At 44.9% G+C, this 72089-nt stretch overlaps 1 protein-coding gene across 2 annotated transcripts; it reads left to right on the top strand.

Moving 5' to 3' along the window:
- Positions 1 to 12290: 12290 nt before the first annotated feature.
- On the top strand, positions 12291 to 42692 carry LOC142814154 (uncharacterized). Of its 2 annotated transcripts, none has more exons than XM_075892124.1 (6): positions 12291 to 12736; positions 24525 to 25012; positions 28971 to 29263; positions 33589 to 33771; positions 35418 to 36215; positions 36641 to 42692. In XM_075892124.1, coding segments are annotated over exons 1-6 (2136 nt in total). In that variant the 5' UTR covers positions 12291 to 12734; the 3' UTR covers positions 37013 to 42692. The 2 variants fall into 2 exon arrangements, with proteins under 2 accessions (XP_075748239.1, XP_075748238.1); XM_075892123.1 differs by lacking the exon at positions 12291 to 12736 and adding an exon at positions 21920 to 22400.
- The last annotated feature ends 29397 nt before the right edge of the window (positions 42693 to 72089 follow it).

The raw sequence follows: 72089 nt of genomic DNA, 5'->3' as shown, positions 1-72089 counted from the left end.
ACTACTACTACTACTACTACTACTACTACTACTACTACTACTACTACTACTACTACTACTACTACTACTACTACTACTACTACTACTACTACTACTACTACTACTACTACTACTACTACTACTACTACTACTACTACTACTACTACTACTACTACTACTACTACTACTACTACTACTACTACTACTACTACTACTACTACTACTACTACTACTACTACTACTACTACTACTACTACTACTACTACTACTACTACTACTACTACTACTACTACTACTACTACTACTACTACTACTACTACTACTACTACTACTACTACTACTACTACTACTACTACTACTACTACTACTACTACTACTACTACTACTACTACTACTACTACTACTACTACTACTACTACTACTACTACTACTACTACTACTACTACTACTACTACTACTACTACTACTACTACTACTACTACTACTACTACTACTACTACTACTACTACTACTACTACTACTACTACTACTACTACTACTACTACTACTACTACTACTACTACTACTACTACTACTACTACTACTACTACTACTACTACTACTACTACTACTACTACTACTACTACTACTACTACTACTACTACTGTGAGCGCTGATTGTGTTGCTCATCATTTTCACTTTCACCTGCGCATACAAAGCACCATGATCATCATCATCGTAGCCGCTCGCTGCTTGTTCGGTTGCTGGCTCGCGCGTCTGGGTTGACAATAAAACGGTCGCTCCTTCGTACCTGACGTCGTCTCACAAGTGGTGGAGCGTGCTGTGATTCCCAAGTCCTCGTGCACTACCGGTCACCTCTGGAGCTCCGATCAGGTCGACGGCTGTGCTTGCCAACAGTGATGGCGCAAAACGACCCACCCCCTGCCGCCTTCTTCGCACCACCCGCTCAGCCTGCTGGGCCTCTCCACACCGTGAGTACCTCGCAACGAGACCCTCCAGTGTTTTCTGGCCTTCGCGGTGAGGACGTAGAAGAATGGCTGGACAGTTACGACCGTACCAGTGCTTGCAATTACTGGGATGAGGCACATAAGCTGCGCTATGTACCCTTTTATCTGAAGGAGGTTGCTAAGACGTGGTATCATAACCACGAACGCGACTTTCCTGATTGGTCAGCATTCACGGTGCAGCTGCGTCAAATATTCGGCACTTCTACAGGACGCTCTGAGGTAGCTAAACAGAAGCTCGCTACCCGCATCCAGGGGCCTGACGAATCGTACACATCGTACATTGAAGACGTTCTGGCCCTCTGCCGCCGCGCCCAAAAGGACATGCCGGAGGCCGATCGTATTCGGCAAGTAATGAAAGGCATCAACTCCGTCGCCTTTAATGCTCTTGTCATGCAGAGCCCGACAACAGTTCAGGACATTATTACCACCTGCCAGCGCCTGGATGCACTTTACTCAATGCGCCTTCCACACGCCTCCTATGACACTCGTCTTACTGGCGAGCATGAGCTGCGAGCTCTAATTCGCACCATAGTGAGAGAGGAACTTCACAGCCTTGTTCCTGCCAGCGCACCGACTTCACCTGCCCGCTCACCCCCTCCTAACCTGCGGGAAATTATAAAGGACGAATTGGCGTCGATGACGAGCGTCGCACGTGCCCCGCCTCCTGTGCCCTTACATGTGCCTACGTATGCCGAAGTCGTGTCACGGCCTCCTCCACCTACTCCACCTGTAACTACGGACGTCGTATACGACCATTTGGCCGCGATGGCAGCCAAGGCACCACCACAACCACACTTTCCTGCCTGGCGCCCTACGCGCCCCGTCTGTTACTACTGTGGCATAAGAGGACATATCTCCCGCTTTTGCCGTCGGCGCCAGCAAGATGAACGATGAGGTTATTCTTCGTACGAGAGTGACCGGGCTGCGAGGTCTGACCCCTACGTTCCAGGAACCTACATTCCCTCGTCACGACGTTCGCCTTCGCCTCCTTTGTCCCACGGTGAACCTCGTTCTTCCCGCTCACCCCGCCGTCGTTCACCATCGCCCTTCCGCCGTACTACTTCGCCTTTACGTTCTGCCCGGATGCCCCTCGACAGCCACTCGGAAAACTAGCAGCTGCAGTTTTTGGAGGAGAAACTGCCTGTCGTCGAAGTGTCCCAATTCGTCCTGCGCGCCCTGCAAATTTACTAACTGTTTGTGTAGAAGGCATTTCGGTTGACGCACTCGTGGACACTGGAGCAGCCATTTCGGTCATTGATCGCGAACTATGTCATCGTCTACGAAAAGTGCAAACTCCATATGTTGGTCCGGTGTTATGTGGTGCTAATGAAAATAGAATTTACCCTATTGGACAATGCACTGTTCGTGTTCTGATCGACGGAATTCGTCACCATATACAATTGGCTGTGCTTTCTTCATGTGCTCATCCGATTATATTGGGCTGGGACTTCCTGTCAGCCGCTTCCGCTGTCATTTCGTGTGGTCCGCCCGTTATTCGCATTACGGACACTGAAAATTCTAGTGCTTACGATTTTTCGTCGCCTCACCTTGTTGCAGCTGCAGACTTTGTACTGCCCCCGGCCCAAGAACGTATCCTCACCATTAGATCCAGCGATACCATTGACGGTGACGCAGTGGTTGTCCCCGATCAGCGCTGCATTTTCCGAGGAATCGCCATCGCATGTTGTCTAGTGCGGTTTTCGCGTGGTCATGCCAGTATCACCGCCTACAACACGACAACAGAGCCACAACTACTGCCAGAGGGGTCCACTGTTGCCAGCCTTATCGACATAGCACCGGTATGTGTCGTCACTGTATCGTCTCCGCCGTCAGTCGCTAAGTGTACGCCACCAGGAGGCTCATCTAATGCGCTTAAAGCCACTTTGAGTCCATATCTCACTCCAACGCAAACTAATGACTTAATGGCCCTTTTAACAAAACACAAGACTTGTTTTGACGTTTGTTCGGACGGCTTAGGTCAAACTACGGTGACCTCTCATCACATCGCCACAGACGGTTCTCGTATTATCCGCCGTCGCCCTTACCGCGTGTCGTCTTCAGAACGCAAGGTCATCGAGGAACAAGTCAATGACATGCTCGCACGCAACGTTATCAGGCCTTCCACAAGCCCTTGGTCTTCTCCTGTTGTCCTAGTTAAGAAAAGGGACGGATCAGTGCGATTTTGCGTTGATTACAGGGCACTAAACAAAATTACGCGCAAGGATGTATATCCTATGCCTCGAATTGACGATGCACTTGACACCTTACAGGGTGCAGAATATTTCTCAAGTCTCGACCTACGATCTGGGTATTGGCAGATCCCGATGCATGAGTCTGATAAAGAGAAGACAGCGTTTGCTACTCCTGATGGTCTCTTCGAATTCAATGTGATGCCTTTTGGGCTCTGCAATGCCCCAGCCACATTTGAGCGGATGATCGATACGGTGCTGCGTGGCCTAAAATGGAAGATCTGTCTTTGTTACCTGGACGACATCGTCATCTTTTCATCCAGCTTCTCGCAACACCTAGAACGTCTAGACGAGGTGCTCACATGTCTAGCCAAAGCCGGTCTCCAGCTAAATACCAAGAAGTGTCGGTTTGCGAGCCGCAGCATCAAAGTGTTAGGCCACGTTGTCAGCAAGCTTGGCATCGAACCTGATCCCGACAAAGTGGCCGCTGTGCTGCACTTTCCTAAGCCCACCACGCTCAAAGACCTTCGCAGCTTCCTCGGCTTAGCCTCTTACTTCCGCCGTTTTGTCCGTGATTTTGCCACTATCGCGGCTCCTCTTCACAAACTCCTGACCACAAGTGCATCATTTCTTTGGACAGATGACTGTGAAGCTGCTTTCCAGACCCTGAAGCGATGCCTCACGTCAGGGCCAGTTCTTCGCCATTTTGATCCCACAGCCCCTACTATATTACACACTGACGCAAGTGGGCACGGAATCGGCGCTGTCCTGCTGCAGCGTGACCAGGCTTCACAAGAGCAAGTCGTGGCTTACGCGAGCCGTACTCTCTCCCCAGCGGAACGCAATTACAGCATCACTGAACAGGAATGTCTCGCTATCGTATGGTCCGTGCAAAAATTTCGCCCCTATTTGTATGGCCGCCGCTTCACGATCGTCACGGATCATCATGCGCTCTGTTGGTTGTCATCATTAAAAAACTTGTCAGGACGCCTCGGTCGTTGGGTGCTCCGACTGCAGGAGTATGACTACAGTGTCACATACCGGTCGGGTCGCAAACACCAAGATGCCGACGCTTTGTCACGCTGTCCGCTGTTGCAAAATCATGACGCATCTACCTGCTGCGCAGCACCTCCCAGCCAAGAGACCAAGCAGATGACCAGTCTTAGTCCCATCGAGCCCACTGCACCGGATGACTTCCTTCAATCCGCAGACCTCACCTCGCTCCAACGTGCAGACACATACTGCCGTACAATCATCGATCGGCTCACCGGCTCATCTCGTGCTCCCAACAGCCGCTTGCGACGACAACTCACGCGTTTCAAACTTCATGACGGAACGCTACTTCGACAAACTTACCATCCTCTCGGTAGCCGATGGGTCCCGGTCATACCTCGCTCACTTCGACTCCAAGTCTTAGAAGCCTTTCATGACGACCCGACGGCTGGCCACTTGGGTTTTCATAAAACCTACGATCGCATTAAGACTCGCTGCTTCTGGCCTGGCCTCTCCACTAGTGTTTCCAGGTACGTCACTTCCTGTTCATCATGTCAGCACCGAAAACGTTCGACATCTCTTCCCGCCGGCCCTCTACAACCTCTCCCGTGCCCATCCGCTCCCTTCGAGTTCGTCGGCATAGACTTATACGGACCCCTTCCGCTTACCGCCGCCGGTCACCGCTGGATTGTTACTGCCGTAGACCATCTTACTCGCTACGCTGAGACGGCAGCTCTTCCTACTGGAGCTGCCAGCGAAGTAGCCGACTTTGTTCTCGACTTTGTTCTGCGTGCCATTATCCTGCGCCACGGCGCCCCTCGTGTTCTCCTGAGTGACCGTGGCAAGACATTTCTTTCTCGTGTGCTCGCTGAAGTTTTACAGGCCTCTGACACAATCCATAAGACCACCTCGGCATATCATCCGCAAACAAATGGTCTTACTGAGCGTTTTCATAGAACTTTGTCAGACATGATCTCTATGTATGTTCAACCCGATCACAAGAACTGGGACACAATACTACCTTTCGTCACGTTTGCCTATAACACTGCCCTACAACGCACTACAAGTTACAGCCCGTTTTTTCTTGTGTATGGCCGTGCACCATCTTTTGTTCTAGACACCAGCTTTTTGTCCACGCCTTCTGTCCCATCTGCGTCCCTTCCGGAAGAATTCGCTGCCCGTGTCAACCACTGCCGCACAATCGCCCGCGCCAACACCTCTACCATTCAGGCCCAGCGAAAAGTTCGTTGTGATGCGACACGTCGAGTTGTGTCATTCTACCCAGGCGACGAAGTGCTCCTCTGGACACCTGTTCGCACACCCGGCCTCTGTGAAAAATTCATTCACAGATACCTGGGTCCTTACACCGTGCTTGAACGAACATCGGCCGTAAATTATCGCGTCGCTCCGGTTACTTCGGCTTCTGATCGCCGTCGTCGCGGGACCGAGATCGTCCATGTGTCTCGCCTTTACATCCGGCGCTCATACACTTACTAACTGAACGTCTTGCAGACCGCTTTCGTGTAGGGGGGAAATAGTGTGAGCGCTGATTGTGTTGCTCATCATTTTCACTTTCACCTGCGCATACAAAGCACCGTGATCATCATCATCGTAGCCGCTCGCTGCTTGTTCGGTTGCTGGCTCGCGCGTCTGGGTTGACAATAAAACGGTCGCTCCTTCGTACCTGACGTCGTCTCACACTACTACTACTACTACTACTACTACTACTACTACTACTACTACTACTACTACTACTACTACTACTACTACTACTACTACTACTACTACTACTACTACTACTACTACTACTACTACTACTACTACTACTACTACTACTACTACTACTACTACTACTACTACTACTACTACTACTACTACTACTACTACTACTACTACTACTACTACTACTACTACTACTACTACTACTACTACTACTACTACTACTACTACTACTACTACTACTACTACTACTACTACTACTACTACTACTACTACTACTACTACTACTACTACTACTACTACTACTACTACTACTACTACTACTACTACTACTACTACTACTACTACTACTACTACTACTACTACTACTACTACTACTACTACTACTACTACTACTACTACTACTACTACTACTACTACTACTACTACTACTACTACTACTACTACTACTACTACTACTACTACTACTACTACTACTACTACTACTACTACTACTACTACTACTACTACTACTACTACTACTACTACTACTACTACTACTACTACTACTACTACTACTACTACTACTACTACTACTACTACTACTACTACTACTACTACTACTACTACTACTACTACTACTACTACTACTACTACTACTACTACTACTACTACTACTACTACTACTACTACTACTACTACTACTACCTAATTCATGCGCGTGTCAGCGTTTCAGCGTATGCGGTATCACAAGATCTAGCGTTACCCCTTACCACAGTGTTTCAAAGGATCACAGGAAGTGCTTCACAACACGCATAAAGCTGTCCCGGACAAACTGGACAAAGGGGTCTAGTTATCTTGCTATATGTATCTCACTGTTTACACACGACATGATTAAGATGTATAGACCATATCACTGTTTGAATTTTCAGCGAGATATGTATTGACGGCCAAACTCCCTGACAGTAACTATGTTCAGTGCCGTCAATCTGCCTCAGTTATTTGAATTGAGTGGACGTTGCTTTGGTGTAGCTTACGCTTATATATTCCACTTAGACATAACCATGAGTTACGTCAATGCAGCTTGCCATGGCAAGGAATGAGCACGTGCCGCGTCCTAATGTATTAGAGCTGTGGCCCATGCTTTGGAGCAACCATTTAGGGGCACACTGTTTGCTCGTCGCCGCTGCCGTATCAGTGCTAATTGACAAGCGATACAATGCACGTCGTGTGCCATACTACAGATTCATTCGAGTGAACACAGCTACGCAGAAGATGTATGAAAATCGCGATATGAAGCAGTCGCATTTTTCCTTAAATGTTTATAGTAAGCCCAACCCTAGTCTTTGTCAATTTTCGCCAGTGACTGTAATGCTGTTATAGCTAACGTTACTCAAGGAAATGTTCTTCCGGAAAGTAACGCTCTGTTGTTCTGTAGATAATGGAAAAGCCATCAGTGAATGCGCCCTAAAGGCGATGTATAGTATACTGTGTGATCGCATTTTCCTCGACCATTACACTTGACGATGCGATTTATTCGCGGCGTAATTCGATTATGGTTCTCGTAGGAACGTATTCGGGCACATTAACTGCTGGAGTAATCTTTTGTCGCAGGCCTCAGAGTCACATTTACTTCGCCTTTAATAACTCTCTTGATCTGTAAAAAGATTTTGGGATCTCTGTATGATGAAGCTATTCCCTTGAGTTAACTGCTTGGTCCATTACTCGAAGTCGGCGTTGGATGTGCTTTCAGTAAATTGGCGTGGTTCCAGGATGATAAACCCCAGCACCTATTACGGGTTAAAAAATGAGCTTGTGTGAAACTCCGTTCAGCATCAGGACTTCTTTTATATATGTCATCGTCCACAAGGCATGCGCTCACTTAAACATGCACTGAAGGGTATGACCACATCACCCATACCTAATGAGTGGTTGACTTAATAGAAACTGAAGGTGTCGTTTTCAATGCTAAATACTCTATGAAAAACAAAGTGGGGTATCAGAAGCTGTGTATGTGTCAGAAAAAGCAATGAAGATGGTAAGTAAAGCGCAGAAGCCACCATACAAGATCATAACGGAGATAACTGCAACAAAGATACCCTTAAATGTTGTACGTTTTATGTGAACCCTTTTGTAGTCACTTGTGTAATAGTACGTGAGCCAAACATTGTATAAAGTACAGTTATAACAGTGCAATAAAATGCATAAGTACTAGTATGTCAATACGTCAGTTCAATAAATATTTCGCAAGTTAATATAGATATGCCTTGGAAAAAAGTCGATGAAATCATCTTTTTTTTTGCATTGTGGTTGCCCTTATTACGACTTTGTGTATGAAAAAATGTATTTGTGTGGGGAACCGAGCAGTGCTATATAGAGTAGCATGGTCACGTGAGTCTGCTAACACGTCTTAAAACAAATATGCGGAGCATGTAAAGGCTTCTTATGAGGAAAATTTTTCCCAATAATATTACGTCTAAAGCACGGCCCACCTGTTCATATCATAGTCCAAACTAGTGGCGTAACAGTTACGGTGCTCGGTCACAGGTTCGATCCCCGCCATGGCGGTGATGGAGGCGAAATCGTAGAGACTCGTGTGCTGCCTGATGCCAGTGCTCGTTAACGGACTCCAGATGATCGAAATTTGCGGAGCCCTCCACCAGCGTCTGTAATAATCATATCATGGTTTTTAGACATCATACCACCGATAATATTATTACTGTTCATTCAATAAGAATAACTTGCTTAATCACCACGCAATAGTTATCATCATATCATGTCATGAGCGTCATGTAACTTGCAACCATAGGTTGGGAAACTCATTCAAGAGTCGACTCACTCACACACATAGAGTGATCGTTGAGTCTGAGTGAGTACGGATGAGTAATGTTTTGGTGAGCTTCAAAGTGCACAACAGTGCACCTGCCATGAGATTAGTTTACCGAGATTCCCGCATGATCTACCTACCAGTCCACAAATCACTGTCCCAGACTCCAAAAGGGCACCTTGATTTCCCCCTTCATACAATCTTAAATTCACCAGCATAACACCTTACCTCAATTTCGTCTTTGCGCGAGCCGACTTTCATAGTACAAATAGGACTTGACCAAACAAGCCGAATCCTCCCTTTGCGGGGGCTGAGCGATGGGAGGCTGCTCATGACCGGACGAACATTGCAACTTCGGAACATGCGCTGGGCCATAGGGGTCACCGAAGCGCCCGGACTTTCGGCCACCTAGAGCGGCCTGAAAACTTATCGTCTTCCCTGACCCCATCCCCCTCCATCCCTTGACCCATTTTTGGTGCCATTTTTGGTGCCATTAAAGTTGTTCACTCCTCCTCCGCAGTTCGAGTGCGTTTGGTTGAGAAAAAGTTTAGTGAGTCTGAGTCCGAGTGAGTCTGGCTGAAGAAAATTTTGGTGAATCTGAGCAGGAGTCTGTCCTTAACGCAAATTGTATTTTTGAGTGTGTCGTAATGAGCACTACACTTCCCTGGTGATCTGTAGTTCTAGTTATACACCTTCCGCCTTACGTCGGCTCACGTTTCTACACAGGCCGACTCGCACGTACTTCAAAGCAACAGCGTTTAGGGCCTGCGAAGTATATATTGATTAGAGGTGCGAGTTATTGGGGAGGAAAATACCATGCCCCCCCCCCCTCCCGTCGGGTCTTCTATTCCGGAGATTCTTGATAATAATGTCGAATGTCAGTCATCTCTTTAAATAAAAATTTCTTTAGTGGATTGCAACCACTGATATGCCGTACCTAAAGGTACCTCGATCAAAAGGCGAAGTATTGCACTAGATATGACATTTTAGGGTTAAAGAGCATTCACACCATGCTCCAAAAAGCCATTTGTACGCTAATGAACTCATGAGTCGGTTCACTCTGACAGCGCCATGAGCCTGAGTCTGTTGAATGAGTAATATTTTGAGTCAGAGTGAGTCCGCAGGGCAAAATAGATTTCATGATGGAGTCTTAGTGAGCTCCACATTTTCTGTCACCCTGTGCTTGCGACCGGGCGAACATGACGCTTCTTGTATAGAAAAAAAGTCTTGCTCCCTCTATTATTTCGGCGAATGTGATATTGAAGCTTTTATTAACTGTGTCGAATGCCACACAATAATAATAATAATAATAATAATAATAATAATAATAATAATAATAATAATAATAATAATAATAAACTGATAGGCTTCAACGTCCCAACACCATGACAGACACCGTAGTGAACGACTTCGGAAGTTTTCCCCACCTGTTGTTCTTTAACTTGCGCCCAAAACTAAGCACGCGAGCTTCAAGCATTTCTGTTTTCATCGAAAATGCGACCACCACAGCCGAGATTCTATGGTCAGCAGTGAAGCACTGTAAACTGTATAGACCACCGAGGCCGGTAAAAGAATGGCAAGTTTAGCTTGTGGCTCCATCATACAAGTCAATAGGGAGGTTTTAAGTGCTGAGAAAACGTTCAGGGCCCAGTCTTCCCTGAAAAGACAAGAAAGTAACCTATCATTTCCTTAACTGTAATTAGCCTTCCACTAATGAGAGAGGCCATAGGGAATATAAAGAATACTAATAAATGTATGTTATCTGGATAAATTGGTACGGGATTCAAGCGTTCAGAGTCTGAGCATGAATGGAAACTAGCTTGTAGCAGGAAGCTTGAATAAAAAAAAGCACTGACAGAAGCAGTGGAAGCAAGCGAACACAGCAGAGGGTTATCTCACTGGCACCGACGCATGACTCTGACTAGTCTTCGCACGATGGCGCTACTGCATTTTAATATCATGAGCTACCGCTGCGCCGCAGAAAGCACGGGATTCGATAGCTTTTAGCAGGTCGTGGCGCGAAAGCTGTGGCTGCTGGTTGGGCGGGAAATATCCGAAGAATTCTATTACTGAGCGAGCCGAAGTAATGATAGCTGCGGGAAGGATAAAAGGGCTGAGCACCTTCATCAGCTCTGCGACGGATATTACGTCTCTTTCGCTTATGGAAGCAGTCCTCTCTTCGCAGTTCGCGACACCTCTCGGGAAAACTAGCCTCCTCGCTTCTTATAGCACTTCAAGTTGTCGGTGATTTCAAAGTAAACATTAGGGGGTTCAACTACCAATGTTTAAGTGCTGTCAGGGTCGGTACATTTTTAACGTTGTAAACTATCGCCGGCGTTAATGTTACATGCAAGCTAATGATCTTGAATGCTTAAACCATGTGGAACACAGCACTATTGACCTTTATGTGTAACCCAGTTTAGGTGAGTTGGCCTCCACGCTTGCGCAAATATTTATGAAAATTATAAATTCTTTCGTTTCCAGAAGAAGTTTGTTTTATTCCGCCTCCGAAAAAATGTATAAACGCTCAATCAGCCCTGCAGAAAACAAATAATTGGTGTTGATTATGTATACCTGCATTCATCCCTTCCGATAAAAAAAAAACGTTCCTCGGTCTTCAGGTTATGCAAAGACTAGCTATCCCTGTTCACAAGCGCGAAACGCCAGTGTGTATGCTCTAATTTCAGAAACCAAATAAAAAAAGCTATTGGAATCTGCTAAAAATTTTTCGCATGGTTCTTTCGTGATCGGCGTTGCCGACGCAGTTTTGTCGACCCACTGACGAAATACGTTAGCCTCGCAGCAGTGTTTTTGTCCGACGTATACGGCCTATGCAACGCCATCGCTGAAGGCACGATATTTTTTTAAATTTAGGATGAACACCTGAGATGCTTTATGAAATAGGAAGATTGACCGCTGGCAACGAGTCATCAAAACATTTATAGCTATACCGATTTACGTCAGCATATGACGTTATCAGCTTGAACCAAGAATGTCACCCGCTAAGCTGTTCTAGGGATGCTCGACTGCAGACCAGTAGGTCGCGGGATTGAGTCCTGGTCGCCACAGTTAGTTTTTTTGGTAGAGGCAGAAATCATTGACATCCATGTTCTTAAGATTTAGCTGCATGTGAAAGCACCACAGGTGGCCAAAATTTTTGGAGCCCTCTACTACGCCACCTCCCATCATATAAATGGGGTTTCAGTGCTTTCGAAACCAGACATTATCTATATTAGCCAATACATTTCAGTTTGCTGCAACTTAGGCAGTTCTTTAGAAACGATTGTGTACCTCTGTAGGGCGCATCGAGAGCGTGTGCGCCAAAAGAAGTTCAATTTCTGGCTGAATTATTAGTATGAAAAGCCAACATTGCCAAGCAGAAGTTTCTCCTCTCTCTGCTACTCTAATCAGTGAGTTAGTTACAACACCATGTTTAGCTCCCACACGAAACGTAACATCCTCAATACAGTCAGAGTCCAAAAAAATACGTAGATACTTGACTTACAGAAGCACAGTGGTGCTACTATGTCTCATCACGAGCGTGAAAGAAACGTCGGAAAAAATCTCGAAGAGTGCCAGAACACGACGCCTTGCCGGGCCCGGTTGCGAGTTTACAAAGGCGAGCGGATAAAGCCACCCAGAATGCACCGCGGGCCAACACTCTTGGAGGCTATGCATTTCCGCCGGCCTAACTGTGTCATCGCGCTGTCGCTCCCCGCACTTTCGTATAGTGTTGCAGCAGCCGCGCGGGGGGTCCCGCCCCTTGCTCGCAAAGGAAACCCCTCGCGGCTTTTGGACCTGCGGCGAGTTGAGTTGGATACTCGCGAAGAAATCGTGTGCGCCCACCTGTCGCCTCTCGCAACCGAAAGCCGGCTCGTTCATGACGCAAGTGGGCACTGGAACGACGTGATCAAGAAAAGGAAAACCCTCTACGATTGACATCTCGCAATCGGTTCATGTTTCAAGCAGTGCGCGCGCCTTGTATCGCCGCTGCGCTGCGCTCCTCGCTCTGCCCAACGTTTTGCCGGCCCGTTATCAACGATGTAAGTTTGGATGTTTACTAAGTCGTATGCAATCAACACAAAACGACGCGATCACGTACTTGTGCAAGCCTTGCCTCGTCGCTGGTCAGAAAGGGGCTTTCGGAAAAATCACACTCCGCTACGTCGCGGTCGTCACTTCAGGGTTAATTAGCTTTAGCTGATGCTCAGCACTGACTTCTAAGCTACGCATTATGAATAGGAACGTGCCATGCCACACGAAGACCTTCCAAACACCATTGTGCGGCTTAAAAAAAGTAAAGCTTCCGGCCTCGCCCGTTCATATATTCAACGCCTCCTTTGTATATTACACGGACAAGCTAATACGTCATCGTTAAGGCAAAAGAACGCCGCTGATTAAATATTGCCTATCGGTGCAAGTAAGGTTCGAACAAAAACAAAATTTTTCTGGTGCGTCCTGCAGAAAAAAGCGCTCGTGTTTTCTTTTCTTTTTTGGCGCTTCAGTGCAGCATGCATGTGTAATGCGGTGAAGCTGTGAGGGCACGCGCAACTTTATAATATGGGACCGAGCACCTCGACATGGTGTTTTTCTCTTTGTTTTTCTACAACCCGCCCTTGTCCAACAAGCAGTCATGCAAACTTGATGGCAAGTAAAAAAAAAAACATGCCTGGCCACTAGTGCCACACAGCCGTCACATGAAATTGAAATAAAAGCAGGAGTGCAGACCATGCATAGAGATACACTGGAGGATGTTCTAAAGTATAGACGCTGCTCTGAATGAAACATAGAGAACTTTGATGCTAGTGTCTGTGGCAGCTACAACGCACAGCACTTCAGCTAGCATGGCAGGGAAGGGTAGTACACGAATGTGTCTAATGTTCGTTCTTTTAGCTCCGTGTGGCCTGGATTCGCTTTGCCACAAGACAAAGTTGAGCAAAGGTTTAAAATCAATGCATAGCTATAAACACAGCCACAAGTGCATGGGAAGCCTGCAAACACGAAAACTAGGCAAATCTGTGAAGTACCCATCATTCCCATGGCAACTAAACGACTGCAGTGCCAGAGTTACTTTTAGGAAACTATGAGACCATAAAAGTCACCCAGGATCTTGCAATTGCACCTTGTTTTATTTTTGCATCATTTAAAAACAACGCTTTGCTAATGAAATGCCATTCGAAGTATCACAGGATCATTGCTTGCTTAGACCCCTCATCATCCAACCTTGTATAGGTGAGAGCCAGTCCTTACGCATGTACCTGTTCAAATAAACATCCGTTCATGTAACTGCCTGATCTGTGCAAGGATTATAAGATGCAATAAGACTTTACAATTCATTAGTATACACTTTAGAAACAGATATTGAATTCAATGCAGCAAATAGTTCAACTGCCTTTTGCAACACAGCATATGCCAGGTAGAAAATGCAGCAAAGGCAAATATATTCTGGAAATTGTTTTGCAAAGCTTTCACAGGCATGGTAGCAAATATATCGGTTAATGCCAGCAATGTCTATTTTCTGCGAAGCTCTAAAAAGCTTTTGCACGAGTTGTCTAAAATGCCTATACACCTCTTCAGCCTATGAACTTGGCGTTTCACTGCAATGTAATGTTAAAATCAGAGGAAATAGTAAACCGCCTGTAAGACTTATAAGCTGTTGTAAAAAGAAAAAGCAATATATTTCTTAATATTGAAGAAGCATTCTGAACAAAATTAGACCAACTGAGGCTGCCACAAGTGGCCTTGAAAATATAAAAATACTTGCCAACATAAGTTGCTGGTCTAATGTGGAGGCCATGCATTTCAGTCAGCTGTACACATCGACGCTAAGTCTTTGTAATGTTATGAAAATATTCATAATAGCACCTATAGACACAGCATAATACACCCAGTTTATTATGTCTTTTGGCATTGAGGATAAAAGATAGCTTATGCCTTTGCATACATTTCTAATATTTCTGCAGTTATGAAGATTAGAAGCTTGACGACTGCTGGCATACTAGTTTATGTTTCTCAAAGAGATGTGGACATCTAAAAATCCAGAAGCCCGAAATATAAATTTCAAAAAGTATGAGGGTATCCAAATTCAGAGCTGTGAAATGTTATGCTCACACCTCTTTTTAATCTCTATACGAAGTTTCGGTTCAGCAAGGCATTATACAAGTATCGATGTTCATATGCCTCATGACTGGCATGTGTATTTGCACAAGTTTTTCACTGCCATTCAGGGTTGTTGCAAGTACTGTACTGAGCATGTGTTCCTCTTTCCCCCTAAAATATCCCTGGTGACAGCACTGTTGCCAGCACCATAAATGAAGCAATGCAGGCAGTGACTACAGTGCCAAATGCATGAAACACCTCGACATTGAGGTCTCGTCATACAAACTAGCTAATCTCAAACTTTGCGAATGATTGGGCTACGGCCCAAGTGGTGCAAGGGTTTCTTGCGAGAAGGAAAAAAAGTAATAAAAGTGAACTGCTCGCTTAGCCCTTTCAGATACCACCTACGAAGAACTGTATGTACTTGTGTGAAACTGACATTTCAAGGCACTCGATATTCTATTGCAACAAAAATAGCGGCATAACACGAGGTGCATTCAAAAAGAAACCGAACTTGTGCTTTACTGTAGTCTTTGACTTTGTTTCTCGGCCACAAGTATGGCCAAACAAAAAATTTCATCTTGGAAGTGCCGCCTGCTGCCTTAGTCCATATCACAACTATGCGACATCTGGTGGAGGTGGTTTCTTTTATGTTCTGGGCGCCCCCATCAAGCCATGAACCCAGCTCCAGTGCCAAAAAAGATACCCGACGCCGACCTTGAGCCTGTAATCTTCAACTTCTTCAAACATTAATGTTTTTTAGATTACTGCGTAATTTTCAATAAAATAACTAGTGGTAATGGCAGTTCATTTCTCCAATCTTACCTCAACACTGTAGCAGCTTGGTGCAGCACATGGCAAATAGATTTAAACATGCGTAAATGTAAGCAAACATGCATAAGAAGATATGCAGACATCTTGCTAACATACTAGGTAAATGTCCTACGCAATCGGGTCAACTCATATAAATAATTAGGTGTTCTTATCTCATTGAACTTATCTCAGGCACCTCACACTGAATATGTTACTAATAATGCCGATCACAAGTTAGGCTACATACATTGCACCTTCTCAAAACCCCGATATACACTAAAGCTACTCCTATATGAAACATTATTACGCTTCAATCTTGAATATGCCTCTTCTGTGCGAGACCCTTGCCACGACAACTTGATTCACTTGTTTGTACAGAATAACTCCATCCACTTGAAACCTTCTCACTGTAATTGCATTGCTGGTATAACTTCAATTAAATCTAGCCGAAGCTTTGTTTCTTTTGCACCCCCTTGTAAAATATCCTATTTGGCTTCATTTCACGAATTATTCAGTCATACCACCCTGCATGACCAACTAATCCTGAATCCTCAGTACATATCCCATTGCAGTGACCTCGTCATAAGGTTGGCATCGCATTATGCAACTCCCAGTGTTTTCATCTTGTACATTGGTACATTGAAACCAACTACCTGAAGACATGTCACTATTAGTAATTGTTTTCCAATAAACTTTACTCAGTATTCTGTAATTATGCAAAATAGACTAACTAACATTCTGTATTTACAGGCTGAATTATGTATTGTGTTTGTTGTCCTTACACAGCTAACATTGTGTAATGATGAGTTTATTCTTTGTTTAGTAACTTTTCATGCTGCATTTTCCTTGTCTACTTTGTAACCAGTCCCCTCTATTATGCCGTAAGGATATTGAGAGTAAATAAAATAAAAATAAATATGCAACTGTATGCTGCAAAACGAAGTTAAATAAAGAGATTAGAAAGTCAATATATATTGATGTTTCTTAGCCCCTACTAATACAAATAGAAAAATCAAGGGGTGTACACAATTGTGTACATAGCGTGTCAAACGGTTGACATTCACCCAGCATTCCTTGCAAGCACTGAAAGCCGATGATTCAGTCCTTTTTATGCCAACTTAGTCGGACATCAGGGGTTGGCACTCCTTTAAGAAGTGGAGTTCGCTTGTTTGGGATTAAACAAAACCAACTTCATGCTTCAAAAACTAACATTTTTCAGGCAAAGTAACATGAAGTATCAACATTTTTAGGCTTGCTCTTGTAATTATTACAGTTCATTTATAATTTTAGTGAGGTAAAAGGTTAAATTATGTGACAGCTTTGTGTTAGTAACAACAACAAAGCATTCAGAAATACTGCACAAAGGCAGCTGCTGTCCCTATCACAGTACATGTTCACAATGAGGAGAACGTTACAATACCTTGTGTAGCATAAGTGAGAAAAAGACTCGACAGGTTTTCACACAACCAATGTTTTTTTTTTTATTTTCTGTCCCCCTCGCGCCAGTATTGCTGCTGCATCGCACGTGATCACGTGCATCCCCTTCTTCCATCACGACGCGATCCCCTTGCTGTTGGTGGCAACTACAACCCAGTGGCATTCAAGCCCTTAGCACCGAGGTTTGGTGGCCAGCCTGCAAGTAGGAAAGATACCAAAGTGTTTTTAAGTATCGCGTTCTGCGACCTGCTTTCAAGTCAATTTTTATTCTAGTTTCTCAGAACTTTGCAAGGAAATATGAGGAAATGGAAACAGTCAGCAATCCTAGATGTATCAGAACTATAGTACAAGTAAAAAAGAAGGCAGGAAATTGAACACACAGAGAAGCACACAAGCAGCACAATAAAGAGGACCCCAAGACATAATGCATACAACACCATGAGAAGTGCATTGTGGATGACATATTTTGATCATTAAGCTTACCAGATATATTTTCGGCAAGCAGCACACCTACAGGGTACTGCACATGGAGATGCATGTCAACTGTGGGCACACAGTATTGAGTTAACATGGCTCACATTTTTCTATGCTTCATGGGCATGTAGGACTGCCTTGTGGGGGTGCGCGGCAATGGATGGTGGCGCTTGTGCGCTGAGAAGCAGCAAATGTGGCTCAATAAGGAATGAAAGCACCATTTGCAAGAAAAAAAAAAGAGAGTTCAATTATTTTGTATTAACGACGTGTTACTATTATGTCTTTATTGTACCAAACTCATGAAAATGAACATTGGTGATTTTATTATTTACAAGTAAGCAAATACACAAGTGAAATAAAAACTGTCTGTTTGCATCATTTTTCACACACCCTACGGGCATTGAGAGACCATCTGGAGCTTTTGGTGGGTAGGGCACAATGACGATAAATCTATTCTAGCTTTATTTAGCGCTCATAAGTATGTAGGATGACTGCCAGTTGGGCGTGTTGGTAAAGGTTCATGATGAAACAAGTGCAAACAAGTGCAGTGTCCTCTCCGAGTCTGGGCTCATAAGTAATTTAGTCATTCAAATGCAAGCTCTGAAGGCCAGAATGCAAGGCAGCACCCCAAGTAAGTCTTTCACTTTCAAGTGACTATGATAGTCCTCCACTGCTTTGCTGTTTTGTATCGCAATAAAAACCATACGTCTGAAGTGTCCAACATTCCAACGGCTTCTCTGGCGAGTGTGTAGAAATTCTCGGAAAAAATTTTTTATTCTGCGTTCAGTATTTTTCCATCGGAGTGATGAACGCCCGGAACGATGGCTGGTGGACGTGATCACAGTGGTGTGAAAGTCAAAAACTGAAACCGTGTGCAGTTTTTGCAAGGCCTTCACCAATAATACTACATACACCGTACTGGTCGTATAAAGCATGGAAATTGTCAGATAATGTATTACTGAAGTTTCTCCAGCTTTGTTTAGTTAGCCTCAAAAACCACCACAGTTGAGGGGAAGAGTTTGTTCCAGCAACACTGGTACGCCAGCATTTTGAAACGAACTGTAGTGGTTTTACTCCTGCCAAGTGTGCATGCAACTAAAACAAACATGAAATGTCCTTCACAAAACAGCAGAATGTCCCCGCTGTCTTGCAGTTGTGTTTAGGTGTTCTGCGATGCATATGGGATGAGAGCCAGCATGGGCAACATGATTAAGCGAAACGTGATGGCAAAATGTTCTCCAATGTTAGAACTTTGATAAGTACTGTTGTGCACTTTAAGCACAAATGATCGCGCAACATTACTAGATGACACTGGACCCACGGGCAAGGTTTGAAAATTTACTGAAATCAGTTGTGCTAATACTTGCCAAAGACTTTTTTGTTGTTGTTGTTGAGAGCGGCGCCAGGCGCAGCACTCGCTTTTCTCCGCCGTAGGCAAGCACGCGACCGTCTCGCCGGCAGTGCCACGGTGCCTCCTTGAACGCGTGATAAAACAAGCAAAAGTGCTCTCTTGTGCAGTCTAAAGTTGCCTCAAGGGAATGAAATGCAATTTCAAGTTAAACATGTTTGTTTTAAAGCAAAGCCAGCCTACTTGCGAGCATTTCTGTGTGGATAAATTGAACCACATAGCTGCTGGGTGATGCCAGCAGTTGCTTTGTAGATTTTCAACATCAAAATTACTCCTTTTATATGGTAAAAAAACATGCTCATTGGTGCTGATGAGATTAACAATCTTCTCATTTTCACCATAATAAGCAAAAAGTTCTGTGCAGTTGACAGTCCCTTTAAAAAAATTGTACGCCAATATTACAGCTTCATTGCACTAGAAATACTGCAAATTGATTACATATGTTGAGCCCTCCTCGCAGCGAATTCCGAATATGCATGAAACCTGACAAGACAGCTTGTATATGCTTGGTAATCTTCAGTTCTACCATTCAACATTTGATTGAAAAATATAGCCCTCCAACAGTTCGCCCTGTCAGAAAACATGCATGTGATTTTCGGCCACAACTTCTTTCACGCACCTGTCCAAAACAGCCAGAAGAAGCAAGAACTGCAAGGTTTAGTGATGGGCAAATAGTTATGTGAGGTTGAAAAAGTAGTAATTTGGTTGAATCATTTAAAATCAAGCATTTTTATTATAATAAATCCAATAACCTTAAACATTTTACGAATAAGAAATAGGCTTGTACGAATATCACATGCGCTTGTGTAATTTCTTCGCCTCTTAGCAGTGTCCTTTTTTGCTCTTATACCAGGAATGTCTCTTTCTTGTAGATATTAGCGAACTCACTTCGGAGTCTACTCACTCTGACTCGGATCGAGACGCTAGTCTCAGAATGAGTTAACATTTCTGTGAGTGTGCATCTAAATGAGTCCGTCTCTGGAAAATTTTGGTGTTTCTGAGTCCGAGCAAGTCCAAAGTGCAAGATACATTTCCTGAGGGAATCTAAGTTCGATTTTTGTTTGCCAAGCTATGGTCATACCTACTCGTCTTCAGTATTACTATCCGCTTTACCTAGATCAGCGTTCATACTCGCGTCAATGCTCACATATTTCAAAGCCGTGTCTTTTATATACCATTTGAATATTTATTGATCAGTGGCATGAATTACATGGTGGAAGGCCTCGATTTTTCCCTAACCATTGACAACTAAAGGAAGTTGGTGATGAATATATATTGCGCTTTCATCTCTTTCAAGAAGAACGACCTTACTGGTTCACGAGCACTTGTAACTCGTATTCGAAGGCACCATAAGAAAAGGTGCCAATAAGAGCATCGATGACGTGAAATTTCGGTGTTAAAAAGCACTGGCATTGTGGTCGAAAAAGACAGTGAGTCCGAGCGAGTCCAGCTGAACAAATTTTTGTGATAGTGAGTACGGCTCCCAAAAATGTTTATTGAGTCCGAGTCTGAGCAAGCTCCACAAGTTTTTCTGACTTACGCTACCTTGGGTTGAAGCAAAGTGGAAGCAAGTTTCTATTAAATGTATGATTTAAATATGACTACATTGCAAGTTGTACACAGTGAAATATTTGTGTTTAAAGGTTTCCTACTTGGCCCATATAACAAGCTTTTAAACTTGATAGGGTCCTCCAACACTTCGAAAAGTGCACTGTTGTAGCCAAACACCGTCAGCAGCTACACGAGAGATTATGGAGCCCAATGAAATGCAAATGCTGGGTGATCGATGTATCAGCATGCCTTCGCTTGCTCCGACTAAAAAAGAAAGCGAGTTTCTGGCTTTGACACAATTGATTGTGAACTTGTGCTGAGCTGTGGTGTTGTAACCATATAATGAGATGATGATTGTCTTGCTGTGATGCAATACATTGCGCGGTGGTGTTCCGTCATGAGTATATATTTCCAGCATTTTCGTTAATAAAATTTCAGTTGTCAGCGCTCTTTCTGTCCTTGTATCTTCTTCTGTAGTTACATCGTAACTACTCGTAGTCTTGCGCTGTACAAATATGTTGAATCCCTATCACCAACTAGCCCAAGCATCTGTCTTATCAAGTTATGAAATAAAAACACTGTATACCCAAAATTTCCAAAACAAAGAAAATTCAGAATGTACGATTTGAGAATAAATGACCCAAGAACAGTACAACAAATTTATAAATGATGCATATGATGGTTCTATTTAAATAGACAAAGAAAATTGGAAGCGAGGTGCCACCTCATTGCTAGTGCAGTGCGGTATAAAGCATTGCTTGATTTTTTTTTTTTTTTGTAACACATATGAACTCAGTTTTCTCAATAAACTTTTGTTGTTATTGCGATAAGAGCCCACAAGTGTTTTAATATAGATGGATGTTATGATATGATCCCACTATAAATACAAATGTCCAATGAAATTCGCTGTTTAAAATTAACAGGGTTGCAGGCACTATAACCTTACTGAGTCTTGAAAGGTCGCTTCACGGCATTGCGAATATCCCCAAAGTGGTTGGTTTCACTGCACAGAGAACCTATGCGGCAGTGAAACCACCTTTCAAAGCGATTACACACGGTGAAGTATGTCTCACAGGCGCAGCCACTCAGTGATGTTCCGTGCAGGAAATTTTTGTTTTATCGGGGAATATTCGCCTGTCATTTTGAGCCAAAAGAAATCTTCGCAATATTGCAGGGTATTTCAGGAATGGTTAAATTCTCATATGACGACCGATAATTAGCGGTCACAGTGCGCCTTCATCTGCTGTTATCGGTTCTGGTGCATGCACCACGCTAGCAGAATCCTTGAGATTTGATGTACGCGGAGCGATTTCTAGTTCATTATTGGTGTTAGACTTGAATCCCGCAATGTGCAGTGTACTATCACTATATGAATGAATATGCCATGGCTTTGTTGTGCGGCAGCGGGTAGGCTAGTCATGATTTCAAAAGTGGCCAGTACACCATACACGTGTAATTATAGTGTTTGCTAGAGATGAGCGCGGAAATGAGTACTGTTATGCAGGGAAATATGCTGGAACTTTCGTCAACGTTAACAGGGAAAAATCCCCGAAATAGGGAATTTTCATGTCTATGACTGCGAATTCTTCGGCGTAGAACGAAACATTACTGGCCACAGTGTACATGCTGAATCGGCGGTGACGTCAGACCAAAGCGATCGCTCCACGAAGTTCGTCCTACCACTTTGGTTGTGACCGTCAAGTTTGTACGAGTGCCGATCGCGTTGTTGCACAATATCGAGGCACAATGGAGGAGATGCGTCAGCCACTTGAGGTCGTAAGAGATGACCAGCAGTCTACTGAACACGAGTCCGTGTTCCGAGCGAACTTGGCCGACGAAGACGCCGTCAATGAATGGATGGAAGCCTACAGCGTACGGACCAACACTTCTTGGATTGTCTGGCGCGTCCAGAGTGCTGGGGAAAGGTGGGTTTGTCTTGTCGATGCCATTTACTGCACTACAGCCGTTTGAGCGATCATTTACACAGGGCTTACAGCTGAAATCATAGTTTCGAAATTCCGCGCCGCGCTACAAGGCGATTTTATTGGTGTCATGGCGGCAGCTCCATTTGCGGTAATGAGGTTGCTGCGGCAATTGCGCCGAGATGTGAAAACTGCTACATACTGAAACATTTCGACCGAAGAGGCACAATTAACGCTGAGCGTGCGCCAAGACGTTTTCGCGGTCTTTCGGCGAGAAAAAAAAAGTGGTAGGCGATCGAAACACGAGTGCTTGACCATTTTTCAACATGGCGAAAAAACGCGCTCTGTCCCGTGTCCTCTACGCGCCTACTTGCGCATCATATTCAATTGTGCTGCCAATCGGTAGTCTAGGCTCCTCAGGGCATGTGAGCCAAACATAGCGCAGCACGTGAAATATAATTTACAATTCTTAAACATCTTCAAATCGTTCGCTCTTCTCTCCCCCCAATGATGCCGTCAACCCAACCGTGCCATAAACTCAAAGTGGACGGCCACTGGCTGATATGACACCCCGTGATGGGCAATGTTACCGCGGCCGTCCCAATATGCGGCGATGTTCGCTCGTCGCGCTGCAAGTAGCTTAGCATTCCAAGAAAAAAAAAAAAAAACAAAGGCGACGCGCGCTGGCGAACAGGTCTGCCTAATCTTGTCTTTTTTTTATACATGCTTGTGTAGTTTTCAGCCCGCTCGCTAGTACAGAAAGCACTTAAAAACGCGACCAACCCCATTAACTCTGGCCATACTTGACACTGAAAATTGTTGCGGCAGTCGATTCGTACGACAATGAACTCCTTTAAATAGCCATTAGATGACTACTTAAAAAATGTAGCAGGGTCTCTAAGTTACTGCTGTAAATTTTAGTGCTCATTGAACAACACAGATAAGAGCTGCATAGTCCTAAAATCTCTCCAGGCCAATAACATCTAGGTGGGAACACCAACAGTGTAGTAGACACGCCACTTGGCAGCTTAGCGTCCTTCCTGTCCGTCTTTTTTTGCCTTGGTTGCTTCTGCATTCTGTTGATGCTGCTGGGGTTCCCACGAAGACTATATACCAACTTGCCCAACAAGCCATCTTAACTCAATAAATGAATACTCAACAGAGATTATTTGCTTGAGCTAATGATAATGAAGAGGCAGTTGACGAAAGCCACCTAGCTCTTGGTTGAGCTCACAATATTCATGTATAACTACCATCTGTTCGGAAACTTTGCCTGCTGCAACCGGTCTTGCACTACTGCAATGACATGCGCACACTGCAGTATCTTGAATGTGGCAACTTCAGCACCGAAGCATGTGCCCTACCATAAAACTTTGCTTGGTGCATATAGATTGCAACATTATGTGTCATTTCACCTAGCAGGCTCTGCAAAAGCTACAAGTATTGGCCTAACCAGCGATGCTGAAAAGGGTGGTAGCTGAACTTGCCATGTGTTGTAGCAGGCTCTTGGTATAAATACCCAACTGATGTTAATGTCACGTTCATATACTGCCCGTCTCTATGCAATTCTGCGACAAATTCTAGATGCCTCTTTTTTTTTTTCTGGCTCGGGAGGGGAAGAGGGGACCGTCGCAAACAATACCAACTACAACTTATTTAACACATTGTCAAGTCAGGCAAAAAAATATTCACTAAGTTGTGGAGTCCAAAATATGTCATAATTGCTGAAGTTAAAGGTTATTGTGAGTATTGAATAATTCTTTGTTGCTTTCAGTCAACAGTCTGTACAGACAGAGTCCTTTCCTGGCGTGCACCGAGCCAAACGATTGTTCAACACTACCATCACCTTCATGATGGCATGGCAGCTGAAGCACCTCTGGGGTGCCCCAGTGAGATGTGTGACAACCACTCATATGGTGCTCATACAATCGTACGGTGCTATGCCATTGCACAGAATACAACATACGAGCAGCCAGCTGCAAATGTGATAAAAGCATAGCTATTTCAGCAGTGCAACTGTGAAAAGAGTTTTGTACTTCTAGTTATTCTTACTTAGGTAATTATATTTTACAAAGCAGTGCATTATGAAAGAGCTTATCCCCATTTGCACCCATGTGTGTCATGCAGGATGGCTTTTCACAAAATTTGGCGCTGCCAGCACCACACAAAGAATAAGAAGAGTGGCCCACGCAATGCCAAGTGCATGGCAAAAGTTGACGTAAAAATAAAGCTGGCCACGTTTGACACCAAACGCAGGGACAAGTATCTGCAGAGAGAGGTGCCTCTTTCTGCAGTGATACGAATCGATGACAGGCACAGCCACAGCACCGACTCAGCGGATGCTCTGCGACTACTTCGCGGCACTAGGTCAACAAGGCAAACATTCCTCCGTTACTTCAGCGAAGGCATGACCCCTAGTGAAGCAAGGAGACTGCATGAGAGCAAGCTCTCTATGGAAGATGATGGCCCTGCAAAGCTGGCCAATGCGGCTTTAAATCCGCCTCAAAGAACGGTCTACCACTGGCACAGCGTTTGGAGGGAGGCCTGTTTTGGTGGTACCTACATCGACCCAGTGCTGAAACTGGAGGAAAAGGCTTCTTTGTATGCAGCTCAAGGTATGTCTAAACTTGTGGGAGAATCTGTCCTCTACGTAAAACAGTATTCATAAGCATAAGCACTCATTTTCAATGTGTGAATGGTGAAGTTGTAGCTATGACAAATTACAGACACATTCAGCACAAAGCCTCATCTACTTGTGATTCATGCCAGTGGCTTAGTTGTACACTGCACCTGCCAGTCAGAGCATACATTTACCATTATTTTCTTGGGAAGTAAGAAATGATGTATTTACTTTGAAACCCACAACTTTTTGATGAATTTATGTTCCTGTGAAATCAGAAACATCAAATTCTTGGAGTAACCTTGAGTATGGCAAACTTAAAGCCCAAGAGGTGCACAGGCGGTCGGAGTTTCAAGTGGCGAAACCAGATCAGATTGATAGGGAAACCGAAATGATGAAAAAGAAAGGGGGGAAGAAGAACATATACATGACCAGATAAAAGAAATAACAAACACGTTATTTATTTTCTTTGAGAGTGACACTGACTTATTTTTAAAAGGTTTTTGGTTCAAGGCATAAGTTGGCAATCTAGGCCAACTGACACATTGCATGAGCATCAATTCACAGGGAACCAGCATTAATGAAGCTCGCGAGTCAGCCCATAGAAACAAATTGTGAAATATAAAACATGAAAAAAAGAAATGAGATGCCTCAAACTGGCCGGCCTATGTTTCAATGTAAGTATTTATCTTTGTCAAAGGCATTTTGTCCTTGGCTGTTACATGAAAGGATTAGTTGTAAATGCCATTAAAGGAAGTGTTGAAATTTTGGAAAGCATGACAGCAGCAGCAACCAGAGCTGTACAGAGTGGCAGCCACACAGGTCAATCTAGAGAGGCCATTTAAACTTGGGAGAAAATAAAAAAAGAAAAGAAGCGTAAAGCGCAAGAATGGGACAAAGGAAGGCGATACAAAAATGGGCGCTGACTGTCAACTGAAATTTTAATTGACAAGATCAAGGATACACGGATACAAAAAAAATGGTTAGATTACAAATCTTCAGTCATGTGCGTCACATCAAATTGATTTTTTTTTTTTCGAACAGATTAAGTAGTGGAGTGCTCACACATCTATGGCCCCTTTGGTGGATGGCAAAAGCCTCAAATATCTCCCGTGCGAGCCTTTGACAACAGCATTTTAGGACTGTAACATCCGACAGACGAAGGCATGCTGCAGCCATGCCTAGCACAATGTGTGGCTAAATTACTACAAACACCAATCTTTACATGAATTGACACGTTTGCGAGGCCTATAACTGATGCACCTCCCAGTCTGTACCACAGACACACAGCCGCTTGAACACTGAATTATGACATATATTGATCACTGGATGAACGGCTTGTTATGTTTCTTTGAACAGCTTGCTCCGCTTCCTTTCTGTTCGTTTGCATGGCGGCACATTCCGCCTAGCTTGGTGGCACCGATTGCTCTCACTGTTCAGGAAAATGGTCAGGTATCTTAAACCTATCTTATCCTGGTCCTGGCGCCATACCATTGAAGACTGAGAAGTAGAGCCGAAACAGAGAACACCTTATTTGACAGATGCGAAACTAAAAAAAAATTCAGCAGATCCCATATACTTTGGGACTTCACATTATGTGAAGCATGCGGAGGGAAGGTGGCCGTGTTGTAACTTTTTTTTATTCAGCGACATGTTATGAAATGATGCTAAATATATGTACAAATGTTGCAGGAACAGATGCATATCGAACAGTTGCAGATGTTTCTATAACCAGTTGTTTGCACTTGCACAACGGTGCCATCAGTAACATGAGTATTAGCAACACCAGAAGTGATAAGCTGATTTGAAGGGTTTGTGCTTGCAAGGATGGTAGCCCTGGACACTGGTACATAAATCCACTTCTGCGCATGGCACCTAACTACAATGCATATTTACACAACATAAAGGTTGTAGCATAGGAGTAAATATGTAATCTTTATGAGATTGCATAGCCAGCACTGCAACCACATTTGACGTTTCACGAACATTACGGTCTATTTGAAAAATGGTTCCGAGATCTAGCATGGCTCTGTGGTAGAATTCTTGATTGCCTCGCATTATGCTTGGGTTAGACTCCTGCTGGCACCCTGAATTGATTGATATGTGAGGTTCAACGTCCCAAAACCACCATATGATTATGAGAGACGCTGTAGTGGAGGGCTTCGCAAATTCCAACCACCTGGGGTTCTTTAACGTACACCCTAATCTGAGCACACTAGCCTACAACAGTTTTGCCTGCATCGAAAATGCAGCCGCCGCAGCCAGAATTCGATTCCGCGACGTGCAAGTCAGCAGCCGAGTACCTTAGCCATTAGACCACCGCGGCGGGGCCCTGCTCGCACCCTGACATTTTTCTTTGTGTTTGTCGAGTAAACGCTGCCGCTGTCAGTTTTGTCTTAAAGAGGCCCTGCAACACTTTTTGAGCATGGCCAGAAAATGTTGCCATTTGGTAGAAGAGGCTCCCGAGAACACACGGGCCAAATATTATAGTGCAGTACGCGGCTTGGAATTTGCAATAAATAAATGACCAAAGTCAGCTAAAAATTGCTTTCTTTCGTTTCAACAAATGACGGAGGAAGCTGAAAAATTATTCAAAGGCCATCTATGAGCCATTCGCTGATTTTAACATGGCGCGTTCGGTCCTTACAGGGATCGCCGCGAGATGCCGCAACTTGTCCCCACGCCCGCTCGCGATCACACAGAAAAGACCATGTATTCAAAGCGAAAAAAAAAACAAAGAGAAAGTTTTCAATGACAAGCCCCCCCCCCCCCCAACTTAGCTCCCAGAGCTTTCGCCGGGATGAGAGCAAAGCGAATGCGATTGCAGCATGACAAATCTTTGCGAGTCCCCTCATACCGGACGTATTCTTAAAATTTTTGCAGCGTTTAATTCGTGAGGCAATATGCTGTTTTAGTGAATCCATTCCATGGTTACTTAAAAAGGTGTTTCAGAGTCCCTTTAACGTTCATGCGTTACAATGGCCCATGTGTGTTCTTGTCGTTTTTGGGTAGATACCAAGTGTCAAACAGCTGTGGCAAGGTATGTGCCACTGTTTAACTGTTTAACAAGAAGTGTTTAACAATACATATAATGTTATTTATGTTTTGACCAGCGTGTCATAATCATCAAACCCTCTCATATTAATTTAGGTTCCCACCAAGTTAAGGAGATTATCACGTGAGCACCCAGACGTAAGCGGCTAGATAGATAGATAGAGATAGACAGGCAGATAGATAGATGCCACCACCGCAACCAGGATTCGATCCCGCACCCTGTGGGACAGCAGCCGAGTACCTTAGCCACTAGACCACCGCAGCAGGGCTTAGATTAGATTAGATTAGATAGATAGATATAGATAGATAGATAGGACAGACAGACAGACAGATAGATAGATAGATAGATAGATAGATAGATAGATAGATAGATAGATAGATAGATAGATAGATAGATAGATAGATAGATAGCGAAAGTGCATGCAGTACGCAAAGAAATGCTCCGCATTCATAAGGGAATGCGGGCACCTGCACGGGTCCATGCTCTCTTGATTTTGCTCATCTTCTCTGCTCTATCTGATACTAATTTGTAACAATGCTCACTGATGTAGCCTCTTTCCCTTTGTCATTAATCGCTGTGTAGCTGACAGTGTGCTCGTGGAGAATCAATAAATGAAGTACAAAAAGATTGCAGTAAACCTGAACTCCACTCGTACTTCAAGGAGTCAAAATATTTTTGCTGCAATTGATTTGTGAGGCAACAAACTCCGACAATGAGGTAATGTTATGATCGCTTGAAAAAAGCCTGCAAGACGTTTTTAAAAGGCAAGGTGAAGCTAGAACAAAAACTTACTTTGCAGGAACACTTTGCACTGTACAGAGAGCAAAATGGCCATTAAAAGTCATGCGCCTGAAGATTGTTCTTAAAAGACCACCCGCCATTCCACATAACTTTCCAGGCACTCACATAAGTGTGACTCGTGGTGGCAGCAGTGCCTGCTGGGTAGTGGTCGTGGTTACCCCCATCATGCGACGAGCTCATAACCTCGAGCTGGCAAGGGAGATCGTCTTTGTTGATTCGACTGCCTCATGCGACACCACCAAATGCACAGTAACAGTGGTGCTGACTGCGACCAAGGCTGGTGCTGTCCCACTCGCAGTACTAATTCACAAGGAGCAGAGCACCGATGGCTACCTGGCTGCTTTCAAGCTCCTCAAGGAAGCCCATCCTCTCTGCTTTGGAGGCCAACCAGTAAGTAAGGAAGTAGGCACAAAATTGTAAATTTTGTGCACAGTGAATTGCTATATATTAATGCCATCCCAATTCTCTACAATAGCATTGTTAACACAAACTTACAAGAGCAACTAGTGAAGAAAATGTAGAGGCCAGTGCTCAATGCGTGGCTTGACTATAATTCAGTATCTGAACTACAGGTTTTCCCGCCCACTTTAATCCAAGTGCCAATGACTAATTAAAGTGCCAGTCATTTTAATCCACGCACTAGAAACACTAGTTTGCCGCTTTATACAGTATAAATGTGAAAATAACGTAAACATGAAGTCACAGGAAGAACTTTTCCTTCACCTATGCATGCTTGCGCTTATGAAATGAAGTGCGCATTGCTATTTCCTCCTAACATTTTGGTGTCATAGCTTCAAAATAAAAAAAGAACAGTGTGTGTTGATTGCATTTATGGGTACTAAGAGTATTTGCTCATAGAGTCAGTGTATGGTTCGTCGCTACTGCATTATTCTGGCTAACCATGTACACCATCCCATATGCATAGATTCGTGTCGTCTGCTAAGCAGACTGCTTTCGGCTACTTATTCGCTGAGGGATTCGCAGTCGTCTGCTCAGCCCGGTGATAACGGTGATAGACAGATGGTCACCAGGGCCTTTTTCAAGCCCTTCTTGCGGCTTTTAGCCTTGGCGACCCTCCAGTTTTTGTATGGTAAATAAATAAAGTTTGATTTGACTTGATATTCATTCGTTTTTGAAATCAGAAACAACCATTTAAAACTCAAGTTGCATTTGTTTCGATTCATTTGGAATTAGGTTTTTTATAAAAGCATAAAAAAGGAAACTCCTGTTTTCCTATAAAAAGACAACGCTAGTATTCCTGAAGCGTGTTTGCTTGAAACACGCGTTCATCGAACACACATAATTTTGTTTGAATAAAAGATAACTAATATGAATATAAAATATGACTTCCGTTTTCCACATCAGGGTCACGAGTTTGCGTCTTATGTGCCCTGCAGGACGAAAGCCTCTCAAATGATTTCTAATTTGCTCTGCCCTAATTTATTGAGCGTGTACCTGTTTCTGACTCATCACTGCCCACAGTCAAGTTCTTCATATCTTGTTATGCATCCCGGCACTCCAATAACAATATTATGTCTGCCGCATGTGGGGTCTCGGTAAGGTGAACGAGCGCCTCGCCACGCCACGCTCTTGGAGTGAACGGACAAAGCAGACGCGGTCGGTACAAAGCACACCACATACATAGATTTATTAACTAATTTAGACGACGATATCATCCACCGAATGATACACAAACTTCAATTAACACGCTACCATACAAACAACATAACGCAGTGACACACTAAACACACACCAACACACCCAACACACTAACATATACCCAAGGCGGCGTCGCCAACGCCTGACTTTCCACGTGGGACTCCGGCGCGAAGCCCACGGTGCCGAGCACCGGGACCCACGCTACAGACAACCGTTCGCGGCAGCCGCCACGCGCAGAAGAGACTCGCTCAACGCTCGCCCGCCACCAAGGCCTGCCTTCCGCCAGGGGTCACCGCCGGCGCTACCACTCTACCAACAGTGGTACTCAAAGCGAACACAACGCCATCTATCGCCTGGCGGTGGTCACCACCGAAATAAAGCCTTGGGGCGAGACACGTGCGCCACGCGGCGCAGACAACTTTACAGGGGGGGTGTCAGCATCCCCACACGCATTACATGACCTGGCCCAGACATGTAATGCTATACAAATCTAATTATGAGCTTTGTTGACGAACACAAAATATCCTTGCTTTTTTCTTTCATTGCTATTAAAATGACTCCACCCGGGCCAAGCACTCATCTACAAACTTGTACATAGCACAGTATAAGCACTGCAAACATGGCTCAAGCGAACCACGGAATTTTTGTTTCCTTGAATACTAGCGGCGAATACTAATAATAATGATTTATTCTACTTTCCGACTATAGTATTTTATATTGTAGAAACTGCATTTCAAATGCATTGCCATTTACGCCCCGCCCCGTATTGTGCTTTTTGTGCATGGATTGAACTGACTGGCACCTGAATTCAAGCCATTGGCGATTGGATTAAACATGGTGGCACTTGGATTAAAATCACTGGCACGCGGCCTGATTGAGTTGGCACTTGGACTAAATATGTTGGGGCTTGGATTATATGTTTGGCACATGGATTAAAGAGGTTGGCGCTCAGATTATTTCAATGGCGTGCAGATTATCTAAGCTGCCACTTGGATCAAAGTGAGCGGGAAAACCTGTAGTTTCCTATGGAACTTCTGTAACTACTTCTGAAGACATTTCTGAATTCGCATAGTGTAAGTAATGACACAATAGCAAATAGCTCCATTAAGCTGGACCAAAAAAATAAAAAGTTGTTCCAGGACAGAAATTATTTGTGACAAAAACAAAAGTCAACAATACTGCACAGACTAAGCCACAGGAGAGGGCCTTTGTGGTTCTTGTGGGCATTTATAGAAATCACCTACATGCTCTCATCATCATCACACATTTGGCTATGAATTCTAATCTTTCCCATGTGACACCATCATTGTGGGTGAAGTGTGCCTGTTCTGTGCATTTCACTCAGGCTAGATAAGCGTTTCTCAAGCTAAAACATGTGCCCACACCATAGGTCGGCATAGCTTCTGGAACTCTCTCAGGCTCATTCATGAAATATGTCAGTCTGTTCAATTTGCCTGCACCACGTGAACCAGTTCACGATGTTATGCGTCTTGCCATTCGTTTCAGCGGTGCAGCATTGACAACCTCTGAACCCTGCCATTCATTTCTAAAGGTGCAGAAGAGGTACAGCGCTGGTTCACGATTTTCCCGCCCCTCCCACACTGACAGTGCCGGCTTTGTGCAGCGGCGCGTGCGGCTGAGCAGACGACGCAATACTTTGGTGTAGGCACCATACCTGCCTCCACTAACACGATGTGTTTTTTGCTAAGAAGTTTGTGCCTCATAAACTGTATGCATAATCATTTGGCCATCGGTCAGTGTTACCTTAACGGTGTTAACTAAGTGAACAGAAATAAGGCCTGCATCAGCACATCGTCATTCGTTTTGGGTGTTGCACTGTGCCTGCACCACTGAACTTGCGCTTCACAATTTCTGAACTTTGCATGCACAGCCGTGAACCGGTTTCAATTGGTGCAGGTAAATCAAATGCACCTTGTATATTGAACTTTCCACTCATTGTACTCAGACTCACAAAATTTTTTCTGAGCTGAACTCACCCAAACTCTCGTTCACACATATTTATTTATTTAACAATACTGTAAGCCTTTGTACAGGCCCATACAGGTTCTTAAGCCGGACTCACTCAGACTCAAACGCACCAAAACATTACTCAACCGCACACACTCAGCCTCAGACTCACGGCTGGACCTGAGTGTGAGTGAGTACTACGAGTCAACTCATGAGTTCATCAGAATGGAATTAGCTTCTTTGATTGTGGTGTCAATGCTCTTTAACACCAATATCTGATGTAATCGGTGCTCTTCTTGGTGCCGCTTCACACAGCATCTTCGAAAACGAGTTCCGAGTGCTTCCAAACCAGTAAAGTCATTTTTCTTGGAGGAGATGTTAAAATATAATAGTCGAGAAATTCCCTGGAAGACTTAGTTTGGGACTGCCAAGGTGCCCCCTTGTATAATTCAAATGTCTAATTAATAAATATTGAAACGGTGTATGAAAAACACTGCTTTGGAATACCTATGAATAGATGTGAGTATAAATGTGAATCTAGGTAAGGCTGAGTAATGCTGAAAATGTCTAGGTGGAACCTCAAGTCGGCAAAAGAAAGTGGAACTCACTCAAGAAATATATTTTGCGCTTTAGACACACTCGGACTCAGACTCTCCAAAATTTTGCTTAGCCGAACCCGCTCGGACTCACACTCACTAAAATTTTCTTCAAACAAACTCTCTCGGACTTCGACTCACAAAAATAGTGCTTATCCAGACTCAGACTCATAATGTGAGTCTGAGTGAGTCCGTGTGAGTTGGCCAATGAGTGAGTTCGTGGACCTATTGCCCGAACTCTCTCTTCTTTTTAATATACTGGTAACAGATGCAAACTTACACTTGTCTTTAACCTTGAAACTTACCTTAAATGTTACTGCTCTCTATAGTTTATTAAAAAGCAAATACCGAACTCAAATTCAATAGTAAATTATTAGCCAAGGCTATTTATATTTTTTGATTCACCCACGAAAATTGTTCTCACAACAGCCACGACTTTTCTATGCCTTTATAACTATGAACAGCTTTCAACTTTATTGCATTGTCTGCCAGGCCCCACAGGTATTCATGACTGACAATTCGAGTGCTGAGAAGGCCGCCCTACAGCAGACATGGCCGTCAGCAAGGCAGCTTTTGTGCCATTTTCATGTGGCACAAGCGGAGTGGCGCTGGCTGACATCTCACAACTCTGTCGACAAAGACCAGAGGAGACGATTCATGTCTGCCTTCCAACTGGCAAGTTTTTTTGCAATCTAGTTGTAACTCTAGCTCTAAGATACGAGGTGCATTCGTTGCATCTGCACTTAGTGAACAAATTCACAATGGTCTGCTATTTTAGCATTCGTTTCATGTTTCCAAGATGATGGCGCTGGCGTAGCAGCATAGGTGCATAAAAAGCACAGCTGTCCTGCAAGGCTAGTGCATGAATTACCTTCACTTCCTCGCGATATAATTTGAAGTGTATGCCGCACAAGATTCCCTAATCTGCAGATGAAAACGCAGACAGTATTTGTGTCCATTTTAATCACATTTAAAAAGTACACCAGTAAACGTCTGGTGGGTTCAAATGATTTCGAATGCCATAAAATGAGGCTTGTACAAATATTCAAATGCTTTGAATATTTAAATGAATAATGCAGTAATCAAATTTGATTTGAATCAAAGTTAAATTGCTGAAATTTTTGAATTATTAAAAACGAACAAAATAGGTGTATATTAGTCCACACATAACACTCTGTAAAGGTGGTTTCTTGGCAGTGGAGGGATGCTAAACCATGAAAGCAGTTACCCAAGCACATTAGACCAGATTTAAAAGTGGTTTCACTGCAATGAATTGGTGCTAAGCCGTGAAAACACGTAATCAAGAGAAATTCGCACTGCAGCAAAGCCCCACTTCAAGGTTTTAATAAAGAATTACAATGACATTGATACTGCTTTTTTTGTTGTTTTCAGTTTAAAAGCTCGTTACACAAATTTATATGCTCCAAGTAAAAAAAAAATTGAAACGCAGCATATTTTACTGGCTATTACTTGGACTGCACCAAAAGCCGAATGCTGCTACAATTCGAAGTTGTTGCCACTTCCTTTGATGAAAAAAAAAAAAGTGGCCTTTGCATAGGCCCTGTTTCAATTTTTAAAGATCTGTGCAAGTTTGTTTGGCCATGACAAATATGCCCCTTTTTGTTTATATTATGCAATATATATACTATTACAATTGAATTAGATATTATTCGACCAAAATCACTATTCGCTTCGAATTCACTTCGAACCTAAAATTCCCTATTCGCACAAGCGTACAGAAAATGTCAGCAGCATCAACTTTTATGGACCACCGCTTGGCAATTCGTAGAGCAGACCGCGGCAATCAATTTCCAGATTACAGCGCTGCGCACCGTGCACAGCCTCCATTTAGAAAAACAATTCCCGCGCTCCTTTCCTACACCTGACCAATCCTTCTTTCATGAGCAGTGACACAAATTCGCCGATCAGCGACTTGACGAAGCACGCAGCTCATCGATTGGGTTAAACCAGTCACGACGGCAGGCTACGCTTTTTCCTCCCTTTGAAATAGAAGGGTGGCGAGACCGCACGAAAATTTGAAACTAGCTGAAACCAATGTTCTAACCCCTGTGAATTCCTTAATAAAGTATTTGCAAAATCCTTGAGGAGGCAGCATGTTCACGGAGCAAAGGTGCAGATATTTTTTATTTTTGGTCCTTGGGGGTTGTTTACTGGCCTTTTGAACTGGGGCAAGCATGTGCAGACCACAAAGTGACTTCAATGCAGACAGTGAAGCATGAATCTGTATTATGGTGCAGTTTAAAAAAAGCGAAAATATCCAAATACGAGCACCTCATTGAAAAATTTCCTGCTATCTGCAGGTCATGTATGCAGACACAGCAGAAAAACTTGAAGCTGCCATTGCCGAAGTTAAGGCCCTACAACACGATGCCTTCGTGTCTAGAGTTCTGACATTCTTGCGCCGACAAGAAGAGTGGGTGCAGCTCTACCGTTTGGACGTGTTGACAAGGGGCCACAACACCAACAATTTTGCGGAGGCAACCATACGCGTTCTCAAAGACATTATCCTGAACAGAGTCGAAGCATTCAATGCAGTCGCACTCGTAGACTCTGTGGCTCTGGTGTGGGAGAAATACTTTGAAAGCCGTATCCTCCGCCACGCCTACAGCCGTGTTGCAGCCCATCAACTACTGTACAAGCGGCTGCTGTCGAGAATGCCGAAAGATGCAGCCGAGGCCATCCAAGTGGTAGGCCAGGGACAGTACATTGTGCCTAGTGCGACCCACCCCAGCTCCAGTTATGAGGTCTATGCTGACATAGGACTATGTACATGTCTCTTTGGTAAACAAGGTGCATTTTGTAAGCACCAGGCTTTGGTGCAGAAAAAGTACGGAGGACTGTTTCCGAATGCTCCGGCACTGAGTACTGACGACCGGTACCAACTGGGACAGCTGGCCCTGGGCGAGAAGTGTCCCCCCAGGATATTTTTCGAACCCTTCCAAGAGGAGGAGCCCAGCCGTAGCTCCAGAACCACGGCAGGTACCAGTGCCCAGCAGAAGGAGCCAGACGAACTCCAAGCATTGCAAGGCACCAGCACGCAAGAGGCCACACACCTCGCACCTGTACCGTCGGTGCCTGATGCAGCCCAACTTGCCCAGGTAGGACAAGCCCCTTGAAAGGGCCCTGAAGTACTTTTCAATTAAACATAGGGAATGCTACTGAACAGTAGTCAAGGCTTCTTTTATTCCTGTAAGCATATTATTGTGCTCTACCGCACTCACGAATTTACAATTTCATATTGGTGGATGTCATCATTCTGAGGGCGATTTCAAGATTTCAACACTATTGGTGTCGTATTGTTCCATGTTTGGAACTACAGGTCACCAATTGTTGGTATTAGCAGCACTTCCACTAACAGAATAGTCAAAACAGGTGACAGGAAAACCTTGACTTAAATTGACTCCTCAGCTTGAACTTTATTCTCGAGCTGTTGTCTGCAGTTAAAGAGGAGCAAAATAAATGTGCAGTTCTTGTTGGTGTGCTGTACACTTGAAGTATATTTCTTTCATCACTTTTGGTGCAGGCCCAAGAACATGCATACGAGTTCCTGGAGGTCCAGTTGCGGCGTGTGCATTCTATGAATGCACACAATCCAGCTTACCTTGATATTGTGAAGGGCCTTGCAGAGGAGCTTGCTCGTGTTCAGAACAGCAGCGATGGGACAGGACTGATGCTGGCATTCAAGGCTACCGCTGCAGCAAGACGTCGCCGGGCCCGTCACATAAGGGTGCAACCGACCAGCACTGCTAGGCGTAGGCCAGGGCTTACAAGGGGGTCCAAGAGGGTCCCTACAGGGCGCCCAGCAGTTGAGCCAGCTGCCAAGAGAGCAAAGAAGAGGCCCCATTCTTTGAGCCACAGCATAGAGAAAAATGTGCCTGGTGCAAGGCTGCACTGAATGGCAGCTGCCTCACACCAACTGGGCTCACGACAGTTCTAGGCACAGAGCCAACTTGGTTTCAAACATCATTTCTACGGTTTTACGTGGCGAAACGATGATATGATTGTGAAGCACACCGCAGTGGGCGACTGATGATATGTGGGGTTTAACGTCCCAAAACCACCATATGATTGTGAGAGACGCCGTAGTGGAAAGCTCCGGAAATTTCGACCACCTGGGGTTCTCTAACGGGCTCCCAAATCTGGGCACACTGGCCTACACCATTTCCACCTCCATCGAAAATGTAGTCACCACAGCCGGGATTCAATGCCACGACCTGCGGGTCAGCGGTTAAGTATTTTAGCCAGTAGACCACCGCGACGGGGCACACAGTGGGTGACTTCGGATCAAATTGGGCCATGTGGGATTCTTTAAAGTGAACCTAAATCTATGCGAAGGAGCAGCTCATCGCCACCGCTGCACTTGATGCTTCATCTTTGATTGAACCAAAGCGAGAACGACTCCTCGCATTAGCTGTAATATCATAACCTTACAATTGGTCACCTTAGCCACAGGCAGAAGCATTTGGCTCTGCACTATTACCTCAGTATCATGCATACAGCCTTGTCAAAGCTGATGTTAAAGAATGGTGCCCACTAATCCCACTAGTCTCTTGGATCCACCAGGTGTGGCCCTCACAAGTCACAATCAGATACTCATCAATGTTGTGCAGTAACATTGTGCCATTCCACCATGAGCGACTTTTGTTTCGCCTTACCGTCAGGAGTAACGAGCTCTTCAATTGCGTTTTTTGAGTGGCGGTGGGGTTAATGTCCAAACCACGACACTGACAGTATAGTTATGTGCCGCTTACTTAGAAACCGAAGAAGTTAAAAGACTAGGTGGTGCCTGTCCTGGCCATCGTGGTTGTTTTCAACCGCAGTATTGTTACTATGAATATTGTAAATACACTCGTTTTCTGTCATCTCCCCGTAACATCTTAGGTGGAGGTGCTGGACACATCAGGAGCACACAACGGAACTTCGCAGCGGGCGTATTCTTGGACAGTCCATCATGCCGGCAGACAATTCTGCTGATCCAGCCCCCGCTATGCCGAATGCACCCAGTCACATTGTCGTGACCCACCTCCGAGGCCCAGGCCCCTTCTGCAGGACTGATAACAGTCAGGTGGAGAAGTGGCTGGCCAACTAAGAGTGCAGCAGCAAGACCAATCGCTGGGATTCGACTTTGATGCTTGCAAACGTCAGGTACTACCTCAGGGGTAGGGCCAACGTGTGGTTCGACACACACGAGGAGAATTTAAACCTACGTAACAAAAAAAAGACGTATATAAACAAAAAAAATGAAACACCTTTTTGGAAAGCCCATTGCATGCCAAGAGAAAGAACTCTCGTGCCGTGCCCAAACCTCAAAGGAGCTGCACATGGTTTACATACAAGATGTCTTAGCCTTGTGCGGGCAAGTTGATAGCCAAATGGCCGAAGCCAACAGTCACCCACATTAATGAAGGCATCGCTCACGACGCCCTTCACTTGCTCGTGTACAAAGACTGCTCCACCATTTACGACATTATCAGGGAGTGCTGAAGTTTCGAAGAAGCAAAAAGCCGACATGTTACGCAGCAATTTGTTCAGCTCCCTACCACTGCTGCCACGTCGTCGTGCAAAGACGTCTAGATCCAGCCGCCGCCCTGTACCAAAAACTTCCTGCGTCTCGTGCGGCGTAATATCGAGGCAGCAACTCCATCTGCTCCCCAGACTAATTCTCACGAGGAGGCCCGCCCGACAGTGTCATTAATTCAGGCCGCCGTGCGCGAAGAACTGGCGAATGCAGGCATCCAGCCTGTATGTGCCCAAAGTCGTTCTACGTCAGCCCTGCTCCATACTACCAGCCACAACTGACTTATTCCGGGTACCATGATTCGAACCAGTGGCGCACGCGAGAAGACGGGTCGATATGCTTCAACTGCAATGGCGCCGGTCACATTTCCCTCTATTGTCGCTATCGTCGGCCATCGTCTCCTCGTGCACCATGCCGTCCAGACGACACTTCATCCTCCCCTTTGCACGCCAATCCACTGAACACTAATGCCCGAACATCAACCCCACATTATGAGCCGTCGCCGTCTCCCCAGACCCAACGACTTTCTCGGTTGCTTATGTCCCGTCGCTCCCCCTCACCGTCCTTCCTCGGGAAAACAGACCAGTGCAGCTCCCGGAAGGTGATGCGGCCTTGACTGATCGACTCGGAAATCCTCTGTTAACTCTGGCATCTCGACAAAAGCTTACGGATGTAGATGTAGAGGGCATGCCTGTTTCAGCACTCATCCACACAAGGGCTCAATAATCATTGATGAGTGCTCACCTTTCTCGTCGTCTTCGTAAAGTCGTTACACGCGCCTCATCACCTGTTGTTCGCGAAGCCAATAGCCGTACACCTACCGTCCTTCGAATGTGCTTTGCGCATGTGAGCTTCGATGACCACAACACCTCAGTTCTCTTTGCTGTTCTGGACGTTGCTCCTTGGACGTTCTACTGACGCGAAGATTAGTTTTGCCTCACTATCTTGTGACTGTTTCTGCGAACAACTTTTGCACACCTGTCCTGAACTTTGGACGCTGCGCACAACTGCTTCCTGAAGGTATCTCGCTGGGCACAATATCACCTTTAGACGCAAACAACCCTGTTGCTCTGGCCATTGATGCCCCACAGTCGCCTCCAGGCAGCCCTGCTGCTGGCCCAACACCTGATGACACATTCGAAAACATGATTGCCTGCCCGAACCCTGATCCTTATAAAAGCCAGGACCTACACCTTTCGTAGGAGACATACCGCAACTTTTGATTTCGCTTCACCCAAACTTGGACAAACATATCTAGTGAGGCATCGAATCGACAACGCGGACACAACACCCATTCATCGACACCCTTAGCATGTCTCCGCGACCGATCGCAGCGTCATTCAAACGGAAGTTGATGAAATACTCTCTAAGGACATCATGGAGCCATTTTCGAGCCCTTGAGCGTCGCCCATAGTATTTGTAAAAAACAAAGACAACACCTGGCAGTTCTGCGTCGACTGCCGGCATTTCACCAGCACTTCAACAAAATCAAAAAATACTTCTGCCTATTGCTGCAAATAGACGACGCCATTGATTCCCTTTTGGTGCACGGTACTTTTCTTCCATCGACCTTCGTTTGGGCTATTGACAAATAGCTGTCGATGAAAATGATTGGAAGTTAAGTCATGCCCTTTGGGTTGTGTAATGCGCCAGCAACATTTTGAGCGTGTGATGGACTCTCTACAGAGGGGGTTTCAAGTGGTCCACATGCCTCTCTGCTGCCTGGACAATATCGTAGTTTTCTCCCCTTACATTCATTAGTCACCTGCAAAACTTGTCGGCCATATTGCAAGTCTTTCACATTGCTGATCTTCAACTCAACTCTTCAAAATGCTGCTTTTTGCGCCTGGAGATCGCCGTGCTTGGCCATCTTGTTGACGCTGCAAGTAAACGAGCTGATCCAGCAAAAATATGCGCCGTCATCAACTTCCCTATTACAAGTTCTTCCAAAGAGGTTCGCTCGTTTTTTTTGGCTCGTGCTTCATCCAATGTGCTTCAAAAAATAAAAAAAAACCTTTTTGGAAAGTCCGTTGCACGCCAACATAACGAACTTTCGTGCCGTGCCCGAACCTCAACGGAGCCGTACATGGTTTACATACAAGGTGTCTTAGTCTTGTGTAACATATACGTCGTAACACGAGGCAGCTGGCTGTTCGCCTTTATTTTATTTGACTGAAATCCAATGTTGCCTATGGACACCAATGATGCCTCCTTCAACATGCCCACCCACTGAATACGCTCAATAAGCTATAGCCCATGCCGACCATACACGTCAACTTGTGTGCGTTCGGCTAACCGACTCACAAGCGGGCCAACGATTTCGTTATGAGAGCAGTCATATAAACACTCACTTGCCTCCAGGATTCCTGTGCTGTGGTCTCCAGCACGCTGTATTGGGCTTTTTACAAAGCTACTGTTCCCGCCATCCGAACCGTACCCTATGCACTGCCAAGTGACCGTCGTGACATAAGAAATTGAATTGTCTTTGTCCTCGTTGACTCAACCCCGTACCAACATCGTTTACGTTGTACGTCTGAAGCCATGTCATACACCGGGCTGCCGCAACGCACATGTATAATAACCACCTCTATACCGTCTTTCTCTGACTGCACCGAGTCGGTGCCTTCACCGCCGGAGGGTAACGTTATGTGCCGCTCACATAGAGAGGACGAAAAAGTGAAGGACTAGGTGGTGCCTGCTCTCGCTATCGCAGTTGTTTTTACCCGCATTACTGTGACTGTATATATTGTAAACATACCTGTTTTCAGTCATCTACCAGTAACAATATCATTTATGAAACACCCGTTGGGGCACAGACATATTTTCGGAGAAGGTTTTTGGGCTATGATTCTATTTCGTGCCTTACAAGGTTTTACAGCGAAATACTGAAGTACCCTATGAGGTTCTCCCAGAAGGCACCTCAAGAAACTGCTATTAGCTTCCAGAAAGTGTAGTCGGGCGCGTTTTTAGACTTTAACCGTACTTTTCTTGCTCCGAATCGTCTAATTAGCAACATTACAGTGTATTGACAACTTAGCATGGTTTCTTTTAATTCATCTTCTCCATTTTGTTGTTTGCTGTTTATTCTTATTTGATACCATGCTTGATAGCGGCCGATTGAGCTATTTTGCGTTATGACACGCCGTCCCATTGTATAGTGCACTCACCCTTTTTCATTCCAATGTGCTGCATCGAGACTGCCACCGCGGCCGGGATTTCAATGCCGTAACCTGCAGGTCACCACTAGATGTGGTGGGTTGGTCCTCAGTGCTGTCGGCCCACATCACTCAATGTATAAAACGGTACCAGAACACCACTTGTCACCACCAAGTTCCCTGCAATGCACCCTTATGTGTTGACCCGGCAAACTACCTGTGCTGTCAGCAATAGTATGCCCTTCTGTGAACACCACATCATCCAGTGCATCATTATATGATGGCCAACTACGGAGCCCACATTTTTAGTACCGATGTGCCACTTGCATTTTTAATTTTAGCTCAAAACAACAAAGCCCTACTCTAGTCTCAAGATGGCTGAGCCTAATTGCAGTATAGTGCTTTCTGGTCAACAGAAAGTCAAATTGATATTGCCTGTGTATGCACCATGCTTCATCTGTGTACCTTACACACATTGGCATGACAGCATCGTGTCGATAGTGTCCATTTAATATACGTGCCTGCTATGCCGCTACCACTGAAATTCTAACAAAGACTTTGTGCTTTTTGAATCAATACTTCTTTGCAGACTAGTTGGTTTCATACTTGAAAACTCTGCTTGCAGTGCAAGCTGATGGAAAAACGAGAAGGGGGACAGGAAAGAGTACGCTCTTTCCTGTCTCCCTTCTCAATTTTCCTTCAGCTTGCACTGCAAGCAGAGTTCATTTTGCTTTTCAAAGTTATTACCATGACTGTTCATACATAAACTTATCAATGTGTACATTCACGTATGTCTATGCTTGACACATAAAGTGTTATCTTTGTTGTGCCATTCTCCTGTAGATACCTTCAGTGTTCTCTCATGAAACAGTTTTCATGTTAATAAATTATTATCGCATGTATTGCATATTTATTTTTGCATGGGTATGGTGGTTACAACAGTTGGCAGCTGTGATTTTAGTAAGCTTTGCACTAATACATTATTTTATTAAAGAAGCCTCTCAAAGGAGACATCATGCAAAGTAGAGCCGCATGGAATGCACTCGACAGTTTCATAGAGAAGGGTGGCAGATTATTTTCAGACCACATAATAACACAGGGGGGGCGAAAAAAAAAAGCGACAACCACGAACGGGCGAGGATAACTGCGAGTCTAACTTGCCTTCACCTGAACACGGGGCCGTATTGCAGTGAAGCCATGAAAAAAAAAAAAAAAACATCCGATAAGTTTAATTCTCTTGTCTCAAATTAGTTCGACTAAAGACAATGTCTTGAGACTGCATGCTTTACTTTTAGTTTCGACATTGTGGTAGTGACGCACGACAAAGTTTTGCGCGCAGGCTTTCAAGGATTTTACGATCGCACGCATGTATCACCACTACATTTCTGTCCTTGCTGCCCGAGCACAGTTCGTAGCCTTATTTAAAACGACAGTATCGGAAACTCGCTTTCAATAACAGCATGCTGAGAATCGCCAGAAACTCACCAAGTGGAGTGCAGTAATCCCCGGTGTGGCGTTTTTCGCAGCAGGCATAGGTGTATCAGGCGTAGTCAGTCGACTCGGCTTCAATGCATCCTGAACGGCGCGGCTTTGCGACTCGGCAGTGAAAGGTGGGGCACACGCTTTCTTCATGAGTATCCAACTCGGCGTAGGGCGTTCGTTCAGTGGGAGGTGGGCGCACACGCTTCTTTCGCGAGTATCCTACTCGGCGCAGGGCTTCCTTCCGAGCACTTGGCAACAGGCGTAGTGGCGACTCGGCTTTATTGCGTCCTGAATAACGCGGCTTTGCGACAGTGAGAGGTGGGGGCACACGCTTTATTTACGAGTATCTAACTCAGCGCAGCACGTTCGGTCAGACGAGCCGCACACGATTACTTCGCGAGCATCCGATTGCAGGGCCATATGCCTTGGCAGGGCTTCCTTCCGCGAGCGCGACCCCCCGCGCGGCTGCTGCAACACTATACGAAAGTGCGGGGAGCGACAGCGCGATGACACAGTTAGGCCGGCGGAAATGCATAGCCTCCAAGAGTGTTGGCCCGCGGTGCATTCTGGGTGGCTTTATCCGCTCGCCTTTGTAAACTCGCGGCCCGGTTTAAGCTGTTGATTCTTTTATTTTTAACCGCGAGCATTTAAGCTTATATTGAAGTGCGCGAAAGACTATTGATGGCATTTGTTTTACACTCAGTAGCTTTCTGATTGGTGTATTTTATTGTAAACTGTTGTTTGTCGGTAGAAACTGGAACACCACATCTGGAAAATAGAAGTATCTGGATCGGCTCCCATGCCAGTTGATACATTGTAGTCTTTCCGGTGCCTCAGAGACTCGGAGAGAGCAGCGAAGAAGGAGTAAGAGTGACTTCGCGTTTTGCCTTTTATTGCTGCGAAATTGTTTATTTCCAGTAGCAATGGAAGAGACGAGACAGTAAGTCCAGCGCAGTATATAAATTTAAGTGAACGTATACGGTTGAACGTTTCCTATTGGTATCTTTTTTGTTGTTGTATTTCTAACTGCCTGAGCATGCCATATTAGGTGAAGAGTATAGTCCTGGATTCGAAGGAACACCGTCTGTCGAGCGGCATTTATGACTTGAAAAAACTAATACTCGCGGAAGTTACACCGTAAAACTATTTACGACGTTTCTACGGGCTTTTTGTTCCCATAAAAGCTAAATAAGTTAGGCAGTGCTTTTATGTGCGTAGTAGATGGCGCAATTATCTGGTATCAGACAGATTTCCACTAATGGTATGGGGTATCATAAGTTAGGTACACGGGGTGTTGTGTTGAAACGTCATAACTTCTTTTTCGTTGCAACTTTGGCGATTCTTAATTTAAGTGTACGAAATTAAATAAAGACGTGTTACGTTTTGATGATCCATTTCACTTGATATTTAATGATGCGATTCACTATGCAACCAGAGAAGCCGCGTAGTAAATGGCAATGGCAGAGCTGACACACAATTTTGATCGAAGAAACAGAAAGGCGCACATTTTCTTAACTTAGAAAAGGCTTTTTTAGGCGCTTCGACGTCAGTTTGAGTGGGCCGGGAGGTGTTGCACACACACACACACACACACACACACACACACACACACACATATATATATATATATATATATATATATATATATATATATATATATATATATATATATAAGGGAAAGAAGTGTATACCCAAGGGCTCGTATTTCCGTGTTTTGACACAATATTAACGAGATCTAACAGACAATAATGCCTATATATATATTCATTTAGTCGCTTTAGTTACTTTTCACTGTTTTATAAAGCGTATACCGCGGTACAAATAACAGCGCCTAACGGTCACGTAGCACAAGTCTGGACAAATTATATAATAAATACGGCGGTCGATGAAGATATAGAGAATTAGAAGAAAACTGGATGGCCTATAAACAGCGTTGTGCGGCGGTTTCGTGATTACGGAGCTCGTCTGAGTTATCCAGTGTATATGAGAGAACAGAAATCAGGAAGGCCTGTTATTGTCCCTGTCATTGCACCATGTCGTTTGTGTGGAGATCTAGCCAGTGACAGCAAATCTGGTCGCGGTGGTGGAAGAGCGACGCAAGGAAATTACGATACTCTGTGTGTGGAATCTAATGCCCATAGCAATCCCATATTTTTTTTGCTTTTTCGGTGCTGACATTTGACAAAAGGAAGAAAAATAAATAAACCCGATAGCCAACACTATGCATTGCCTTACCGACGTGATCAAGAAATGACCATTCATAGCTACGATTACACAGGTTCTGGACAAAGATGCAAGAAAACAGCGAAAAGAAGATGCAAGAGCAAAACAAAACAAAAAGCTAAAACTACGTCTTATTCGCTGGTCCCTATTTACAGCAATGGCTCTTGTGTGGATAACACAAAATAAATACACACGCTATTCGGATTTACTCATTTTTGCTACCGCCGACAATAAGTCTGAACAGAAACTCCACGCCGAAAAACTGTGTGATGGATACTGCCGTTTGCGGCTTTTTTGGGTAACCATGTCTAGTCGTCTTTGCAATGAACATCTAGGAGATATCATATTTGTACACTGCTGTGATCGCTTTCTCTAAATTAAAACTTTTTACGCTACCGTAATTAATAAGTAATTTTAGCTGCAATTTTTGTTTGAAAGAGCCACGGTCGGTAAACATTCCATTCTATGCGATGGTTTGAGAACGGTTTAATGTTTCTTCAGTACGTTTGTACCCGCATCTCGTTGCTGAGCTGAACCATGTCCGATGTCTTATTTGTGAGAATAAATATTGGTCGATAGTGGAGCATACACAGTCTAACACAGTGTCTCGCAATGTAAAATGACTGCAACCACAGCACGTCAGCGTATTTATTTACATACAACCAGCGTACGTTACCAAATAACTACTTTTTGCCAATTTAAGCAGCGAATGCCGACTAATGTGTTATGTTGACCAGTGTTGATTTTGGCAAATATAATACTAACTATAGACATGCCTAATTTATTGAAAATATTGGCTGTTCGCTGTTATAACTCGAACATGCCAGCATTAGATTCCTGTGAAGCTATTCTTTGTGTCTAGTTAGTACCTCTTGAGCATAGGTTCACTATAAAGTTTTAAGATTACGGGTTGGGGGTGAAGGGCCGTATGTAAAAGTACTTTCTTCTAAAATACACAAAGCATGTAACAAGAGATCAATAAAAATGAATATAACTTGTGGCACCTTAGCGCAAGTGAAGTACCTTTTGATATACGAAATGTACCGATGCGATTTTTTAAAGGTGTCCACGAAATATACTGGCGTATTTTATTACGTTTACAATATAACACAGCTACCTGCTCACAAGCGACACATTCCCTCAAAAGGACACTGGTACACTCCTATTCAAGCGAGTTTTCTATATTAAAAGAAGAACAACTGTCTTCCTAGTAGTACTGCCAAAGGTATCAGTGCTTCCATATTCAATTATTCACTAAGGAGCCCACCGGTGGCCGTCACAATTATAATTCTACAAGACTAAGAGCTTGACATAAATAAAGGCTGTACATGTATCGCAGATAATTTTTTTTGTCCGGACTTCATCGAAAAACACTACCAGGGGCAGTACAGTAGTCTAGTCTATATTTATTATTGTGCATGCACCTAATATAGCGTTGTTTGCGTAATATTGGCCTAATTTTAAAGTAACGATCAGCAGCCTTTTTTTTACTTGCAGACATATTTTGCCAGCGGGTAAACATAGTCGGGCAACATTGACAAAATATATAATAATGTTTCGACATGTGAGTATAATCCGGGCAAAGTCGTAAAACTCAGAAATATTAAATTTAGTCAAAGTGAAATAAGAATTGAGGGACCCTCAAGCTTTGCCTTGAAGATTTGAACGCGATCGCAATATTCTGTCCCTAGTGCGTAGTTAAACCACTTGGAGCATACTTTTTATTGTGTGATATTACTATTGAGCTTTGAAGTGTCGATTACTACAATGTACTAAATAAATTTGAAAGTTGCTTCTGCCAGTGAAGATTTTGATATATAGCTGAATTCTCTGTAATGGGTAGCATTTTTTCAACCACGAGCAATTATGCGCCTGAAATCTTTTCGAAATCGCTGCGTACCCATTACGTGCTCTGAAGAGAATACGCGCAGTAACGTGTGTGCCTTTTCTGATGGGAGGCCGGCTTTTGAAGTCGTCATGATAATCGCATATGCCATCCGGGTGCAATGCACGCAGTATTACGCAGATAGGAAAGATGGAAACACGGTCACAGGAGTCCGGGGATGGGGCAACTTGCGAGAGCTCTTGTCGGCGTCAGGAGATGACGTAATGCCAGCCCAGTCGGCCAACTAGAGCTGCGCTGACGTCGGAGATCGCGAGGGCACAACCGGTCGGCACGGAATCCAGCGAGCCGTGTGGTATTGTGATGCCTGTATACAGGAAACATGTGTTTGTAAAGAACGAACGCTATTTTCCCAGATTTTTCAAGAAGAGGAAGTTATTTAAATTGTATTTCCAACCAGACGCCTGGCTCTGTGATACAACACTTGGTTGCCACGCTAGCGGCTGCAGCTTGATCATCACTGGGGCCCGGAAATTTTCGTGATTTCTGTTTTTGCATTTTTTTCCTGTTAAGTCGCATGCAATATGATGATTTTAGCTCACTACCAACGGTGCTACCAAACACTACAAAACAAGCTGTTTAACGCTGTCGCGTTGAATATTATTATTCAGCCTTTCAACTTCATTTTGTCTGGGAAAGAGAGAATAAAGAAGTAAATGAACTTAAGTTCTGATATGAGTTATGAGCTTATTGTCAACCGAGTGGTGACCCACACACTCTCGCCTTAACGATTACGTCACGCTTTCTTTCGCTGACACTGTTCCAAAGACGTCAGCATAGGAAAGATAGTTATTGCAAAGTTTGACCAGATCGATGAAGCTGCAGCGGAGAGCCTGACGAATCAGAGGCAAAATTGAAGATTGCCTTGCGACTGTCACAGATTTGAAAGAATGTAAGAATTTCCTGTGGGTTTCTGATTATTCTATAACCATTTTCATCTCTTTACTTGTTTAGAGTTTATTTTCTATTTTCATTTTGTGTGTGTGTGTGTGTGTTTGTTTACGCGTTTTTTTCTTCAGAAGCCATGTTTTGTGCAGCTCTGATGTTTTGTCTCTCACATTGTTTTTTTAGGTGTTTCATGCTGCAAGATGCGTTTGCTTCAGTTAAAAATGAACTGATGTTGCGCCCTTACTTCGTGCATGCAAACTTTTGTGCCTCCTTTTGTTTTTCTTTCATTAAGTTTCGTCACTTTCTCTCGCTAGCTACGCTTTAAGTTTCGAAACCGTGGTAGATGTTTTGTGTTGGTTTATATCATTGTACTTTCTTATTCGTTTTTGCGTAGTGGAAGGTGGCCAGCGAGAGAAATCAAGAAAATTCACCCACTTTTTTTTTCTTGGACCTCGTCCACTTAAACGAGTTTGCTTTATATGAAATAGCAACGACCAGCTTTTTCATAAGTACTGTGTACCTTGGTTGCCGAATAATGAACAGACACACGAGAACAGAGGCTATTTGCTGCAGCTTCGAGAAGATGCCTCAATAAAACACAGCCGAGCGCTTGACTTTGAGAGTGAGAACCTCCCACGACACTGTGCTCTGCTAACACCTGACTGCATTGTGTGAACAAAGAGTGAAGTAAACGCTTTACTGTCAGAGCGAGGGCTGAGTTTACAATGTTAGATCGCTGACATTTAAATACCTCCAAGCCTGTGCGTAACGCGCAGCAAGGTCATGGCGAAAACGGCAAGAGCGGCCTTTCGGAGCCTTCTCTGAACCCTATTTGAGTAAAAGCTACAAGCACACTTGCTGAGTACCCACAACGCCATGAATAAACTTATGTTATGGGTATTAGGCCGGCATTAACTATGCAATCTTTCGTCATTTTTCGGAGAAGCACGGTATCCACTACAGACTTGCTTGTATTTTGTACATTTTTTGTGCAGTGGCTTATGACGATGAAAAAATTATGCCTGCAGTGGGTATGCGCCACAGTCGATCAAGAACAAGCTTTTCAATGGGTTGTAGCTTTGGGCTACACACTCGTTACGGAATTCGCATTGTGTGACGCCTGGTTGTCCCTTTCATGTTTTATTATTCATATAACGTAATTTATATACCGATATCAAGCCCATTTAAACCGAGTTTGGAAACCAGTTCCAAGCACTGGCGTGGCTCAGTGGTGGAATACTGGGCTGGCACGAAGCTCACATGGTTCGAATCGGAATGTGTCCTTGGTGGTTTTTATTCATTTTTTGGCGATACTGGTTACGGACACCGGCGGCGGCCACGAACAACTATGGCGCTGTGCGTGACCAGTGTTCTAATCTCTAAACAGCTTTCGCTGTGAAATACTGTTTAAGCCGTAAAATCAGTCCATGCTACAATAAAACATAGCTTAAGTGAACCTGCATCGACAAAAAGCGCTAGATCAGTATAAGTCACTGTATCGATAGGTGAAACAATAGAGACAGCTTATGCGATGTGGACAATGTCGCCAAGAACGCCGCTCGACATATTATTGCTTCTCTTTTTTTTTCAGCTGATTTGTGAGTGAAGCATTATTGTAGTCAGTATAACGCGACACGCGCGTGTGGCCTGTATAATGAAATTAGGCAAGTGGTGCAATAATTCAGATCTTTTGTTATACAACCACATAAAAACACCAAAATCACAAATAGTGGGAAAAATAGTCGTGCCTACACATACTTCGTCTGAGTACCTTTGGTTGCTAAAGTGACGTGACTCGCACAAAGGCTACGCCAGCTCGCTAACGTCTACACGCGCTTCCCCGCATAGACCGCATGATTTATTCGTCTACAAAGCTTCACACCAGGCCAACGGCGCATAAATGCTGCGTGTCCTGGGCACGCGGAGACGACCCTTTTTTCCCGCTTTGTAATAAAACGAAAGCAAGCACCAACGCTCCTCTTAAACAGGGTGTGGTGCAAGTCTGGCCTCTACGAAGGTGCCGAGCGCGCCATCTCGTCATCAAAGATGAAAGCCCTACCACTGGAGGTGCTGCTAACGGTCGGGTGACTGACCCTTCACTTTTTGCTCCCACGTGAACACGTAGCACACAGCGGATATCAGGAATGAAATAGACAGAGTGTAATGGATGTCTCTCCACAAAATGATGCGCAGCGTATAGCAAGGCCCTATACTGGCTAGCCAAAAGTGTAGATTTTCGGTCTCTTTCCGCAATCAGGTGTCCCATCTTTTATATCTAGGTGCTCGGGATAACATATAATAAACATTTTATGCTTGTTCTAGTTGAGTCAAATCTAAAGCAATCGAGCATTTGGTTTACAGGTAATGAGGGACATCAGTTTTCCAGTGTTTAAATAAACTTTAATATATTGACATAAAAAGTGGACACCTTAGCATGGTTATATAACTGGAATGTGTAACTGAAGGCCTCGCAGAGTGTTCAGGGCACTAAGACAGGCCCCTATAGTTCCGATAACTTTATTTTTGTCCTAATAATCACCATAATTATCGCCACATAACTTGTAGAGAAGACGCTTAGGGAATTATTGTCCACAATAATGCCTCATGGTTGAGACGTCGACGCAGGTGGCGGTCGGTGTGTTCAAGACTATACTTTTATTCGGGCGAACCTGTGCCCAAACATAAATGCTAAAGTCAATTACAAATGATTCTCACTACAAACAGAGACGCGTGAACAATCGTCAGCCGTCAAATACAATCAGTCAAGCGGTGCAGCACGACGGCTGCTATCGTGTGCTATAGAAGATTCCCGCGTTGTCACTGGAAGCCACGTAAGTTGTAGACTATTCGCGCCCACGCGCAATCTGAACAGAATGATCTTACGTTATAGCGAAGCTTTCCAAACACTACTGCACGGCTTGCACCGAGCGTTGCTTACAGACTTTACAAGCGAAACCCAAATGAATCAAAATGAAAGATTAACATGCACACCATCACACGTGGCATATGCAGACGTCATGTCGCTCTGGTTATTCTTGTGAGACAAATTTTATAAGGTCACTGCCTATACGTTACTGTAAAATGTGCAGTATAGCGTGGATTATATTTAAGCTATTACTTCCCATATGCCCATTACTATATATCTTCCATCGGGCTTAAATCGATTGCCATTTTGCCGCTATGAATCTACAAAGATGACTTCATAAACTTTGATAATAATGTCTGGAAAAGGTGTGAAAGTGATTGCAAACATTGTCGACACAAATATGTCACGGTGGCTAGGAGAAAGTTTCTCAGGCTTAAAACAGCGCCAGCCAAGTGAGCCTCCAGTGACAGAATTCACAATTTTTGAGCATACCAATAACTTATTCCAGAAGCAGAATGTTTCATTTTGCACGATGCATATAATTTTAAGGTGTAACTGATTATAATAAAAGTCGAAGCGCACGTAACAATAATGTATTCGAAAAAAAAAACGCCTGTGTGAATTGAATAAACAACAACTACCGTGGTTAATGTGCAGTGGCACCTTGCTCGCCGGACAATGCATGCATTTAGTGACATTGGCCCGTTGTAAAATGGATGCGAATTAGTCGTGCATTTGACAGGATAAAGGGATGCGTCAGCCAGAAACAGTTCAACCACTTTTACGCTGAAGCAGCGGCATAAAGGGGATCTTTGCAAGAACCTTACACGGAAAGCAACGACACGACTATAATAGAAAATGGCCGAGAGTTTCAATTAATACAGAAAATAAATAACACTTCTTTTCTTGCTCGAAGAAGCAGAAGAAACTCAATTGGTAAAATTGCAGCTAATTTCATTTATGTGAAGTTACGGTAAACGATGAGTAAGTTAGTAAAAACGCTATCAAAAATGATGAGAAATAATGTATTACCTACATGCACTAGTACGTGGTTTTGAAGTATTAATTTCGAAATTTATACATTGAAGAAGAAGCAAAGCACAAGATATACCGCTTGAAAATGAATAGCATCCCCTGCGATAGCAATATCGCTGTGCTGTATCACTATAATCTACTATCTTAATGAAAAATAAAACGCAAGATAATAAGTGCCCTGATTACTACGTAGGCTATTAAATATGCCTCGTAGCTTAAAGTAGGCTATATTTATTAGAATTTATCATAACAAATATATTGCGCACACGTATTTATTTATTCGATATTTGAAAATTGTGACAAACAAAGAAAAGTCGCCAAAATTACGATGAATTTATTTCCGAATCGCTCCCTCTTATGCTAGCCCTATCCACGCTAAGTCAGCTTTCAATTATTTAAGTTTTTTAATAAAACACCATAAAGGCAAACAGTCGATATCGATAGAAATCAGCTTTCAGGAATTACACACTCGCATGAAAATATACAAAGAGCAGTTGACTCCAATGCTGATAAATATCTTGAAGAACTGTTATAGTATACTCAAGACATACGATGCTCATTGTAGATGTGATAACACATGAAATGGTTACGCAGAGGTGCACCCTGCGATATGATGGTGGCAGTTTATAGTAACAAGGTTACATAATCATCTAGTTCAAGTTCAATATCAAGTTTATTGTTTTTCATGTAATTAAATAACAGAAGTATACAGAAATAGGTGCAAGAGTAAACAAATTGCAGCGGGACATTTTCTTATGAACTATACAACAGAACTAAATATGCGTCAGCTGAAAACAAAAACATTTACGAAAGCTACATATATATTACGCACAATGATGAAAAAGCATACGGTAGCACATTTCCTTGCATAACAAAAAAAATGAATACACCAAAAGTCAATAGTTGACAACAAAATAATAGAACAAATCACAGAATATTTACGGAGTGAGTGTTGATGAGTGAGGCGAAGCGTCCACCCATCCTTCCGTCCGTTTAATCTCATTTGATGTGTGTAATAAAGTATTTCATAACAGCAAGGGAACAACCAGATGACACTGGAAGTAACAGAAGGACGCACTTTAAGCACTATCTTATCAGGAAAGGTTGCCACGTTCAACTCGCTTGGCGTTACCTCATTGGCTTTAGCAAGCTTTAACGTGGGTTGTGCCGCAGTGCCATGAACTAGCGGTAGTGAAAGAGGGGAATAGACACGAAGCGTAGGCCGTGAGAGAGTTGCGCGTGCCACTCCTCTAGTCCGGCCATGCCACCTTTCGTTTAGTCCATGGAATGTCCGCTGGGTGGTGTTACTTCTATATGATGAATATATGATGAAGAGATGCGAGATGCAGGTACTTGGAGTGTTCAACAGGTGGATTGTCGGATGGACAGACGTACGAACGGACGGATGTACAGATAGACAGATGCATGAACGTATGGTTGGGCAGATGTACAGACGGGCGCACAGAAGGAAGCATGAATGGACGGACGGATGGACGCACAGATGAATGTTGGGATGGACGCAAAGATGAATGGATGGACGCAAGGACGGACACACAGATGACAGGGTGCACGGACAGACGAACGAACGTGCGAGCGGACGGACGGATGGGTGGACACAGGGACGGATGCATGGATGGCAGGACAGACAGACGCACAGACGGACGGACGGATGGTCGCACAGACGGACGGATGGACGGAAGGAAGAACAAACGGTCGGAAACGCGGACGGACTGATGGATGCTTCGCCCCACTCATCATGTACTCAGTTGATATGTACCCCGCCGCGGTGGCCTAGTGGCTGAGGTACTCGGATGCTGACCCGCAGGTCGCGGGATCGAATCCCGGCTGCGGCGGCTGCATTTCCGATGGAGGCGGAAATGTTGTAGGCCCGTTTGCTCAGATTTGGGTGCACGTTAAAGAACCCCAGGTGGTCGAAAATTCCGGAGCCCTCCACTACGGCGTCTCTCATAATCATATGGTGGTTTTAGGACGTTAAACCCCACATATCAATCTGTTGATATGTTGCGATTTTTTTAGAAGGCATCAAATTCATGGCAAATTTCATTGAAGATTAAGTCGTCACTGATAATCGTCTCTATAGGTTATTTTATCAGAAATAACTATTTTTTCATTTACGATTAACGTGCGCGGGTTTCCTACACAATCCAAAAGGTGCGCGCGGGCCGCTCCTCTAGTCCAGCCGTGGAGGTGGCTACCTACTACTACTACGATGATGACGACGACGACCACTAATTTTACTACATACATCGCGGGCGCACGATTCATGGCTTAAGGCGCTTCGCCCTTAGTAATATTAATTTCTGAGTAGCAGGCCAGCATTCGCTATGTCATCATTCGTCTTTCTTTTGAGAATGAATGAATGAATGAATAAATGGATGAATGAATCAATAGACTTTATTTAAAGTCCACTAGTTTTACCGGGTGAGGAGGGGGAAGAGGGGATTAACCCCTGTCCCTTCCCACTATCCGTCGATTATGATAGCGGTGCCTCAGGTGACCGCTCGAAGTCCTTGCACCCGGGCGGCATCTTCAGCTTGCCGGACGGCCCAAAGCTGGTCGGCCAGCTCATCGCTGGTGAGTGCCGCCTCCACGCCGCCGATCGGCAGTGGCCGCAGCCGCGGCGGAGGCCAGCCCCTGCCCTCGCGCGGTGGTGTCAGCAGCAATTGGCCTCGGAGTTCGTCCCTGCCTAACATGCGTTGCGAAGGAAGCGGTGGCAGTGACGTTATTTTTTTGGCACACTCCCAAAGCACGTGTCTTCATTTGAGAAGCGTGGTAACTGCTAAACACTTGCACAGATTTTTGTGCCAATTGTTCATGCAGTGGCTGACGACAGTGAGTAATTATGCCTGAAGTGAGTATTAAGAGTTAGTTCTTTCTCTGCGTGTTTACGTTGTTTGAAATACATGTACACATGTAAATCTCCCCCACCCCCTATGTAACGCCCAATAGGTTCTTTAAGGTATCAAAACAAATAAATAAATAAATAAACACCTCATATTGTTTGGCAACCTGTAGAGCTGCGTAACTTCAATGTGTTTTTGTAATCAGTGTCGAGATGGCGCAAAACACTCGAGTTAGGCGCGCTGTGTAGATCGTCGCCTCACGAGTTTTGATGAGCGCGCCGCCTCCATGAAGCTTGATCTCCCCTGCATGCGCTCTGTTCAGACTTCTGGTTCGAGAGAGCACTTCGCTCGCTGCCGCGGCTGCGTTACAGAAAGAAGCACGCTGCTCACACAAGACGAATGATTACGACGTTTTTTCGCGTTTTTTTCTATGTATAATTGTGCGTTCATTTTCTGCGTCTTTCTTTCTGTTTGAACAGCGCGTTTTAAGTGTAAAGCTGTGGCAGCTGTTAGTCTGCGCTTGTCATGTGTATGCGTGTTTCGTGCGTGCTTTCTGCTTGAGATGCGCGCTGCAAGTTTCGAGCTGCCAGCCATTCTTCACGTGACTTTGCAATTTGTTGCTATAGCATTCTTTCCTTTGTCCTTTAGGCGAAACAACCCACAATAAATGCTCAACTAGCTAGCTCTGTGGAAACACGTTTCACTTTCGCGTTATACCGATTCCTAGAAAGAGAGATGAGCAGTTTTTTTTACTTTTCCGAAATCTTAGCTAAAGAAATACTAAAAACCCTCAAGCCCTCCGCGATTCTCGAAAAACGCAAGCGTGGTAATTAAGGAAGACGACCGGATACACGACGCTGAGGAATAAATGGGCCATATAGTGTTTATGCAGAATCCAAGGCACTTGCAGAGAAAATAGGCTTACGTCCTAGCAAGCCTCACTCAGCTGCAGTTCGTGTGCCTGTTTTCGTTGATATTTATCCATTTGCTCTATATAGTGTATCTCTTGGTTTCATGACGATTTAAGTATGACTTTGTGCCTATAGTCTTTTCCTAACTTAAGCAGCTGTTGTGTGCAAAAATTATATTTTGACCTGCCAAAACAGTATGGTCCTCTATTTTTATTCAGCTAAGTAGTGACCCATGATTATATTTTTCTTCATAATGATATATAACCAAAAAAGTCTTTGCTACACTTTTTCCGCACTCGGCACCAACAGTTTGAAGCTAAAGTATGACAGACTGTATGTTTAGATTTTTTTTCTTTCTTTAACCTATACATACTGTTTCTTTATCATGAAAGTGCGCGTTTAAAGCGATTTGCTGGAAAAGCACTTAGTGTCCCTGCCGTCTTCTAAGAGCTGTTTTAATGACATTGTGCAAAGGTTTTTGTGGCGGTGAACCATTTTTCCGGATGTTCTATTTTGGACTGAGCTCCCCCAAAAAACTAAGCTTCGAAAGGATTTTTTTTATACGCGGTGGCAGAATGAGTGGTCTATTTACGCTGAAATGAGCACAAAGAAAAAGGGTCAAGGAGGGTTTGAAAACGAGGCAAGAGAGAAAATGGGAGGAGGGGGGGGCATTGCTAGAAAAATATGTCACGTAGGATGAGCAGGGGCATCGATTCAGCTTTTTTTTTTGATGATTTAAGAACAGCAGCATAACCAGCCAGAACTAAAAAGAATTTCCTAAGTTTGTCAAAATATTGAAAATATTTCTGCTGTGATCGTGCGGCGAAAACGAATCACGGAAAAAACTTAGCGATAAAGCTGAAGCAAATCACACGCTGTCCAATGTGTGTGTGTGCACTGAGTAAAATGAGAAAATACTTAGAATACAGTCAGTTGCCCTAATGATGCATAGTTAAGAACATGCATTCAGTGTTGGTAACACTAGAAGAGATGACCGTAAAAATTGCGTAAAATCATTCTCATTTGTTTCCATATTTAATGAATTTGTCTTCATTGAATAAAGCCTCGAATTCCTTCGGAAGATTCAATATTGAGTATATTTCAAAGTTATCAAAGTAACGCAGTTGAATTAAAAGAAAATGCTATGATATATATGTCGGCGCTCATCGGTAACAAGGTTTTTACGACAGGTTGAGTCAATAATTGTGTTATGTTCAACAATATGACCAATATAACACCGCACATGTGACGGCTACTTAACATAACAACTTCCAAGCCCGCCCACCCGTCTATCTATCTATCTATCTATCTATCTATCTATCTATCTATCTATCTATCTATCTATCTATCTATCTATCTATCTATCTATCTATCTATCTATCTATCTATCTATCTATCTATCTATCTATCTATCTATCTATCTATCTATCTATCTATCTATCTATCTATCTATCTATCTATCTATCTATCTATCTATCTATCTATCTATCTATCTATCTATCTATCTATCTATCTATCTATCTATCTATCTATCTATCTATCTATCTATCTATCTATCTATCTATCTATCTATCTATCTATCTATCTATCTATCTATCTATCTATCCTATTCTCACATGCAGGTGCTTCTATCAGCATTGTCACATGGAGCTGTTTTTGGGGCTATAATGCCGACTTCGTAGCTGGTACACAGAATGCAGGAGTTCCATCCGACGCATCCTCGCGCCTCGGTTAACTCCTTTACTCGAAAGAGCACCTGAGCCCTAACCCTAAAGCGCGTGGTATGGTAGATAAGAGCACTTCGTGATAAACATATAAAGATGCAAAAGAAACACGCTTCTGACTCGAGAAGCATGCACGGTGGCTCGCTTGGAGACATGAATGACAGCGTTTTGAGTTCCTTCTATGCCATAATCGAGTGTGATCATCCACACGATTGAAAGAGTGAGGATATTGCAGCACGCAGAGTTTACATCGATTGATCAATGCAGTGTCTTGTAAAACTCTAAGAGAAAACAACAACAAAAGTATAAAATCTAGTTGTTACTCCTTTGTACAACTCCTCACGTGCCGGATATGTATTTTCCTTCTAAGATACAGATTGACTTTCTTTTGGATATTATCTGCTATCTTCAGTGGGTCTTTAGAGGCAGGAATCTGTATTTATATCAATAATTCATAAAGTGCCACCTTCTAAAACTCTCAGACTTGACCGACTTTATGCAGTACATATTATTACATTTTTACAATGAAGAAAACAATTGTTTGATGATGGAACACCTGCGCAATGGAATGTTATTGCCCTTTTCTTGATTTATGTCACGTATATTAGTGATCTAGCGGTTAAGGCACTCGGTAGCAGACCCGCAGGTCGCGGGATAGAATCCCAGTGGCAGCGGCTGCGTTTTCGATGGAGGCGAAAATGCTTTAGGCCCGTTTGCTCTGATTTGGGTGAAAGCAAAGAACCCCAGGTGGTTGAAATTTGCGGAGCCCTCCACTACGGCATCTGTCATATTCACATGGTTGCGGGACGTCAAACCCCACATATCAATCATTAGATTACGCTCGTTTTGTACATATGTTAACATGAAACGAAAATAAACCCATGGTTCTCTACAAGAAAGCGTGGGTGAACAGTGTTTGCCAAAGAATAATAGGGCTTAGGTCACCCAGTATATGGTGTTTCTTTTTAAATGCGAAGCATTTCTTAGCGAACTTCGGTGACTTTGAGCGTATCTATCCATCTATCTAGCCACTTACGTTCGGGCGCTCTCGTGGTCACCCCCTTAAGTTGGCGTGAACCAAAATTAGCATGGGGGGGGGGGTGAGATGGTGTGACGAATATGACGCACTAGTCAAGACATGAATAATGTCACGATTCCGTCGCGTACGTCGTCAAACACTCCCCGCCAGGCAGTGGCACATACTCACACGGGCATGTATTTTCTGCGGGCAAGCGGGTATGTGCCACAGGTAATTGATACTTAGTATCCACCTAGGAACGACGAGAACATTCATGGGAAATTTTAACACGCGAGCGTTAAGCAATACCCGACATCGGTAGCATCGACCCAATGAATGCATACAATAAATTTCAGTGTTAAGCAAAACCTGAAATAAGCAGCGTAGGCTACCCGACGAATGCAAATAATAAATTTCAGGCTCCCAGCAGGGATCGAACCCAAGCATTGTGCGTGGCAGTGAAGCATTCTACCACAGAGCTACGCCAGGTCCCCGAACTACTTTTAAGGTAGACATAAATCTTCGTGAAACGTCAATAGTGGTTGCAATGCTCCCTGCCCAATTTTATAAATATTATATATGTACTCTTTTCATACAGCCGTCACGCCGGGTTAACGTCAAATGTGACGAGGTGCCATGCGCTGAAATTGATTTATGTAGCAGTGTCAAGGGCCAGCATCTTCGCGAGCATCAGTGCTTCATAATATCTTCTGGTGTTGCTAAAACACATTTCCAGCTGACATCGTTGTGCAAGTTGAAAACTGGTTGTATAAGCATCTGCAACTCTTCGACATATGTCTCTGCGTGCAACATTTCTACATATATTCAGCGTCATTTTTTGACGCGTCACTCAATAAATAAAAATGCAACACGGCCACTTTTCCTCCGCGTGCTTCTCATAATGTTGATTCTCAGATACGTGAGTCTGCCGAATTTTTTCTACCTTGTGTCGCGATCTTCTACGGCCATTGGTATTTATATAGCATTGTCCGTAGAAGATCACGACACTAGGTAGAAATTTTTATATTGGCCAATATTTATATGCAATTTTCTGCGACGCTCTTTTATTGCAAAAGCCTTAGATATGCCTCTTCGAATGTCAACACTTGACATTTGGCTTCTGTATCATGCGTAATCGGTGACAAATTGTAAGAAAAATCATCACTTCATCACATGTGGGAGTGACGGTGGTACACGCCCAAATTTCCCATCTCATTATGACGCCATGGCGCTGTAGTGCCGTCACATGATGTCATCGTACAATATTATAGCTTTGTCGTTTGTGCTCAGACGGCGGAAGTAATGTATAAAACCAGCTGAGGTGCCTCCAATATTTGAGGCAGTGCAAAAGAGCATAAACTGCACAAAGTTGTTGAACGGTGGTGAGGCAGGAACATATTACATCGATGGCTTTCCGCTTTGAGTTGTCTTAAATGAATGCACGCAGCATCAGTTATATTAAATTGTGGGCACCCCGCCGCGGTGATCTAGTGGCTAAGGTACTCGGCTGCTGACCGGCCGGTCGCGGGATTGAATCCCGGCTGCAGCGGCTGCATTTCCGATGGAGGCGGAAATGTTGTAGGCCCGTGTGCTCAGATTTGGGTGCATGTTGAATACCATAGGAGGTCGAAATTTCCGGAGCCCTTCACTGTGGTGTCTCTCATAATCATATGGTGGTTGCGGGACGTTAAACCCCACATATCAATCAATCGAATTGCGGGCGCAGTTACGCTGAAATATTGAGGCATTGTGTCTGAATCAACTGTGATATAATCACCATTCATTTCACTGTTGTCACGCATAGCGCTTGTATAGCGGCTTTAATTAATTTTATGCACATTATTATTTTCATTTGACCCCCTCTCAATTATGCCCCTCGCGTATTCACTTCGTGCAATACCAATATCGGATTACATCCAGCTACCACACGGGCCTCGTGGACACTATGAGCATGGCATTCCAATCACACCGTACATGACATTTATGCCATCATTTTCATGTGACCGTCTGTATTATGTGTCCGTACCACAGATATACACCTTGGCCTGACAGTCCTGTTATACATCCATAAAATTGAACGTCTATGAACACACGACACGATGTTGTCCATTGTGTTGTACGTGAGATGCGTGTCATGATGTGGAAATATAGGAGCGCACAAGGCAGAAGGAAAAATCACTGGACAGAAAAGATACTCAACTTACAACTGAACTTTCATTATAAAACATTCATTGAACGAGAAAACAAACGCGCAGGTGCAACCAACTATCACTTAAAGGTGCCACCCCCCCCCCAAAAAAAAAGTGATTTTTCTTTCTACTTTGTGGGCTCATATAGTTCCACATTATGCTGTACCAACCGGCCCAGAATTAAACTTTTTTGTATGCGTGTCAAGTTTGCAGGTTATAGGACTCACACCACCGGCAACGTGAGTTTTCATTCGTCAGGCTTAAGCGCGAGAGAGACGTGCGATTTTCTCTGCGATTTGACGTGCGATGCGACGATGCGACTGCCGGAGTGGTGACGTTTCGCGACGTTTCGTGACGTATTATCGCGTCGCACCGCCGCATAGCCGGCGGTGCGACGCGAGCACAACGCGAGCAGACGATTGACGTCACGCCACTAGTGGCACCATCTCCCTGTAGCCGCTCCCATCACCCGTGATCCAGGCCAGTTCAAGCGATTTTTATGGAGCAGTGCGAGCTTTGCATTGCTGGCATCGCCGACTGCGGCGGCGAGACAAACATCTAGTACATTTGCCTGGTGACCTGATATCACTCCGGATTGAATAAAGGGATGTTTGAAGTGTGCCAGTTCTGCACGAGAACACCAGTTTTGAAACCGTTAGCGAGTCTGGAGATTGTGACCAGCAATACAAGCTCATTCCCCAGGTAAACACGGCTACCAGCGTTTATGCGCTGTCTAGTGGCTAAGGTACTCGGCTGCTGACCCGCAGGTCACGAGTTCGAATTCCGGCTGCCATGGCTGCATTTCCGATGGAGGCGGAATCGTTGTAGACCCGTGTGCTCAGATTTCGGTGCACGTTAAAGAACCCCAGGTGGTCGAAATTTCCGCAGCTCTCCACTAGGGCGTCTCTCATAATCATATGGTGGTTTTGGGGCGTTAAACCCCACAAATCTGCGTTTCTGCGCTGGCTCGCTTCGCTTCCACCGTTTCTCTTCACATCGATGCATCGAAAAAGTAATAGCGTATGCAACGCATTACAATTGAGTGCAAAACTTAATAGTGTTGTCGAAAACAAGCGCTCGATAACGAGCTCGCGTGTGAACGGCGTAGGCGACTACCGGCGCCCGCCATGCGAGGCCTACCTGTCGGAGTCGTGAATAATCAGCTGTTACCGCTGTTACGACGTGCTTGTTATTCACTAGGACGTTTTATTCATTATTTTTTACGGAACAAAGCGTGACTGTGCATTGTTGTTTGTTTTGAGCTTCGTTACGAGGATAGAAAGTCGTCCAACCGCGCATGCCGAGGCACCGCATGGGGGTGGAGCCAGCCGCTGATAGCTCCTTCGCCTCCGTGCGTCCCAAAACGCCGCATGCGGCACGCCGCACCATGCCACACCGCACACCGCATCGCACGGAAAATCGCACGCCCGTCTAGCGCTTTTTAAGGCTGGTGCACACCAGTGACTAGCTTTTCATGATTATCACGTCTGCACCAGTCACATACCTTCGTCAGACATTCACGTACTGTAATACCAAATTTGGTATATGTGACGCCAGCGAAACGGCCGCGAGCGCATCAGGAGCGTGGCACGTGATCATGTTGTTAGATGACACGCATGTCATGATTTTCATGTTAGGGTATGTCGCTTTTGTTCACCATGAAATCATGCCATACCATACCAGTATTGACACATGCCATTTGAACGAAACCACCTCAAGAGCTGCAGGACCATGAAATGTAAATCATGACATTCATGACATACATGAAAAGATTTTCATGTTATGACTGGTCAAATATGTTTTTCATACAGTCATGTTACGCCATACCAAGTTTGGTATCGATGCCATTATCGAAACGGCCAGGAGAGCTAAATGTCGTAGGCGGATAGATAGATAGATAGATAGATAGATAGATAGATAGATAGATAGATAGATAGATAGATAGATAGATATGCTAAAAGTTGCCAAAGCTCGCTTAGAAGTGCTTCGCATTTAAAATTGGCAAATCCCACGTACAGTAGGCATCAAGCATACGCGAAGCACTAATAAGCAAGGTTGACAGGTCACTTCAAAATCAGTACAACGTTACGAACGGAGGTAAGTTATGCCGTACATGAATTCCATGTCATGATTATCATGTTTGGACGTTTCATTTCATTGCATCTAGTAACATCACCTGATACCAACTTTGGTATATATGAAGCTAGCTAAACGGCCGCAAGCGCGCTAAGAGTGTAGCATGTAATGATGTTTTACATGGAATTTATATCCTTATTGTCATGTTTGATCATGTCATTTGCATTCTTCGTCCGTTCACGTCACGTAATGCCAAATTTGGTATATTTGGAACTACTTATATGGTAGCGAGAACGCTACGAGCGTAGCATGTAGTTATATTTCACATGAAACGCATATAATTAACAGTTTCAACGTCTCATTTATTTTCGTTGTCTATTCACTTCCGGTAGTACCGAAATTGGCACATGTGAAGCTATCAATGCAGCGGCGAGTGCGTCATGAAGGGCCGGATATACTCCGACGCAACGTTTACGAACGCACAGACTGGGCGCAGCGACGCCACGCTAGCGAAACGCGAGCACTCCATAGTCTGTCTGGCCCAAGGCGCGACCGGCAGGTCCAGCGTCCATCGGCGCGGCCCGGTGGCAACTGGTGCGAAATGTGACATGCTGGGTTTCACGCCGACGACGTTATTTAGACAGCACCGCCTCTTTGTGGCGGAGGGACAATGTGTGCGCTGAAACGCGCATGCGTCAAAGCAACGCAGCACAGGCCTGTGAGTACATGGCAGGCAGATCCACAATGGAGGTCAGTGGACAGATCCACTGATCTCTACTAGGGGGCATTGGCGCCTGGCGTGGCATTGCCGGCGTGACGCGATGAAATGAACGCCGGCGCGCACGCGCACCGGGTCACGTCGAAGTGTATTGGCGCCTTGAGTGTGGCGTGTATTAATGTTCTTACATGACACGCACCTCGTGATTATAATGTTTGCACCAGTCACATACCTTTGTTATCCATTCACCTGACGTAATACCAAATTTTGGCATATGTGAAGATAGCGAAACGGCCGCGAGTGTATCATGAGCATGGCATGTAGTCGTGTTGTTACATGACACGCATCTCATGATTTTATGTTTACACCAGTCGCATACCTTCGTCATCCATTCACGTCCCGTAATACCAAATTTAGTACATGTGAAGCCAGCGAAATGGCTGCGAGCGTATCATAAGCGTGGAATGTAGTCATGTTGTTACATGACACGCATGTCACGATTTTCGTTTTATGGTCTGTCTCTTGTGTTAGGGTCTGTCACTTGTGTCACTTGGGTCTGTCACTTGTGTCACTTGGGTCTGTCACCGTGAATATCCCGTGTGATCGCCCAGTCGATCATCGTGTAAAGACATCATGAGAAACACTATATGTGTATATATAGAAAATAACTTCTATTAGTTCTTAGAGACGATGGGTGGTTTGCGATATCTCTTCATTATGACCGAGTTATGGTTTGTGAAATGAAGGGTGAGCGGTTCCTGTATAGGTTGCAGTGGAAAATTCGCAAATACTAGGTCAATGCACGCTGCTCGAATCGTGGTTGGTTTCATATGGTAATACAATATGCATCCATGCGTCCGTACGTCTGTTCGTGCGTCCGTCCGTGAGTCCGTCTATTCGTCTGTCCGTTCGTTCGTGCGTCTATCCAACCATTCGTCCAAACGTCCGTCCATTCATCTATCAGTCTGCTAGTCGTTCTGTCCATTCAACCGTGAGTCCGTCTGCGAGTCATAGTGAACACTTCAAGTACCGCCATCTCCCATCTTGATTCCCCCCTTGGCACGTACCCGCTCCAGAGCGGGTATGTGCCACTGGTGGCTATGTACATCACCAACAACAAACCCCATGGGGTGTACAGACCGACGCCCTAAGGAGCTTCACCCTTAAATATTTCCGATTTTCGGCAGACTAGGGGGGAAGGGGGGCTGCCATGCAGGAGGTAACGGGGAGACTGACGGGTTTCCCAGTAGCTTCCTAGGATTGTTTAGTCACCCATAGTTGCTAACCAGGCCCAAACTGAGCAACACAGTCTGCCAACCTGTTGTAAGGTCTTCATTAGAAGCCGTGACCCCAAAATACTGTTCATGCCCATAGGATAGGCCAAGAGTGGCTCTCATGTTACAGTACTGGCATGGATTGGGGCTATAGACTTCGGTATATATGTGGTGCATGATGACGGGGTTCATTATGTGCGTGTTTGTAGCTGCCGCTATTGAATGAATCGATGTAGTTTTGTGTGAGGTGGTGGGTTTTCAACTATGATATCCTTTACGCCAATTTGTTTCCCGATCCACTCAGATCTCTTCTTGTCTCTTAATGTTACGCCTATCATTTTCCTTTCCATCGCACACTCGTCGTCCACAATTTAAGCTGAACCATCTTTGTAAGTCTCAAAAGTTTCTGCTCCATAGGTAAGTACCGGCAAGACGCAGCTGTCATATACTTTCCTCGTGAGGGATATTGGTAATCTACCAGTCATGATTTGAGAGTGCTTGCCAAATGTGCTCCACCCCAGTCTTATTCTTCTAGTTACTTTAATCTCGTGGTTCAGCTCCGCGGTTAATACCTGTCCTAAAAAGACGTAGTCTTCTAGATCTGCAAGAGCACTATTACCCATCTGGAAGCATTGTTCTCTTCTGAGGTTGCTGTACATTACTTTCATTTTCTGCAGGTTCATTTTAAGACCTACCTTTCTGATCTCCTTCTCTAACTCCGTAATCATGAGTTGCGATTAGTCCCCTGAGTTACTCAGCAATGCAATGTCATCGGCGAAGCGCAGGTTACAGTGGTACTCACCATTAACTCTTATCCCTAACTGTTCCCATTCTAGGCCTCCGAAAACCTCCTGTAAGCACGAGGTGAATTTCATTGGGAAGATGGTATCCCCTTGTCTTACACTGTTCTTGAGTGGTATTCTATTAATTTCTTTATGGAGCACTATGCTGGCATGTAGCGCGTAGGCAGGATAACCGCTGATCATAAAGGGTAACAGACTAGATTCCCAGTGAAGGCAAGCGGGTTAGGGGAGACAGAAAGCAAGGTGGGTAGATGAGATGAAGTTTGCAGGTATAAAGTGGCAGCAGCAAGCAGAGGACCAAGTTGACTGGTGGAACATGGGAGAGGCCTTTGTGCTGCAGTGGACGTAGCCAGGCTGATGATAATGATGTGGTGGTGAGTACTCCAGCCTTTGCATTCGAAATTGTTAGGTCAAAGAATTTAGTGAGCCGATCGTCCCCTTCCCATACCGTAAGTTTGTTTGTGTGGCTTCTTCTTCTAACGCGGTTCGGAACGCCAGATGTTCCGCTAGGTTGTGTGTGCCTTCATGTGGACTGACCTCCGGGTGACCTATGGTCGTGTGGGCAGGGAATCTAGGGTTTCACGTGTATTTGTAGCACGTGACACTGCGATAGTTATTTGACACAGCGTGGTTAACTCGCGATAATTGTAGTGTAATGAAGATAGCGGATTTCATGTTCAGTAATAGGTTGAAAGTCAAGTGATTTGATAGGGCGCATTCGGCCTAACTTGCATGAATGAACCACAGAGAGCGCCAACACAACCCCACTCGCCTCTCGGGAGCTCGGACTGCAGGAACATCATGCAATTGTGACGTTGCATGCGCATGGCGTGCGCATGTCCATGTTATCTTTCCGTTTGCGTGCCGAGGAGAGCAGGAAATGGATTTGGCTTGTGAAGGCTACACGGGGCTGTAGGCAATTGTTCGAAACTATCAATCTCGTATCATAGTTTCATGCCATTTCAAAACTTTCGTTTGCTTAGCTTCCTAACGATTGACTAAAGATATTGAAGTACAACGCTCTTTATTGGGCACGTCACAACTTCAAGACACTATAATATTTTTGTTATGTCACCTGTGGACGAGCCCTCAGAAAACGTATTCTTCTTTATCATAAACTGGGTCTTTCGAATCTGGGTCTTTCGCAACATGCTTTATTCTGTTTTGGGCCGTTTTCCTGTAAAGGTGAAATTATTTAGAGGAAGGAAACATGATATGCTTTTGTGCGGAAGACGGCCCATATTTGTGCCTGTCTCAATTTGTTTAATTTTGTTCGTTTAACAAAATTTTCGGTAAAATCAAGAAACAATCCCGAAATACACTTTTTGAGGATCTGACGTCAACAGAATGCTACATCTTAGACCATCTTGGAGGCTTCATTCTAAAAAGCGTTTCAAGTCCATAATATGTTCCCAGGGTAAGGATGACCTTCTTAGCGCGGCTAGCGCATGCTGCTGTTGATGATCATTAAAGAATATCTCATTAACGAAAGTAATATAATTTATCTGAATAGTGAAGCAGGTGGCACTCAGCATTTACTACCGAGCACTTCATGAGCGTTATGGCGTGGTACACGAACAACGTACACACAATGAGCCTCCACTACGCTCACTGACAAAATACCTTGCGAAGGTATTAAATGATGGTCATCAAGGCATTAAACAATGGTACTTTTTCGTACATAGGTTTTTGTTTGGATTGCCTTATGAATGGGTGACAATGTTTGCCGCCGTGTAATCGTGTAGCCGCCGTGTACAGAAGTGTCAATGGTTGTAAGGATGCCGGACATGCGTGCTTAAACAGACTGCAGTAATCTACTTCCTTCGCATACTTCGGTCCCTTTCCTCTATGTGCATACTTAAAGGCTGGTGCACACCAGCCAATAGCAGCGGTCACGCGACCATTCGCGACTGGCGACGAAAAAGCGACTGATGTTCACACCGCCAAAGGATGCATGTGAGAGACCGGAAGGCGCAAAACCGGAGAGTAGCGTCCGGATCTCGTTATCAGCGAAAACTCCGCAGACCGGCGCCGATCAGCTGATCGCCACCAGCTGAGTGAGCGGACCAAACCAAGCGCACCACAATTATTGTTTTCATCCGTTCTCGCACACCGTTCCCAACAGCGTCAAGGAGTTCGATTCAAGCGAAGAACAACCGATCGTCATGGGGCTGGTGCGCTGTGCCATGGTGTCTTGCACTGGCAGCACAGATGCCCCCAAAGAAAAAAAAAATGGCAGCATATCCACGGGGTGAATGATGGAGAGTGCGGCGAAGCATCCGTCCGTCCATTAGTTCTTGCTTCCGTCCGTCCATGCGTGCGTCTGTGTGGCCGCCCGTGCGTCCAGCCGCCCATCCGTGCGTGCGCCTGTTCGTGCGTCCGTCCGTCCATCTGTGTGTCCGTCACTGCGTTCGTCCATGCATCCGCTCCTGCGTCCATCCATGTGTCTATCCGTCCGTGCAGCCAGCCATCCATGGGTCCGTCCATGCATCTGTCTGTGTGTCCGTTCGTCCACCTATTGAACACTCCCAGTACCCCCATCTCGCATCTTTTCATCATATATTCCTCATATAGAAGCACCGTCATCCAGCGGACATTCCAAGGATTTAACGAGAGGAGGCGCCCGCACACTTTGTTACGGCTTGCGCTTCGTGTCTACTTCCGACCTTTAACCACCTCGAGTTTGGGAACACGGGGTACCCCACAGGGAGCAGTGTTATCACCGCTCCTTTTCAACATTGCTATGATGCGCCTTCGAAGCGAATTGGCCAGGGTGGAAGGCACACAACACGCAGTATATGCCGACGATATTACAATCTGGACCACTGAAGGGAGCCTTGGTGAAATGCAGGAACGCCTTCAGCAGGCCGCATCCATAGTCGAGGCGTATGCCAACAATTGTGGACTCCAATGTGCTCCAAACAAATCAGAGCTTCTGCACGTTAGAGCGAAGCCAAGAGATAAGTCAGCCATACACATCTCCCTGTCTGGGGTTCCCATCAAAGAGGTGGAGGAGCTCCGGATTCTGGGCCTGTTCATTCACCACAGACTCAGACCGGACTCCACTATAGCGAAACTCAAGAGAATAGGCGAACAGGTAGGGCGCATAATCCACCGCGTTTCCAACAAGCGGGGTGGTCTGCGGGGCAGGGACGCGCTTCGGCTCGCGCATGCCTTCGTGACTAGCCGGATCCTCTACACCATCCCATACCTTCGCACTAACAAGCAAGACGATGAAAGAATAGATGCCATCATTCGTAAGGCTACTAAACGAGCTCTGGATCTCCCGGTGGCCACTTCCAACGCCAAACTGAGGGCGTTAGGTGTGCTTAACTCCTACCAGGAGTTGCGGGAGGCCCACCTTATGAATCACTATACGCGGCTCGTGCAGACGGCTCCCGGGTGCCGCCTGCTAAACCGCTTACATATACAGCACACTTGCACTGCAGAGGAGGCGGAGCGTATTCCGGAACTGTGGCGGCATATGCTCTCGGTCGCTCCACTCCCCAGTAACATGGATAAGCACACGCACGAAAGCAGAAAACAGGCGCGGGCTCGGACGCTTGAGAGGCAACACGGCTCCCGACCTGGTGTATTCTACGCAGATATAGCAGGGCCTTCGCCCACGGGATTTTACACGGCCTCTGTAGTTCACCGGGAAAAGCATGTCAATGGGCTCTCGTTCCGAGCACAAAATCCAGAGCGCGCTGAGGAAGTCGCGATAGCGCTTGCTGCTGTGGACCCCAACTCGAAAGTTATCATCACGGACTCCCGGAAAGCTTGTACTCATTACTTGGTAGGAGAGATATCCCCCCTAGCCAGCCAAATTCTAAAACGGGCTCTCGCTGATCCAGCCCCGAAATGCATCGTATGGGCTCCTGGCCATCAGGGCTTACGAGGTAATGAGGCCGCTGACGCGGCCGCCCGAGCGCTTACCCACCGGGCTCCTCACCTTGGCTCTTATGACTCGGAGGCCAATACACCGCTGCTGCGGTTCAAAGATATTCTGACCTATTATCGCGACACTCACCGCTTTTACCCGGCTCCTGCAAAGGGGCTGAGTAAGGCGGAAGAGCGAACTCTAAGGCGCCTGCAGACAGGTACTCTACTCTGTCCTGCAATCCTAAAACATTTCGATGCGAACACAGATGGGCGGTGCCCACACTGTGGGGAGACGTGTGATATCTTCCACATGGTATGGGCATTTCCGAAAAATCCCCACCTACCCCCTTCCCCTACCCCTTCCCGAGAGGCATGGGAGAATGCCCTCCTCAACTGCTCATCACTAGAGTCTCAACGGGCTCTGGTGAGACGGGCGCGAGTAGGGGCCTCGTCATGCAATGTCCCGGACTAAGGACGCCGACCATGTAGCGGGGTCATGCTTTGGCCCCGTACCTCTCTCTTTTATAATAAATGTTTTTCATCATCATCACCTCGAGTTCATGGTAGACAATAGTTCACTGTATTCATGGTACTGCGGCCCAACGCTCACTAAAACTTTCCAAAACCAAGGAGGCTACGCCCAGAGAGTATAACGTAGCAACCCTTTCTTGTCCGATAGTGCTCAATGTACATGCCAATGGCTGCTAAGGGGGAATGAGAGACAGGAGAATTCGGCTTTAAGTTAACGTGCACGCTACGAATTTTTTATTATTCAACATCGCACAGAAGAAATCTCCCACCGGCACCACCTTGGAGGTGAAAATGTAAGACTTGTTACACACTACTACTACGACTACGAGGGACAAACGGGTGCCGCTATAAAGAGCTTCGCCCTTCAAAAACTGCCAGATGGCGTTCATGCCTCACGTGTGACGTGACTTGATGCGCTCGTTCGCCTCCGCTGTACGCTCGAGGCACTAACGCAGCGCCTCCAGAATACCATTCACCGATTTTTTTGAGCATAACATCAAATAAATGTTTTGTTCACTCTCTCCACACGCAAGACTATCGTCTTTCGACAACATTTGCAGATTAAATGCAGATGCGGGGCCATTTTTTTCACATGCTTCTTTCAACGAAGGTCATGTTGTGGTAAGAGTGGTGTTTTCGAGATAGAGAAGTTTAACTGTTCCCGTACACGGAAAATTGCTTTCCGTTATAGCTCCTCTTTAGTCTTCAACCAACTACACGTAAGCCAGGCAGCCATGTGGCAAGCATCGTGCAGCTTAAATTTGACCGATTTCATTTGACCGACCAAAACCGGCAGATGCGAGGGTTAACGCCCCATTGTATGCCGTCAATAGTGAGCTTAAAACTTCAGAACCCGGTGAAGGGCCCTTCAAACAGCATAATAATTTTCATGCACGACTAAACGTCTAAGTACCCTGATCTGAAAGAACGCGCGCAATGCGAGCATAACAAGTCGGATGTTGTTATGCGCTCTCAGGTTTACTCTTCACACCGCTATGCATGCGCAATGGTCAGTAGTGAAGGCGTTCGATGCAGCAAGCGTGATGTGTTCCAGATACCGCTTCCTGGTTTGATCTCATTTTCTAGGCCAGTGCCTTAGTTCATCATATTAAAGAAACAACCTAACGACCTAGAAGTGTAAATACATCGGATGTTTCACTTTGGTCCCAGCCCCAAGAGGCTATGTTCACCTGTAATAATTAAATATCGGTAAACTGCACGTTTCTCGAAAACATGATAATAGAGGCATTCTGAGCACATGAAAGTGCACTTTTGCGCCTCAAGAACAGTCATTCAGGCAGGTATAAGCCCACAAATTGATTTCTTTAAGGGGCTGATACACTCCAGCGTAACCTCCACGCACCATGGCGATGTCACGTTAGCAAACACAGACGGTGGCTGACCGCCGACGGCCCCTAACGCACTCCGGCGTAGCACTGCATATCACGCCGAACGCACGGAACTCGTCCGCCCCGAGCGCCTCTTCGCGTCACCCATCGCAACTCCGCCCGTGCAACATTGACTCCGCCAGTGCAACATTGACTCCACCAGTGCAACATCCGCGTTCCGGATCCTTGCTTGGTGTGAACGCACCTTTGTGGCTGCCAAGCGAATAACAACAACGGTTTGTTGGTTGCCACTTGTCCTGCTTGGTTTTTTAAGCGCACATGAGCCGTCGTTTTGGTTCTTTACGAGATGAAGTCATTTTGGTGTTAGTGCATTGTGAGACGCAGAACCAAAACATTCTGCACGGATACTGTTGCACGAATGCTGCTATCCATGTTTGGCGGGAGAGTCGTCGCGAGCGAAAAGCAAGAAAATCGCGTCGGTGCTCCCTGAGAGCCGGTTGTGGTGGCGACGCACTTCCAAGAGTTGCTCCGACCACATAGGACGCGTGCGCATCGGAATACCC

This window comes from Rhipicephalus microplus, chromosome 4, assembly GCF_043290135.1.
Source record: "Rhipicephalus microplus isolate Deutch F79 chromosome 4, USDA_Rmic, whole genome shotgun sequence".
Lineage (NCBI taxonomy): Eukaryota > Metazoa > Arthropoda > Arachnida > Ixodida > Ixodidae > Rhipicephalus > Rhipicephalus microplus.
Note: the sequence above shows the minus strand (reverse complement) of the source record. Positions and strands in the feature narration are given on the sequence as shown.

Excerpts from the sequence above, each read along its gene's own strand:
- LOC142814154 (XM_075892123.1), top strand. The coding sequence starts at position 22,222 with ATGGAGGAGATGCGTCAGCCACTTGAGGTCGTAAGAGATGACCAGCAG. Across the intron at positions 22,401-24,524 it reads GTCCAGAGTGCTGGGGAAAG|GATGGCTTTTCACAAAATTT; the intron begins GTGGGTTTGTCT and ends TGTGTCATGCAG. Across the intron at positions 25,013-28,970 it reads TTCTTTGTATGCAGCTCAAG|GCACTCACATAAGTGTGACT; the intron begins GTATGTCTAAAC and ends ATAACTTTCCAG.